At 38.2% G+C, this 71,485-nt stretch overlaps 4 protein-coding genes across 12 annotated transcripts; 3 read left to right on the forward strand and 1 right to left on the reverse strand.

The window, feature by feature from the left end:
- The first annotated feature begins 10,817 nt into the window (after positions 1-10,817).
- LOC126619892 (polycomb group protein EMBRYONIC FLOWER 2-like) lies at positions 10,818-19,112 on the forward strand. Of its 3 annotated transcripts, none has more exons than XM_050288316.1 (15): positions 10,824-10,992; positions 11,256-11,390; positions 11,852-11,907; positions 12,250-12,314; positions 12,974-13,026; positions 13,739-13,792; positions 13,866-13,925; positions 14,129-14,175; positions 14,281-14,414; positions 15,424-15,682; positions 15,948-15,996; positions 17,489-17,572; positions 18,117-18,196; positions 18,394-18,483; positions 18,749-19,112. In XM_050288316.1, exons 2-15 carry the CDS (start codon positions 11,265-11,267, stop codon positions 18,882-18,884), a joined length of 1,293 nt encoding a protein of 430 aa, XP_050144273.1. In that variant the 5' UTR covers positions 10,824-10,992; positions 11,256-11,264; the 3' UTR covers positions 18,885-19,112. The 3 variants fall into 3 exon arrangements, 2 of the variants coding, with proteins under 2 accessions (XP_050144273.1, XP_050144272.1); XM_050288315.1 differs by having other exon boundaries at positions 10,825-10,992; positions 11,250-11,390; XR_007622177.1 differs by lacking the exons at positions 18,394-18,483; positions 18,749-19,112 and adding an exon at positions 17,826-18,030 and having other exon boundaries at positions 10,818-10,992; positions 11,250-11,390; positions 18,117-18,154.
- Positions 19,113-50,154: 31,042 nt separating this feature from the next.
- LOC126620105 (probable enoyl-CoA hydratase 2, mitochondrial) lies at positions 50,155-57,157 on the forward strand. 7 transcript variants are annotated; one of them, XR_007622240.1, is made up of 9 exons: positions 50,157-50,453; positions 50,567-50,736; positions 50,932-51,006; positions 51,507-51,597; positions 51,713-51,764; positions 52,129-52,232; positions 52,315-52,391; positions 52,708-52,965; positions 56,826-57,157. XR_007622240.1 is itself a non-coding variant. In XM_050288586.1 (8 exons), the coding sequence occupies exons 1-8, from the start codon at positions 50,267-50,269 to the stop codon at positions 52,882-52,884; spliced, it is 930 nt and encodes a 309-aa protein (XP_050144543.1). In that variant the 5' UTR covers positions 50,155-50,266; the 3' UTR covers positions 52,885-53,091. The 7 variants fall into 7 exon arrangements, 3 of the variants coding, with proteins under 3 accessions (XP_050144543.1, XP_050144544.1, XP_050144542.1); XR_007622236.1 differs by lacking the exon at positions 56,826-57,157 and adding an exon at positions 56,381-56,812; XR_007622238.1 differs by lacking the exon at positions 56,826-57,157 and adding an exon at positions 56,408-56,812.
- A 1,410-nt stretch (positions 57,158-58,567) lies between these two features.
- Positions 58,568-67,217, forward strand: LOC126620108 (ubiquitin carboxyl-terminal hydrolase 3-like). Its single transcript, XM_050288591.1, has 9 exons — positions 58,568-58,760; positions 59,398-59,529; positions 59,675-59,713; positions 60,103-60,208; positions 65,941-65,999; positions 66,109-66,183; positions 66,295-66,343; positions 66,440-66,516; positions 66,900-67,217. The coding sequence occupies exons 1-9, from the start codon at positions 58,686-58,688 to the stop codon at positions 66,996-66,998; spliced, it is 711 nt and encodes a 236-aa protein (XP_050144548.1). The 5' UTR covers positions 58,568-58,685; the 3' UTR covers positions 66,999-67,217.
- A 247-nt stretch (positions 67,218-67,464) lies between these two features.
- On the reverse strand, positions 67,465-68,211 carry LOC126620109 (oleosin 18.5 kDa-like). Its single transcript, XM_050288592.1, has one exon. The coding sequence runs from the start codon at positions 67,986-67,988 to the stop codon at positions 67,638-67,640; it is 351 nt and encodes a 116-aa protein (XP_050144549.1). The 5' UTR covers positions 67,989-68,211; the 3' UTR covers positions 67,465-67,637.
- Positions 68,212-71,485: the final 3,274 nt, after the last annotated feature.

Genomic DNA, 71,485 nt, shown 5'->3' on the forward strand with positions numbered 1-71,485 from the left:
AGAAGAAGACGAATATTCTGTTAAAGTTGACGGAATATTCCTAACGGCGTCAGGTAAATATAACGGTATATGCTGATTTTTAATGGAATATTCCCTGACGACATTAACTGTTCCGTTTGGTGTGCTAGGCACGTGCCTGCGTTTGGTCGAGCGTGTGGCCGTGCCTTGGCCGGTGCGTGAGGGAGCGTGGGTGCTCGGAAAATTTTTCTAACAATATAGGAATGTTTGTGAGGTTGAGTAGATCACGTTGGTGTATTCAAACACCCCAATTGAGCAATGTATGAGAAGTTATTACCTAGTTTTGGTTATATGCTTTAAAATAATGTTTATATAGTTGTTTCGCATATAGGTGAGACCTATCCAGAAGACGAGCGTAATCAAGCGAGACTCGGGGGCTACGACCCTTCCACATATCAGTGAGTGGGCTTTTGGTTTTCAATATATACTTGTATACTTGGTCTTTTTTCTAGAAAATGTGTTTAAATGAAATTATGTTTTGAAATGCCATGCCTATTGATTTATGCTTAAACTATGAATTTGTATGGTATGCATAAATGTGATTTGACGTTGTGGACGCTTAGGTAAGTAGTAGGTGAGTTATAGATTGTTTATGTGAATTGATGATTATGTGAAATGTGTTGAGAGCTCATAAACTCGCACCATGGTGTTAGTGCTCTCGTCTGTGGTTATGACACAGTCCTTCACGTGATATTCACCTCCCACACCATACGCTCACCTTGGATCCAAGTTAGGTGCACAGTCTTGTCGTATAGACCACTATAAGTGGTTCCGACTCGTAGGTGATCCACGATTATTCGCACAATCTTCACGATATCGTAGTACTAGAGCGTATTTATTTACACCTAGTCTTGTCATACATACCACTTTAGGTGGTACCGACTCGTGTGTAGGCATACTTGTGTAGACATCGAAATTTCGGTAAATAAATGTTGATCGATGAATCAAAGTTTCAACGCTCATGTATTACATAAATTTTACACGTAGCGTGTGTGTAAACAAAAAATCGAAATAAGTTGGAAAAGTCATCAAACAAGACACGTGTCAACACCTGGCAGAAACAACTTATTTCATCTGGAATATTATATTCAAAATTAGGCCTTGGAAATTTCTATAAATAGAAGGCTAATTCATTCATTTGAGGGGACCAAAATCATTAGGCAAAATTCTTGAAGCTCTGAAGCTCTGAAACTCCGAAGCTCTCAAGCATCCAGGTTCCCGAAGAATCAAGAAAGCTCTCTTCGCTCTTCGTTCTTCGTTCATCGTTCATCATAAGATCAAGCCCCAACGACCCTTTGGATCAACAATCATCCACCGATTCAAGATCAATCCCCGACGGCCCTTGAAGAGAGTGTTCTTTGTTCTTCGTTCATCGTTCTTCCAAGATCAAGCCCCGACGGCCTTTGGATCAAATCCACCTTCAAGATCAAGCCCAAAAGCCCTTGAAGATCCGTTCATCATTGTTCTTCAAGATCAAGCCCAAAAGCTCTTGAAGATCCGCTCATCACCGTTATTTAAGATCAAGCCTCAATGGCCCTTGAAGAAACATTCATCCTCAAGATCAAGCCCCAACGGCTCCTTGAAGATTCGCTCAAATCCACCTTCAAAGATCAAGCCCACGGCGCCTTGAAGAAACTTCTAACAGTTCATCCAAAATCAAGCCTCGACGGCACTTGGATCAACGAAACATCCACAAAATCAACACCTTACGGAGATCGAATCAGATGATCAAAATAGAGAGAGATTGTAACCCAAAATCATCAAATACAAATATTTATTTATACACGTTGTTCTTGTCTCTTTCGTTTCAGGAATTTTCCGTGTTCATCTGGCACCACGTGAAAAAAGAAAAGAAAAGGGGAATGGTGGATCAGCACCATGTGAAAGCAGACAAAAAAAAAATATATATATAAAATAATAATAAAATAAAATAAAAATAATAATAAAAAAAGAAAGAAAAAAAAGGTGGATTCTTGGTGGCTAGCACCATGCAAAAGAAAGGGAAATGGTTTTGGAATGGTGGATCAATCCACGTGAAAAAATATACATACATATATATATATATATATACACGTACATAATATATGTATGTATATAGCCAAAAAAAAAGAAAAAAAAGAAAAAACAAATGCATTGAGAGAAATAAAGTCCATTTTATTGATTTTTCTAGAAAATTACAGAGGGAATATTTACATGCCAAAAAAAAAAGTGCAAACAAACAAAAGCCTTCATTGATCAGGTGGCGCCTCAGTACTCGGCGGAGCCCCAGATCGGAGAGGCACAAGAGAGTGGTTATTCAGAGCCTCAGTACTAGGCAGAACCCCAGGAGGAGGAGGCACCGAAGGTTGATCATTTGGAGCTTCATTACGTGGTACAGCCCTAGAAGACGAAGGCAAATGTTGTTGGAACAAACCCACAAACCTCTGATGATCAAGTAAAATTTGACCATCAGATTCTTGCATCTGGTCGATTTTCCTCTTCATGTTTGTAGCATAGTTATGTGCAAGCCTGTGCAACTGTTTATTCTCATGCTTGAGCCCTCTAATCTCCTGTTTGAGACTCATCACTTCAGCCGCCAAAGATTCAACTTGACGGGTTCGAGCAAATAGGCGTTGGGCCATATTAGACACAGAACCTGCACACTGCACACTATGAGCCAGAGAATCCTTAACAGCCAACTCATCAGACCGTTTGGAAAGCAATCTGTTATCTTTGGGAGTAACAAGGTTCCTGGCCACCACCGCAGCGGTCATATCATTCTTCATCACCGAATCCCCAACGGTAAGAGGACCAGTAGGGGATATGAAAGATGGGCGCCATATGTTATCTGGAGAAGGCGGGACTGCCTCTTCACCAAGGTTCAAATCAAAACGACGGTCGGAGGGTCCAGACATTTTCAAAGGTGTTGAAGAAAGAAGAGGTTGGACGAATCAAAATCTTATAAGTGCAAGAAGGGAGTTTCTACAAGCAAAAATTCAAGTGTGCTTTGAAACGAACTGCGTGCCTCTATAAAAATCAGCACTCAACGGGATTTCAGAGATCGAAGAGGCGAGCTCAGAATTCGAAGAAGCCAATTCAAAAAATCGAAGAGGTGCTAGCTTTCTCAAAAGCTGGGCTTGCTCGGAAACCACGGGCTAATCTTCATTTCCAGACTTGTCCGCACTTGTCACATGCAACCTCTGCACTTGACGGAGCTCAGAAATCGAAGAGGCCAATTCAAAAAATCGAAGAGACAAGCTCATAAATCGGAGAGGCATCTTGCTTTTCCAGACGCGTCAGCACTCATCACACGCAAACTCAGCTTTGCGGAAATCACGGGTAATTTGTCGAAGCGCTGATCCCAGATATCGAAGAGGCGCCAGTCTTTTTCAGCCTTGTCAACACCTGTCACATGCACACTCAGCTTGGCCGAAATTACGGACAATTTGTTGAAGATTTCTGATAAAGAAGAAAGCACGTGAAGCCATACTGATCAATCACGCAATGGTTGCCGACACGAGTGAAAGAATAGTGCCTCTATAGGTATTAAAGAACTTCCTATAACTGTCCACCTTCACCCTCCATAGCAAGGCAGACATACATAACCTTTCTTCATCTCCAAAAATGCTTTCCCAACAAAGCCTTTCAAGTCACTCAGTGTTCCTTATTCCTTGGGGTACATCTGCAAGCAAATGACTCCAAAGCAAAAGCATCCCATATCACCAGGGTAGAAAGCAAGAGTATCTCATATCATGCTTTTTCCCTGTCCTTTCCTTTGTCCTTGTTCTTACCTACAAAGACAAGGATAAAGAAAACAATATGCCGGAACCTCCACTCAAACTCGGGTAAGGAACCGACTGCTTGGAACCCTTCCCTGATTGCCTACTTAGCACTACTATCGAGTACTCGTCTCCCACTGCTGCTGTACTTCCAAAGAAGTTGCCACATCTGCCTGAAGAACAGATAAGGCAAGTGAAAATGATACCTTGCAGCACGTGGAGACAACGTGCAGAAGAAACAAGCAGAGAAGAATGCAGCCTGCACGGTCAACTCCGCAGAAGGAGTCTGAGATGAGGAACTCGAGAAGATGCCACATCTGCCTGAGGAACAGAGCATCTGCCTGAGGAACAGATAAAGGAAATGAAAATGATACCTTGAAACATGTGGAGACAAGTACAACAAAGCACGTGCTGATTCATCCGTTACTTCTTCAAAATCAAAAGTATCTCATATCATCAGGGTTGCAATCACTCTAGACGGCGAACTCGTTTTGACCCTCAAATTCTTGGGTCGACTTACGAGGCGTTGTGGGCTGCACGTGCCGATCCACCACCTTTGAATCAAATCCTTAAAGATCAAGTCACCAACTGGAAGAAGAGCCCATCAATCTTGCAGATCATACCGTTGACCAAACTGCTCAGGTGCGAATTAGAAAGATTGAACAAAGCAACAAGTCGTCACCTTCACCTCGTGCCTGCTTGCCATGCGTTCGAGTCAACCTTCAAGAATTAAGCCTTAACAGCCCTTGAAGAAGCTTCCAGCCAAATTCAAGATCAAGCCTCGACGGCCTTTAAGGAAATCACAAGTTCGATTCAAGATCAAGTGTCTACCACTCTTGAATCAAATCCAGTTCAAGAATAAGCTGTGAAAAGTCAACAATTGGAGGAATCCAGAAAATCCTCCAACCAAATTCAAGATCAAAGCTGTGGAAAGTCAACAAAGCGCAAAAACAAATACGTGCCGATTCATCCACTACCAAAGCCAAAGATCATCTACCACATGAAGTTCCTTGTGGTCCAATTTCAACCTTCAAGATCAAGCCTCGACGGCCCTTGAAGAAATTTCAAACAAAGTTCAAGAACAAGCCTCAACGGCCCTTGAAGAAATCTCAAGCCCAATTCAAGATCAAGCCTCAACGGCCCTTGAAGAAATCTCAAGTCCAATTCAAGATCAAGCCTCAACGGCTCTTGAAGAAATCTCCAGCCCAATTCAAGATCAAGCCTCGACGGCCCTTGGATCGACATCTACATTAAGGGACTTCAAAACGCATCTCTTACACGCGACAAGCACATGTATACAATGCGCCTTGAAGTGGGGGCGTTTGTAGACATCGAAATTTCGGTAAATAAATGTTGACAGATGAATCAAAGTTTCAACGCTCATGTATTACATAAATTTTACACGTAGCGTGTGTATAAACAAAAAATCGAAATAAGTTGGAAAAGTCATCAAACAGGATACGTGTCAACACTTGGCATAAACGACTTATTTCATCTGGAATATTATATTCAAAATTAGGCCTTGGAAATTTCTATAAATAGAAGGCTAATTCATTCATTTGAGGGGACCAAAATCATTAGGCAAAATTCTTGAAGCTCTGAAGCTCTGAAACTCCGAAGCTCTCAAGCATCCAGGTTCCCGAAGAATCAAGAAAGCTCTCTTCGCTCTTCGTTCTTCGTTCATTGTTCATCATAAGATCAAGCCCCAACGACCCTTTGGATCAACAATCATCCACCAATTCAAGATCAAGCCCCGACGGCCCTTGAAGAGAGTGTTCTTCGTTCTTCGTTCATTGTTCTTCCAAGATCAAGCCCCGACGGCCCTTGGATCAAATCCACCTTCAAGATCAAGCCCAAAAGCCCTTGAAGATTCGTTCATCACTGTTCTTCAAGATCAAGCCCAAAAGCTCTTGAAGATTCGCTCATCACCGTTATTCAAGATCAAGCCTCAACGGCCCTTGAAGAAACACTCATCCTCAAGATCAAGCCCCAACGGCTCCTTGAAGATTCGCTCAAATCCACCTTCAAAGATCAAGCCCACGGCGCCTTGAAGAAACTTCTAACAGTTCATCCAAAATCAAGCCTCGACGGCCCTTGGATCAACGAAACATCCATAAATCAACATCTTACGGAGATCGAATCAGAGGATCAAAATAGAGAGAGATTGTAACCCAAAATCATCAAATACAAATATTTGTTTGTGCACGTTGTTCTTGTCTCTTTCGTTTCAGGAATTTTCCGTGTTCACAACTTGTTGAGCTATAGATTTAGCCGTACAAGCCACTTTAGGTGAATCCGGCTGATATGTTATTCTCATGAGTCAATTCCCCTGAGTTACTTATTCAGTTATTTTGAGATATTTGGCATGGCATACTTTTGAATATTACTATTCTGAGCATGGTTTTGAGATATGTATATATATTCTATTTTCTAGGAAATTATACAAGTTTTACAGCGATGGGTTACTATCTTTAATGTTGAAATAGTTTTGGAAAACTTTGTTTTTGCCCACTCACACTTTCTGTTTTGTGCCCCTCTAGGTTTTAGGTAGGAGTGATTGTTGGTGGCTTACGAGGATTTGATGGAGGTTCTGACAGATTATCACCAATGTAGGATCACCTTTGGGTGTTTTATAATTAGTATTAGTCCTGCTGGACTGCACTTAGGCTACTTATGCTCTGGTTGTGCAATCACACTTAATAACGCCCTTGCACCTTATCTTATCTAGTGCTCTAGTTGGTTTGGTTTTTTGTTCATTCGCATTTCTTATATTAATATTGCTTCCGCACTGTGCACATGGCTACGTCACCCTTACGTGACCGGCCAACATGCCTCGATTTAGGTCGGGGTGTGTCAATAAGAATGCAATAAATAAATTTGATCTTCAATTTAAAATATTTACACATGTGGATACCACAAAATATTATTTTATACTTAATAGAAGTATAACATTAACTCTTAAGTGTTTATTTAATCTATCGTTTTGACTCGATATACATTCTACGAAACTTTTTTCAATGACCTAACCGTCAAACTTGTTTGTACACACTTCGAGATTGCATACGTAAAAAATCACAAAAAAAAACATTCAGAAATTAGGTAACAGAATAAAAGTTTTCGACGGTTATAAACGAAAAATCACAATTTAATGGTTATTTTAGCTCCGATTTTGATGATTTTTTACAGCTACACTCCTCGACCTTATAAGAATGCATTGAACGAATTTGATCTTCAATTTAAAATATTTACACTAGTGGATACCACAAAATCTTATTTTACACTTGATGGGGAAGTATAACATTTAACTCTAAGTGTTTGTTTAATCCACCGTTTTGATGCGATACGCATTCTACGAAACGTTTTTCAACAATCCAACCGTTAAACTTGTTTGTACACACTCTAAGATCGCATAAGTAAAAAATCGCAAAAAACAAACATTCAGATATTAGGTAACAGAACAAAAGTTTTCGATGGTTATAAACGAAAAATCACAATTTAACGGTTATTTTAGCTCCGATTTAAATCACAATTTAATGGTTATTTTAGCTCCGATTTTATGATTTTTTACAGCTACACTCCTCGACCTTATAAGAATGCATTGAACGAATTTGATCTTCAATTTAAAATATTTACACTAGTGGATACCACAAAATCTTATTTTACACTTGATGGGGAAGTATAACATTTAACTCTAAGTGTTTGTTTAATCCACCGTTTTGATGCGATACGCATTCTACGAAACGTTTTTCAACAATCCAACCGTTAAACTTGTTTGTACACACTCTGAGATCGCATAAGTAAAAAATCGCAAAAAACAAACATTCAGAGATTAGGTAACAGAACAAAAGTTTTCGATGGTTATAAACGAAAAATCACAATTTAACGGTTATTTTAGCTCCGATTTTGATGATTTTTTACAGCTACACTTTTCGACCCTATAAGAATGCAATGAATGAATTCGATCTTCAATTTAAAATATTTACACTAGTGGATAAATCTTATTTTATACTTAATGGAAGTATAACATTAACTCTTATGTGTTTGTTTAATCTATCAATTTGATAGGACATGCATTCTATGAAATTAGTTTCAATGATCCAATATGTTTGTATATACTCCGAGATAGCACGTGTAAAAAAATCGCAAAAAAAAAAAAAACATTAAGATTAGGTAACGAGACCATGAGTGAAAAAAAAAAACATTTTGAGATTATTCTGGCACCCGTCCAAAATTTTGCTTTGTTCGTGTCGGTTATATCCGACAGGGCCATTAGTGAAAAAAAAAATATATTTAAACCATGTGTTTATTTATTTATTTTTAATCAATATAATATTTTAAAATAATAAAACAGTCAATTTCTGTCGTTTATAAGTTATAACCGTCATAATACTAAAATAATAACCACCAGAAACTAAAATAATAAAATAGTCAATTTCTGTCGGTTATAACCGCCACCATTAACTTAAAAACTGTCGGAATATGTTAAAAATATTTATAAAAAAATTCAAAAATATTGGCAGTTATAATAATTTTATGGCGGTTGCATCCGACACTAAACATCCATCAAGAATTTATGTCGGATATAACCGACAGGATTTCATTGTTATCCGACACTAATTGAATGATGTGTTAGATATCTTTTATCCGACATAATGACTTATTAAACCGCCACCATCATTCGGCACCTAAAGCTAATATTGTAGTAGTGTTAAGTTAGTTCCAAGGATTTCAATAAGTAGGGATTGTGTCTCCCTAGGGTGGAAGACCCCAAACTTGATCAGGATGGCTAACTCGGTGACCTTAATCCGTGATGGTGGTCATAACTGGTGATTAAAGCTCATGAATATAGTGTTGTGAACTAACCAAGAAGGGAAAGTACTGAAATAACGTTTTGAGAAGTGAAAATACTTTGAACCTATGTTATCCCTATGGGATGTATTACTGTGTATCTTTGAATGTAAACTATATTTCTGTCATTCTAAATGCATGCCTTGTTAGAATCTTGATTGAAATGAATCATTTTGTTGTACCTACTGAGCTTATGAAGCTCGCCCTATTTTATCATTTCAGAACTTAAGTGAAGGTATAAAGGTAGTGATATCCCCTAGCTGTCTTAAAGAGCTTATCGAAGCACATCTATTTGGATTTTGCAGACTGCATGTTGCTTTATTTGTAATGTGTAGTGTTAGAGCCTAGTGTATTTTTTTTTTAACTCTTTGGAAGTGCTACTTGTAAAGCTTACTCCAAGATGTGGTGTAAAGCTAGGGGGTTTTGTATCTCTAGTGGTGAAGGATTTTAGGAATAACTTGCATCTTAACTTTGTAAATTTACATGTTCAGTACTTATGTACAGTTTATTGAGTTTGTTTTCTACCCAACTCAATCCATCAATTTAGTCATTCCACATGGTTTTTGGGTGTGACACGGGACATTCTTTTTCCTTTCGACTGAGTTGAAATCCTTGGTAAATTTTCTATCGAAGCCCATTTAACTGCATCATTCCTCCAATTTCTATGTATTCATTCATTGTATCAATGAATATTATACTTGTCCGTTAATTACAGTAAGATCTCCTGAGGTTTATTATGTTATCATAAAGCTCTCTCACGTCTAATAAGTAACACTAACACCCTATAAGATTCTAATTTGCTTTCACATTACTCCTTAATGACGTATTTATCCCTATAATTAATTACTTGAGAAATAAAAACTTCCATAATTTAAATTTTTTTAACAAAAATAAAAATAAAAAAACCCTATGGAATGAAAAAGTATTGCTCCCACCAAACGAATCTTCCTCTCGCCCTCAACCATCTCAATCCAACCTAACACTCCTCGACGGTCTAGTCTTGAGCTGGGGTGGGGGAGGTCATGAACATATAAAATCAATTCAATTGGATGAATAAGGAAAACTAATGAAAAATGTTTGAAAACTTTGAGTTTTAATCATAAGGACAAAATAACGGGTAAAGTGAATAGTACCATGTTTGACTTTTTAGTGTAAAAATGTGGTTTTTCGTTAAGATGAACATTACTGCGGGCTTTTCGTTAAAACTCCCTATTTATTAAGCTTCACAAAGATTTTATTTGCTGAGAATTAATAATGAATGATATGGCTACAAGTTTACAACTAAACCTAAATACAGTTCTCCGTTCCTGTTTTGCAATGCCATTAACGACATCACTGCTCTTTCGTTATGAAATTTTCTTATCAACATCACTATCTGTTTCGCTCTATTTATCTAAATTTCATACTTCATAGAAAATATTCTTGTTGACACACCATCTCTTTTGTTCAAAGTTTTGGGATTGTTCAACGATGAAGAAGAAGAAGATCGGGAGGGGTTGCTAGAAATGAGGGAAATGAGTTTGTGGGTCGGGTCGAGTGCATGTTAAGTGGCAGCAGTGGAAAAACAAACATAAGATATATTTGGATTCCAATAGGATTTATCATTCCTTTTTTATTTGTAATGTTTTGTATAATTTTTTATTTGATTTCTTTTTTATTTATTGATAATTTTTATTTTATTTTGTTAAGTAATTAATTATAAGAGTGAATTTTTTTTTTATAGACTAAATATTCAACAAAAGAGGTATTTGAAAAAGTGAATTAAAACTCTGAAGGGTGTAAGTATTACTTACCAAACGTGAGGGAGTTTTGTGAAAATAGAATAAAACTCATGAGATATTTGTATAATTAACCCTATTTGTTTTGGCAATTTGCTTGTAACCAATTATGTGATATGGTTTGAAGAACCCAAAGATATTATCTTAGATTCTTTATTTGAGGATTACAGCTTCATCTTGTAACTTGGTTTATAACAGATTGAAACTCCCGACAAAATTTTTATCGAGACCCTTAACATGCATCATATTCTTAGCATTGTATGTATTCTTTATCATTAAAATAAAAAATAAAAAAAAGGAACCCAAACATACTATTATTATTATTATTATTTATTTTTTTAAATCTCTGTCTTTACCGAGACAATCAAATATTTCAACCAAAACGAAAAAGTCCAACTTTGTGCAATTTCCCGTTTCCTGACCCAACGACTTACAAGCCGAAGAAAGTTAGAAAAAAAAAAAAAAAAAAAAAAGAAAAAGGATTCTAAGGATTACGGGCCCAGCTCCCCCGCTCCTCGCCTGCGTTCTGGAAGCGAAGAGCTTAAAACTCTCTCTTCTCCGGCCAATTTTCCGGCGCAACCTTCTAACCGGTGAGCCTCCTTTGTCTCTGTTTAACAAAGCTAATCGTTCCCTCGCTGCAACCTATTTTCTCTTCCTTTAACTAAATAAGGTTTGCTCTCTGTGTTGAACTGGTATTTTTCTTGATAATTTTATAGCTTTATTTCAATTAACTAAAATTAAATCAAGGTTATAGTTCAAATTTCATTGTGTATCAGATCTCTGTGAAGACCGAAAACCCGAATTCTGATTTTTTTGCTGTTTGTTTTGATTGTATTGTTTGCCGTAGCCGTAGGTATATAAGATGTGCCGTCAGAATTCTTGTGCACATGTGCCGGTAGAGGAGGCGGTTGCTATCGACGAGAGTCTATTGATATATTGCAAGCCAGTTGAGCTCTACAACATTCTCCGCCCTCGTGCTCTACACAATGTTTGTTCACACTCTCATGCATTTTGTTCTAGCTCTACTTTTTTTGTATAATTGTGTCAAATGTTAATTTTCAGTCAGAATTGCGCGTGTATGGTATTCCACTCGATAAAGGTCGTGGTTGTCAAAGTTTAATCAGGAATGCACATTCAAATGTGATTGCACTTGTAAATTTGTAATGATCCTCATTAGCAATATTAATAGTTTGATGAAAACATTACTACAAACGTGGACCCGTTCGGTGTTTTGGCATATTTTTGTGTACTATGGTTAGAAGAACAAAAGGAATGTTAATCCAATGTGGTTATTTCCACTTGTATTACTCATTTAATGCTGAGCTCTGTGCTCTGTGCTGTGCGCTTCGTATGCCATATGTGTGGGTTGTTATGAGGTCTTGGTGAACTCTTTATAAAAAGGTACAATCTATGTTTCTGTATTCTCATCAATCCCTTTCTATGTTGTAGCCTTTATTTCTTCGCAGATGTTTGCGTTATAAAATCCAAGCAAGGCGTAGAAAGAGGTACCAATTCTATCTTTAAGTACACAGTCAGACATATGGAAGTATGTTTATGTATTATTTTTTTTATATAGTTCGTATTTCCATTGCCCTGAATGATTTTATTTTCAAGATGAAAGTTTTAATTCTTTGAAGACTACTGATGTAGAGTTTCGATATGGGGTAGTTCACCTTAAATCATTCCGTTTTATTGAGTCTCTTAGTTTGTCGAGGCGCACACACACACACACACTCTCTCTCTCTCTCTCAAGTACAGTATTTTTTTATGCGAGGACTTCAAGAAGACATTATGTTGCTTACTTTAAGAGGGCAATTAATATATTTTTCTGCATGTTATTTTTCTAGGTCCAGGGCTGGGGTTGTAATATTCAACTACAGGGACTACAACAATATGTTACGAAAGACTGAAGGTATCATCAATTTCTTTGTCCTCTGAAGTGTAATTATTTTCTATTACTATAGTTACAACGGTTATTTGTATCTGAAGTATCAACCATACTTGTTAAGTAATTATCCAAAACCCCTTTTATCCCAATAGAAAACAAATTTCCACAAGTTTGTTATTGTTTCTGATGTCTCTAGATTTATTTAGTACTTTGTTTTTCCTGTCCTTATGTTGGGTTTACTCTCAAATTTCTTCTTTTTATTGATTCCGTTTCCCATGGCCCCATCCCTATCTTTTAACTCATTGAACCCTACCTAGCATGATGGTGATCCTTGATTCTTGACGATTTATGGTGTAAAGCTTTATTAAAGAGGGAAATGGGTGTTCTGGGATACTGTTTCTCTCTTTATATTTTTCCCTCTGTCAGAGTAAATGTATTATTTAGTTTCTTATTTAAAATGGCTTCGTTGGCTGCATGGTAGCATGCACTCTTAAGAAAAATATATGTGATTTGGTTTTTCCACTTATGAGGATTAACATTTAGACAACTACTAATAAATTTCTGGTGAATCATGTTTTTGTCTATTTGAACTTCATTTTTATCAGCAATGAAGCTTTTATTGTTGAACATTCAGTTACTGAAACCCTAACTGTTATGTGTACTTTTTGTTTTTGAACATTCAGTTACTGAGGACTTCTCCTGTCCCTTTTGCTTGATGCAGTGTGCAAGCTTCAAGGTATGAACCAGTATGGATATTGCTTTCTATGTTGTCCCATTTATGTTTGATATAAATTAGCATAAATTGTAGTAAAAACCAAGTTTTCCTTAGTAAGGGACAGAAAGGAGAATTACTTCCCATTCGGAATACCTTATCTTGTATTTTAAAGTTCGCATAAAACCTATAAAGTATTTTCAGTATCTGCAGAAAGATTGGGTGGAAATACTCTAAACATAAATGCTTTGATATACAATATCGTAGGAAATACTGATCTAGTATGAAACTCTTAGTTATGTCCATATTAATGATTAATTTTTCATACATATTCCAGTGTGCACACATGGTGCGGATTTGTTTATTCCTGAGAAGCTTAACCTTTAATTCTTCAATATTTTATACTTTCTTTTCAGTGTTCCATTGTAAAATAGAATCGATAGTTGTTTATAATTTAGAGATATATTTGACACTTGAGGCTGAATTATTTGTGATATGATGTCAGCATACCCACTTGTGTTGGCTAGAGTTTCAGTTTTTTATTCATAATGCATATATTTCTCTCCTGAGAATCTAATTTATTTATTGAACCATAATATTGAAAGTTATTGTTCTTCTGTTAAGTGGCCTATTTCCATGCTTTTTTTGTTTGTTTTTAGTTTTAATATTTTATTTGCTTTACTACTATATACTAATTTAGCTTGTTGCTGAAGTGGACCTTCATTTTTTCTTGTAGGGTCTGCGTTATCACTTGTGCTCTTCACATGACTTATTCAACTTTGAGTTTTGGGTTGGTGATTGAGTAGATCTTGTCACTTTCTGCTTATTCTGAAGAGGTTGTTGAAGAAACATTTATTGTGTAGGTAACTGGAGAGTATCAGGCAGTCAACGTTTCTGTGAAAGTTGAACTATTGAGATCCGAGGTCAGAATTGTTTTCATCCTGAAGTAGTGCAGATCTTTTTTGTGCGAGTTCAAAATATTTGTTGCCATTAGGGTTCATACGTTGAACAAAAGCAACTCATAGGCACTCCAGTACTGGCTTATGTTTCCTTTTAATTTTTTTTTTCAGCATGCATGAACAAGTTATATGCCCCAATCATATCCAGTTACATTTTTTGTATACAGACTGTAGCAGATGGAGTAGTTCCACAACTTCAAACATTCTTCTTCTGGTCGGTTTAAATCTCTTGGTACAACTTAAAGCTACTGGTTAATAGCCTATTTGTTCTCTTAGAAGAATTCAGAGAGTTGAGTAGGTGAAATAACTTTTTTTGCAGTTCAAGGTCGAGAAAACGTAGGCCAAAGAACCATGGTCAACTTGAAAACCACGTTAACATACAATTCTTGGAGTTAGACTCACCTAGGCTTGCCAATGGAGGGGCACACGAGGCACATATGGAGAATGGTGATGGTAAGTTTTGCTTTCGTACTCCGTTGGATTGATCATTTTCAGGTAGTGAAAAAGAAAAGAGACTCAATACAAAGAGATGACAGGTTCCATCATATCCTGTTAATGTGCAGAGATGTATCACCCTAGGCTCATTCAGAGTACCTCTCTATCAAGATTGCTTTAGAGAAATTTTAGTTTTTTATAAAATTTTATCCTCTTTTCTTTTGGGTAGTGGTTTAGAGTGTTTCTGCCCTTCTTTTGATCACGACTGAGCTAAGGCTTAAGAAGGTCTCTATATAATAATATGAGGCTCATGATGCATGTCTTAAAGTTGTCCACAACTCCAGCATTGTATTATGGCATTTCTTTCATCCTATTTTCTTTACAAAGTTCCCTTTTTACCTACGAAATAGCTGGTCAAGTTGGTTTGCCCATTTCTAATTTTTTTGACTTCTTTTGAGGTACATAGTAACTCTATTGGATATTCTTGTCAATGCCTGTCTTTGCGATCAATATAACAATTTATTAGTTTAAGATCTCTTACATATAACATATGGAATTGGTTTGAAGTTAGTATTTTAACTAACCGCTTGTTTATTGGTTTAACAAGTTCAGTTACATACTTTGATTTGACTATTCACTGTTCCACCAAGTTCAATTTAAGTTAGATAATAGTGACTGTTGGATGACAAATCCCAGCTCACATTTAGTTGAGAGTCTGATATTATGATTGAGTGTTAATCGGGTTGAATGTAGTTACTTTTAAATCCAAGCCATGCTTAGTTTAATAATAGCTTCCTTTGGACCAAAAGTGGTATTTAAATAAAACGTCTAAATACAGTAATTATTTAAAAAAAAAAAAAAGTGATTGTGCAGCACAATTTACAGATGTGACTGTTTTAAATTTTTTGTCTTGGGGTTTCAAATGAAGATTCAATGATTTTTCTTACTCAATTATCTCTCTTCTTATATGCCTTTGTTGTGAAGACGGAGATTTAACCGTATTTCCTGGATATTCTATCCTGTAAAGGTGTGAAGGCTCCCAATCTGCTCCCTGGTGGAAAAGATTTCCAAAATGGAAGGCGTAAACATGAAAACTGTGGTCATGATCATCCTAGTTCTGTAGAATGTATAGAATGTGCTACCTCAAGTTCCAACAGTCATGGTGCTACAATTTCCATTGCTCAATCATCTCCGGACATTGATTGTGTTAAATTGCTATCTGGAAGTGATTATGCACCACCAACTAAAATAAGGAAGTTAACTGCAGAGCGTTCAGAGCCAAGAAAGTACGTCAACCTGTGTTATGGTTTCTCTCCATTGTTTTCCAGAAGCTTCCGTTGATTTTCCTTATAATCATTACTTGATTTTTGTTCTTCTCATTGTTATTACTATCAGTCTGTGGACTTCACTTTAGGATGCATTTTTAGAGTATCAAAAGCAGAGACTTGTGTCTGCCGTTTTTGAAATTGGTATCCTTTTTTGAAGTGTCCATAATTGAGGCTGTGAATTTATTTTGATAATTCTCACAGTTCTTTAATTTTTGTTTGTCAGCCGTATGCTCCTGCAGAAACGACAGTTCTTTCACTCTCATAGAGTTCAGGTAGTTATTGATTTTTAAACCCGATAGCAGTTCCAAATTTTGTTTCTCCATCAATTTGCATTTTTTGTAGGCTTAATTTTTCTTTTATTTCTTGCACACCACAAGCTGCTGTCAACTCAAATCTTTTATTTTGCAACAGTTTGAAACTTAAACTGTTTGTTTCTTTATCCATTGCGAAACTTAGATATACGTGAACTGTAATAATCCTTCTTTTAAACAATTGGACAGTATTTTTGTCATTATATTTCCTGTTTTTGTTTATATACTTAGTTTGCTTATGGTTTGTGAGCTGATGGATTTCCATCTTTATTTATAAATGCATTCTATTCAGTAATTAGCATGTACCCCTTTTGCATGTAATTCTTTTTTGGTGTTGAGAAGTGGTTTTTGTGGGTTTTGTGCTTTCAAAGACTGAATTTGCAGCGTTGTTTAGCCCCCGGGAATTAGCACTACTGTCGTAGTGCAGTTATGCAAAAGTGGTTGTATTTTCTATAATAAGTGACCAAACTGAGTTGTAGTTATGGTGTAACTGAGAGGGACCCATTGTTAAATTATGGTGAAGGCTTTTGGAGAGAGAATTATGTGCAAGGGACCTTGATGGAGGAGCCAAGTTAAAAATTCAGTAAAGTAGTCTTTCTACCTACTTATGTAATAAATGCAGATTAGTCTGCAAGTTCTTTATGTTTGAGTCTCTCTACGTCACAATTTTAATGTATTACGTGTCATAGATTAGTCTTAAGAATTCCTGAGTATATTAATGTCGATCTTTCCAGATTCATGGACCGGTTAGCCTATAAAGGGGCTACTTTGTATGCTTTAAAGAAGTGTTAAGTGAAAAGAAATTCTGGATTCCTGCTTGTGTGTGAGGCACAACAACCTTGGAGTGATTCCAAGTCACCTTCAGTGTGAGGCTGTAGGCCGGTGTGTTGCTGGAATTTTTTTTTAAATTCTCTATTGGACTGATTCTAATACACCTTTGATGTGAAGCTAAAGGCCAGAGTGAGTCCGGTTCTCTTCAATATTCCTATCTATTTTTACTGTCCTGCATCAGACCTCTTCAATATAACGTTAGTGATTGAGCCTTTAGATAGCAAACATGGATTACTTTATATGCTCTGGCTGTGAATTTTTATTGTCTTGCACATTCTGCCATAGTTTTTAAAAAACACAGTTTATTGTAACTGCTGGTGTTTAGATAGCTTCTTGGAAAAGTGAAATACCCAATCTTTCTGACAGCTTCATTGCATTTCATTTTATGCATTTGCCTAACTAATTGTGTTTCAGAAATAAATCTTTGAATATTTAAACGAAGATGTGATTACTTCTTATATGCAGTTATCTTGAATAGATTCCTAAGAGCTGATTCATCAACAACAATATATACTTATTCTACATTGATATACAGTTCTAGTTGCAATTAGAAATTTATGCTGTGCAAGAAATCTATATTATTATAAGGTTGTTCTGTATGAATTTTTCTTTCTATATGAAGCCCATGGAGTTAGAGCAAGTATTATCAGAACGGGATAGCGAAGATGAGCTTGATGATGACATTGCAGACCTTGATGATCGGAGGGTATGCTCAACGATTCTTCTAGATTGGATTTGCTTATTGTACATTGATTCATGTTGCACAAGAAAAAAAATTCTACTTGCGGTGACTGCAGTTTAGTTCTTTCTTGGCTCAATTATGAATAATTGGATCTAGTTTGCTTGGCCATCCCTAGTTTTTGTTTGAAACTGGGTGTTTTAATTACCCGACTTGCTAAGAATAGAAAGATCCGTTCTCAAGTATTCTAAACGTTTGATCACATTATCTGAAAACTTAGGCCTTTCCTCCCATAGGCAATTGGTTTTGGGTTGGATGCTCCAACAATTACATTGCTGAAAATACAGTAAAAATCAATGTGCTTGGTTCAATTTTACAACACGTGCTCTACGTCGTATGCTCAACATTTGAAGGGGCCTGTTAAGGAAATAATAATCACGCATCGGATGCACTAATAAAGCTAGCATTACAAACATAAGATTAAGGTCTCTCTACTCGTATCTAATTGGTTTTGGGTCTAACAATATTATTGTAAGAACTGAAAATCTAATAGTACATTGTTATGTTGCAGATGCTTGATGATTTTGTAGATGTTACCAAAGATGAAAAGCATCTTATGCATCTCTGGAACTCATTCGTCCGAAAGCAAAGGTAGTCATCTCTTGCTGCTTTCGGCTTTCTGATATTGTTCAAACTTTATAGTTCTCTGTTATTCTTGTTCTACTATCCTGTTACTTCTCCTTCTGTATTGTATGTCAAGTTGATGTGAAAAAATGGTGGCATCTTTAACTTCACATAAGTTTGTTGGGATTTCCTGTAATGACAAAGATGCATTTTCAATGTGGCAGTGTGCTAGCAGATGGTCATGTTGCCTGGGCATGCGAGGCATTCTCAAGACTTCATGCACCGGAGCTAAACTCCTCTCCAGATCTTTTCTGGTACCGCTATTGCATTAGTTTTCCCTAATTCCATAATTAATGGTACAGTTAATAAAACATAATTCCCAAGATAATCGAACTTTTCAAAGGTAGAAGCACTGAATCAAAGGGGTTGAGTAATATTTGGAGGATGGCTATTTCGTGCATATAACTTTTTAAACGTAATTTTTAGTCAGTGGCATTTTCCAACTTTTATCTTTGTGGTACTAATTGATGTCATTCGTTGGATAATTGCGTGAAATTTATCAAATGCTCATTAACTCAGGTGTTGGAGGTTATTCATGATCAAACTTTGGAATCACGGTCTTCTTGATGCATGCGTAATGAATAGTTGCAATATCATTCTTGACGATTACAAACACAAGGGATCAGAATCATCAGATGCCATGAGAAGAAGTTAAAAGGAAAGGCGATGACTCGGCTCTAGATAGTACATAGTGAGATGGAGGATGCTAATCATGCTTCATTTAATGTTCTTTCTCCCATTGTTTTCTTTTTCTTTTTAAATTTTTGTAACGACGTTTGGACCAGAAACGTAACTAATCACATTTCTTCATAGGAGGCTCCGTTACCTTCTCGATGTAGAATACATTGTTTTAAATTAGTTATGAAGACCTTGTTACATATGATATCGTCTTCCCTGTCGTTCGCCTTGCTTGATTCTTCCAGTGCCATTTTCATGAACCTTGACTGTGTGCTGTGTACCAACAAAGTTGAAACACCCTATTCATTTGAATGCAATCTTTTCTGTAGGCTGCTGGTAGCCCCAGGAAACATCACTGTTTTGCAGCCGAGATTAATTCCTTCCAAACCCGTAGAGGAAATTCCAAATTTACCAGTCCACATTTCAACCGCTTCTGCAGCGGATGGAAATGGAATGACAAGATCTTTCATCCTCAGAACGCGCAGCCACAGAGACTGAAAATAAATCAGTATGAGGATTTTCTTCACAATACTGCTCGATCACAATCACGAAGGAGAGTTATTTAAGTAAACAAGAGTATTCGAAAGTGTTGTAAACTATTAAGCAACAAGCATGTAAAGGTATTTGTTTTCGTTGAGTTTTGGTTTCAATATTTGTTGTATATTTCATTATGAAGATTACAAGAGAGTGAAGGCAACTCTTATAGAGAGCCAAAAGAAAGCTACAATAGATTGTAGGATAACTACACAAACACAATCCCTAAAATCTGCCCTAACAAGTGGAAAAGCAAAAACTAAATTCCAAGTAAAGAAGCTTTTACAAGCAACTAAGAAAGATTGATGTAAGGTGAATGACAAGCTATGGAAAGTGATTAGTGCATGACAAGCTATGGAGAAAGGTTGATGTAAGGTGAATGACAAGCTATGGTGAGGATGACAACTCATACATACAACCCATCCATACAAACCGGTTTCAATACACTCCCTCAAGCTGGATCAAGGGGATTGATTAATCCAAGCTTGCACAACAAACGCTGAAATTGAGTAGAGTCTAGTGCTTTTGTGAATAAATCAGCAAGTTGATCATGGCTGCGTGTGAACACGGTGTCTATCACCTTGGATTGAACTTGAGCACGAATATAATTGCAGTCAACTTCAATATGTTTGGTCCTTTCATGGAATACTGGATTGGAGGCAATGTGCATGGCAGCTTGGTTATCACAATACAAGGACATAGGTGCCATGCTTGTGAATCCGAGCTCGGAAAGAAGACCTTTCAACCATATGAGTTCACAGGCTGTTGCTGCCATAGCCCTATACTCAGCTTCGGCCCTAGATAGAGCAATAACAGTTTGTTTCTTGCTCTTCCAAGTGACAAGGTTCCCTCCAACAAATGTGTAAAAACATGTTGTGGATTTTCGATCAAGGGCATTTCCAACCCAGTCAGCATCTGTGTATGCCAAGATGTGATTTGATCCATTGTTCTTCATAATTATCCCCCTTCCTACTGAGCCCTTGAGATATCGAAGTATTCTCTTGACGATTTCCCAGTGAACTAGAGTAGGAGAGTGCATGAGCTGACTGGCTAGGCTAACTGAATATGAGATATCAGGTCTAGTAATGGTGAGATAAATAAGTTTCCCAACCATTCGCTGATAAACACTAGGGTTCGAGAGAGGTTCACCCTTTTCATGCCACTGAAGTTTGCTAGCTAGGGGTGTCCGAGCTGGTTTACATTCCATCATGTTAGCTTCATCTAGAAGATCGAGAACATACTTTCTTTGATTCAAGAACAATCCCTTTGAAGAGGTAGCTACCTCAATTCCAAGAAAGTATTTCAAGGGCCCTAAGTCTTTAATGGCAAATTTTTGGTGAAGTGACTGCTTAAGCGTCTTGATTTCACTTATATTGTCACCTGTAATAATTAGGTCGTCAACATATATAAGCACAACCAATTTGCCAGCAATACTACTTCGAACAAACAAAGAAGAGTCAGCATGACTCCTTTTGAACCCTGTAGCTTCAAGGACTGAACTAAGCTTCAAATACCAAGCTTGAGGGGATTGTTTGAGACCATAAATGGCTTTGTGAAGTCTACAGACCTTGTTGGGTTCATTTTCTCTTGGATGACCAGGAGGCAACTTCACGTACACTTCTTCTTCAAGATCCCCATGAAGAAATGCATTCTTCACATCCATTTGGAATAAGGGCCATGCATTATTGACTGCCACAGACAACAATACCCCCACTGTGTTCATTTTGGCAACAGGAGCAAAGGTCTCCTTATAGTCAATGCCATAGGTTTGAGTAAAGCCTTGAGCTGCTAACCGTGCTTTGTGTATTTCAACGTTTCCATTGGAGTTGAATTTGGTCTTATATATCCACCTACTTCCCACGACCTTCTTGCCATTTGGAAGATCCACCACACTCCATGTCTGGTTGTCATTCAGAGCTTGAAACTTTTTAGTCATAGCATCTTGCCACTCAGGCATGCATGTGGCTTCATGAAAATTCCTTGGTTTGAAAGTGTGGGACAATTTGTTAAGGAAAGAAGTATGAGAAGATGAAAATCTGTAATAAGAAATGGCTGCAGAGATAGGATGCCTTGCAGTGTAAGTAACATAGTCTTGTAACCTCACTGGTGGATGTCTATCTCGTGTAGGATTTCTTCTCAGTGCAGTTATAGCTTGCTGATTTGGTTAAGCTTCTAATGGTCTAGAGGAGCTTGGCACTGCATCAATTACACTCTCAGTGAGTTGAGAATTATCAGTGTTGATATGAGTAGGAGTGACTTCATGAATTTCTGCTGGAATAGGTAGTGGAAATAGGTCCATAAGATCTTCCATATTAGCATTATTCTCCAACCTTTTGTGGAAATAAGGTGAATATTCATCAAATCGCACATCTCTAGAGACTGCCAGCTTCCCCGTGTTAAGGTTGTACACTTTGTAACTCTTTTGAGAACTGGCGTATCCCATAAACACACATTTGGCAGCTTGAGGGTCGAGTTTGTCACGATAGAGAGCTTGAATGTGCACATAACAAGTACAACCAAAGGTCCTGAGGTGAGACAAGTCTATAGGCCTGCCCTTCATGACTTCAAAAGGAGATTTAGTATTCAACACCCGAGTTGGCAGTCTATTAATGATGTACGTGGCAGTGAGTAGGGCTTGAGACCAAAATTTCTTAGGAACATTCATTTGGATCATAAGTGATCGAGTCTTCTCCAATAAGTCTTGATTATTTCTCTCTGCCACACCATTTTGTTGTGGTGTACCAACACAGCTAGTTTGATGCAAAATGCCATAATTGCTCAAGTAATTACTCATGTTATTGGAAGTGTACTCGGTACCATTATCTGATCTTAACATATATAACTTAGATGAAAATTGATTGGTGATTAGGTTGTGAAAGTCCTTAAAAGCATCAAACAAATCACTTTTAAGTTTTAAAAGATACAACCAGGTTACTCTAGAATAGTCATCAATAAATGTAACATAATATCTATACCCATCAAATGATTCTACATGAGAAGGACCCCAAATATCAGAGTGAACAAGCTCAAAAAGTTTACTAGTTCTAGAATTAGAGGAAACAAAAGGAAGTCTAGTGGCTTTTGACATTTCACAAGTTTCACATTGTGTTTTTACAAAAAAAGGGAAACAACTTGGCCATCACATGTTCTGAGGGATGGGCAAGGCGTTGATGCCAGAGTTGGTGTTCCTGAACTTGACTTAAGTTGACACTGAGCTTTTTGACAAAATTGGACTCCTTTGAGAGATAGTAGAGTCCATTCAAGAAGAGCCCTTAACCAATCTTCTTCTGAGTAACTCGGTCCTGAAACATAACATTGTGAGGGGAAAATATGCCAAGACAGTCTAAGGTTTTTGTGATTTTTCCTATTTACAAGAGCTGAAAAGGAAAAGAAGGTACATAGAGAGCAGTGGAATCAGTACGCTCACTTAGCAATCTAATCTTTCCTTTCCCTAGAATAGGTTCCCCTTTCCCATTTGCAACAGATACATGAATTGGATCAATAATTCTTTGAAAATCGTGGAGACTAGAGGGTTTATTAATTATATGATCAATGGCACCAGAGTCAATAATCCAAAAATCATGTGTAACATTTGCATTAAGAGCAGTGGAAATGACACTGATAATACCTGGAATATTGCCATTCGATGTGTTCTTCGAGTCAGCCAAGAATCCAGCAAATTTCCCTAGCATTGCAGTAGGGGTTTCAGGTGTCATTTCATTAGGTTCAGTGCTTCCCTGCTTCTTTTGAAGAAAAACATCAAACTCGTTGATCAAGGACACATGATTTGTTGAGAAATTGGCCATCCCATTAGTTGAGGAACAAGCTGAATGAAATGCTTTTGGAATGACTCCACCCTTCCCATCTTTGATCATCCTGCCTTCCTTATCAAACTTAGGCTTTAACTCCAGATGAAGAATCCAACATTTTTCTCTCAAATGTCCCTTCATGTTGCAATAAGAACATTTCCAGTCTACTTTCTTGCCAAGCACCCTATCACCAGTTGTTTTGTGATTTTTTGTGAAAACCCTAGCTTCAGAGTTGGATTTGGGCTCAACATTCATCATTCTTCGTCGAGTTTCCTCTCTTTGGATTGCATGACACACACTGGTAAAAGAGGGCAGCTCTTGAGTCATTAACAAGTGACTACGCAGGTCTTCATACTCCGCTTCCAACCTTGTTAAGAGTTGAAACACCTTGTCTTCATCAGCCATCTTCAGTAGCACAGCGGAATCAATCGTGTGTGGACGATACATATCGAGTTCATTCCACATGGATTTCATACTTCCAAGGTGTTGAACAAAGGAGTGATCACCTTGCTTTAAACTAGCCACACTCTTTTTCAGTTGAAAGATGCGAACTGAGTTATTTTGGCTGCCATACATATCTTTGACAAACTCTCATAGGAGAAGGGAAGACTCTGAGTAGCTGAAAAGCTCAGACAGTTTTGGCTCCATGGAGTTAAGTAACGAAGACATGACCAGCTGATCAGTAGCATGCCATGCATCGTAAGTTGGTGAAATGGATTATGGGGGCTCAAAGCTTCCATTGATAAACCCTAGCTTCGATCTTCCTCCTAGAGCAAGTGACACAACACTTGACCAAGGAAGGTAGTTGAACTCGTTCAGTAGCACCGAGCAAAGTCGTTGATTTGGATTGTTCTCAACCCTTTGGGTTAAGTTTGTGGAAGAGGATGAGGCACTGTCGGCACTAGACACATTTTCTTCTGCCATCTCTATCGATGATGAGCAAATGAAGAAATAAAAAAAATGAATAGAGTCAGTACCCTATGGTTCCTGCTCTGATACCATGTTGAGTTTTGGTTTCAATATTTGTTATATATTTCATTATGAAGATTACAAGAGAGTGAAGACAACTCTTATAGAGAGCCAAAAGAAAGCTACAATAGATTGTAGGATAACTACATAAACACAATCCCTAAAATCTGCCATAACAAGTGGAAAAGAAAAAACTAAATTACAAGTAAAGAAGCTTTTACAAGCAACTAAGAAAGGTTGATGTAAGGTGAATGACAAGCTATGGAAAGTGATTGGTGAATGACAAGCTATGGAGAAAGGTTGATGTAAGGTGAATGACAAGCTATGGTGAGGATGACAACTCATACATACAACCCATCCATACAAACCAGTTTCAATAGTTTTTATAGATTGACTTACGAAACAACTTACAGATTTAATAGAGGCGAGTAGCTTAGGGTACAACCCATTTCTTCTGTAGCTCTCTTGGGTTGCAACGAAGGTCATCTCTGCCATCCTCGTTCTATGTATCCTATATAGTACATGAATCGTCGTTTTGGTCTGCTGCTGTTGTTCTGGGCTTTGATATGTAGGTCAATCAACCATGACAAAATAGTTCTTATATCCTCAAAATTTTGTGTTTTGTGTCTTGACGATCTAGCACGATGTCTATATGAAGGCCGAGCTCGTGTTTTTTTTTTCCAGGATATACTACCCTTCCATGACAACAACAACAACAACAATAACAACATCAAAATTAACGATAAAAGGGTTGTCGAAGATAAGGCAAACCCTGGCCCTGAAAAAGACAAGGTAAACCTTGACCCTGAAGAAGACAAGGCAAACCTTGACCCTGAAGAAGACAAGGTAAACCCTAACCCTGAAGAAGACAAGGCAAACCCTGACCTCGAAGAAGACAACGTAAAGTCGGACCCTGAAAGAAGAGATCTCTTTACAACCACTTAGCATTCATGATCATAACTATCACATGATGTTTGTGGGCAACGTCTCTGGAAACCTTCACGAGACTTCACTCGTCCCATCAGGGTCACCTATGGGTTTAAAAGGCTTGTTGCATGTGCTCAATGCAATTGAGTTCCCTGCGAAAGTGGCATTAGTTTTCATCACTAGTTTTTCTTATTTTTAGTTTCCAAGTATTTCAGTTTCACTGTATTGTGTGTGTGTGTGTTAAACCAATTAAAACTAATTGTATCAGCTCTGTGGTTATGTCCTTTATGTAGTAGCTAGTGTGTGTTAATAAAAGTTGTGTTTCTTGGGAATTCTTGCTTTTAATGACGTACATATCACTTTATTTCCACATTTCAGTAGCTTTAAGTACTAATTAAACTAATTAAGAAACCGAGAAGGAACTCCAAACTTGCTACTCTCTTCTAAATAAGTGAGAAGGGAAGATTGGTACCTTGCATCAACTTAGGAATCGATCCGGTGGAGGATTAGTATTGTAGTGCAATCTATTTTCATGCATCTTACACCAATCAATATGATAGACCTTAGAAAACTTTGTGAATATAAAAGTATAAACCTTTCGGAAATGTGTCTGTAGTTTTCAATTTTCCGTTAACTACGTTGTCCAAATTTTTTTTTCTTTTCAAATCAAACTAAGGGGTTTTAACTCATTAATAACTAACTCGGTGAAAATCTTCCTAAGTTAGTTTCAAGAACTTCCAATAATTTTCGAACAACGTCTCTAATGGGAGATGTATGAGCATCAACAATAGAAAAATAAATTCTAATTTGAGATGCGAAAATCATATTTACATCACAATATACACATTTCTGGAAGATGTAAATATGAGTTGTATTTCCAATGAGAAATATGCAAGTTTGAGATCTCATTTAATTTTCTGTATTTGATTGGCAAGACCGACCACCAAAAGATGTAAAATTAGGTTCTAAATTACATATTCTAGCCAAGGTGAATATTTTACATCTCTCTTTTTGAGATAATCTACAATGCATTGAAATTGGCATTGTACATTTCTTGTTGGCCGAAAATCTCTCCGTGGAAAGATGTAAAAAATTCATATTCGGCATAAAATGTAAATATACACTTATTTTACATCTTTAGAACATGGACAAAGTTATAGAGAGAAACAAAATACGGTCCCAAATTTACATCTCCTCCATTGGATTAGAATCTACATTCACATCTCTTGGAGATACAAAATGAGAAGTAAATGTGTTTTCGCATCTCATATTTGCATCTTTCCACTAGAAATGCCGGTGTACTTTTACAACTCTATATATTTTTTATCTTATTTTTCTCTAGAAGTAGGCCAAGATGGGAGGGGATGGTTCGAACTCTTGGCATGAAGGACGGAATGCTCAAACTCTTGACTAAGTACAAAACTAACTAAGCCAATTCCACGAATTCAAATAATTTTCAAGTGAAGTTCGCAAATTTAGAATTGTTTCAGCAAATCTCTATTTTTGTTTCTCTTATGTGGAATGGAGGCTAAAATGGGAGGAGAATGTTTGAAACTCTTTGTTGGGGTGAGGGATAAGTGCTTAATACCACTAAAACTAAACATTTCATAATCCATTTTACCTAGTTGTGAAAAGATTCTCACAACCAACCAGTGACTGATTGAGCTCTTGAATGTATCTTTGTGTACATAAGGCACGGTCAATCTAGAAATTTCACATGTACGAAGTTCATTTTCCATCCACATTATTTCTTTCGGTTAGCTGGCATTGTTCCCACATTAGTTAAAGCTTTGCAATGAGATCATGTTATTCAATCAAATTTGGCGTCATGTCAAGCCACTAGGAATAGCCTAGTGGTGAGGGTGAGGGTGTGGGTAAGGGGTGGGAAAGATTAGGTCCCAGATTCGAGGCCTGGTGTGGGTGGGGTGGGGTGGAAAAAAAAAATTTGGCGTCAAGTCCAATGACTTCACCTAATTAAACAACTCAGTTGTTGAAAACATCGCAAATACATATATACCACAAAAAATATAAATTAGTAATCTGAATCATACAACTACATACCCAATTATAGAAATATTAATAATGCCCAATAAAAGCTAATATAGTACTTGCATAGGATTTGTCTTCGTTAGTTTACCAAGTAGTCCGACTTTTAAACAATCTTTCATCGTTTGATTTCTTAGAGTTTTGAGTAAACCCTAAATGTTGACCATCGTTGCCCTACCAGCTAAAACATGCGTCCCTTTACCCTACGAAATTTAGTCCGCTTGGCAAACATTTGTTGGGCAAGCTCTATTTTCTGGTAGTATTGGTAGAACTACAAAGAATTGTTAATGACAATGGCTAAACCTAGTGCCCTTCACAATTAATTTTTTTCAAAACTATTTGTTTTTCTTACTTGCTGTCGAGTTAATTTTGCAAAAACCACTTTTAATTTTCTTTTTTATTTATTTTAATTTACAACAGAGCTCACGTTGGATTATTGGTTATTGGTTAAGGTAAAAAAGTTTGTTTTTGGCATGCCAATTTGTTGGATAAATTCTTAATTGAAGTTTTAAACATTCCAAAGGCTTTGAGTAAAACTTTGCATGCACGGATCTCCAATTTTATTATTGATGGGAACTGGATTTGTCCTGCCTCTCTCCTTGATAGTTTACATCTTATTTGGGGGTCAAATTTTGTTCTATTTGCTTGCCTAAGACCGCTAAAATTGATGATACTTTGATTTGGACTGATTCTCCTGGTGGTCATTGCTGAGCAAAAATTGTACACAATATGTAAACAAGTAATTCATTAGACACAATTTCACCCTTGTTCATTTTTCTGAAGAGGGTTTTATTAATTTGAGTTCTACTGATTCTAGACTATGCGTATATTAATTACAATCCTTCATTAATTAAAAGGAAAAACCTTTTGATTCCATTATGAATAAATCGTAACTTGGGGATTTAGGTGTTTATTTGATTTTGCAACTACACCTAGGTCGAGCCTTAGATTGCCTACGTACCCTCTTGAGGGTCAAGTCACTCGTAGTTCCTTTGATTTGGTTTAAGATTTTTAGTGAGTGAATGACCCACTAAAGAAAGATTTTGTATTCGGTGAATTTGGTTGAATGAACCTGGGATTCAGTTTGGATTTTGTGGTAAATTTGGTTGAGGTGAACTAGGGATTCGATTTTGGATTTTTGTCCTTGTTTGGTTGCATCTAGATTGAATCTCTAGATTGCCTATGTATCCTTGGCGGAATGGAATGGTAGAGACCTATAATATTTGAAAACATCACGGGGAACAATTAGACAATGCTTCATCTTCAAACGTGACGAGAATGGGCAATGTTGAACCTAATATGGATCCTAATGAACAAGTCATGGAAATCTTAAATGACGTTTTTCCATTTGCGTCGACAAATACCAATCAGGAAGTGGAAGATGACATGCCTACACCAATGGATAGTGGAGAATTCGAACAATATAAAAAACAATTAAAAAATGTCAACCAAGAGTTATACCTGGGGTGTGAGGAATTTTCCGTTCTTACAACTATTGTGGAACTAATGCAGGGGTAAATAAAGTATCATATGTCGAACTAGTGTTTTGATTACTTTTTGGGGGTTTTCAAGAGAATGCTACCACATGACAATTGTTTACTGAAAGACCATAGAAATGTTCAAAAGGTATTGAATGGTCTCAGATTGCGTTATGAAAAAATTCACGCTTGCAAAAATAACTGTGTATTGTTCTATAAGGAGAATAAAGCGTTAGATAAATGCCCTGTATGCATTGAGTCAAGGTTCAAAATGACATCTCAGAATAGATCAACGTAGATCCCACAAAAAGTCATGCGTTATTTGCCTTTGAAACCTAGGTTACAGTAGTTGTATATGTCAATGCATACTGCCATCGACATGAGATGGCATAAGGAAAAACTGGTAAATGATGATGTCCTGAGGCATCGTGCAGATGGGGAGGCATGGAAAGAGTTCGATCGAACGTTCCCTGATTTTGCTGCTGATCTCCGGAACATTAGATTAAGACTTGCCACGGGGTTCTAAACCAACACCACAACACTTGGCCGATTTTCATATTTCCGTATAATTTGCCGCCATGGAAATGTATTAAAAATGAATATATGATGATGACTCTATTGATAACTGAAGATCCTCGTAGGTCAATTGATGTATACTTACGGCTGTTGGTGGATGAGTTAAAAGATTTATGGACACACGTTGTTCGCACATACAATAAGTGTACTGGCAAAATGTTCACTTTGTGGGCACTAGTGATGCGGACAGTGAATGATTTCCCTGCATATTCAATGGTTTCTGGGTGGAGCACTAGGGTTATATGGCATGCCCTATATGCAAGGAAGACGTAACATCTAGTTGGTACATTGGAAAAGTTTGTTACCTTGGTCATTGGAGATAGTTGGCATGGGACCACAAGTGGGGAGAGAAGAATAAAGAGTTTGACGGGAAAAAAAAGCCTCGCCTCAGACCTAGAGAATGGTCTGGTGATCAAATTTTGGAACAGCTTAACCATTTAGGTTTTGCTTCTTTCGAGAAAACTATAAGTAGGACCATACCTTCTACACATATGAATTTGATGCACAAGTCTTATGTTTTTTGAGCTCTTGTATTGGTTGAAATTAAAATTGGGACACAACCTCGATGTTATAGATGTTGAGAAAAATGTATTTGACATATTGGTCGGCACAATTCTGGATATCGAGGGCAAGACAAAGGACATGATGAAAGCTCATCTTGATTTGGAATGAATGAAAATATGACTGGGTTTATGGATGAATAGGGATATTGATAAAGCTAGAAGGGATCTTGCATTTCTTTCCATGAAATCAAATGACAAAAAAGAATTTTTAAATTTTTTATTGTCTATAAAGTTTTCTGATGGGTATGCTTCAAATATCGTGTGTTGCGTGAACGCTAATGGGGGTAAATTGGCTGGACTAAAGAGTCATGACTACCATGTGGGTATTCGACATCTCTTGCTAGCCGATGTAGTGAAACCAATCATGTTGTTGTCCAACTTTTTTTCACAATTGAAGTGAAGATCGTTGCGAAAGACGGACGTTAATCAGTTGTGCCATGACATTGTGTAAGTTCTATGCAAGGTTGAGATGATATTTCCTCCAGCTTTCTTCACAAGTATGATCCACATGATGGTTCACTTACCGAAAGAGGCATTGCTTGTTGGACCAGTCAACTTTCGATGGATGTATCCAATAGAAACATATATAATCCTCGTCATTTTTATTAATTAATATCTTACGATTAGTAAATTTGTATCGTATCGTTTTATTTTGGCAAACTTCGCGAAGACTTGAAGAAAAGTGTACGAAACAAAGCGAAGTCCGAAGGATCAATTATACAAGCTTGGGTGTAACAACCCGTCCTAGAATTTACGGAACAAAAGGGTATTTTCATATTTTCACTTTGGTTGGGTTTCATTTGTTTAAAATATTGCTTTTTAGGGCTTATTTTGTGTGCCAATTGGGGCCCACTTCCATTTTGGTTCCCTTTCCCCTGACCCTTTTTCTTTTTCCTTTCTCCCTTGTTAGACCCGAGAGCTCTTTCTCACAACTCTCTTTTATCTCACTTTCTCTTCCTCTCTTCACTCTCGGACTCCCCTTTCCCGAGCTCTCACCACTCTATAAACCCACCTTCCTTCTCTCTAAGATCACACACACACACACAACGACCTGCACACTTGGACGGAGGAGCCCTAAAAACCCCAGGCCGTGTGCTGGGAAGCCCCACAGTGAAGCTATCATTATTCATCATCTTCCCCGACGTATTTTCGTGATTTCCGATTAAGGTAAGCCTCTAAATTGGTCCCTATCATTGTAGGTCATGTCTAGGTTCACGGTTAGTAAGCTTTTGGATGGTTTTGGTGGTGTAGGAACTCGGAAAAGCTCAAGGAAAGCCAATGTGCAAATCTGGAAATTTCCAGGCCGTGGTCGTTTTGCCATCTTTCAAGCCATTTTTGGGCCAATTTTGGCCATCACTTAGTGCCCACTTGGTATGAATCTCTTCTCCACATTCCTAACTACATTTTGACTATTGACAAAGTTATAGACATTGAAAATTTACCTAGAAATTCCTGTGAGTTAACAGTTTTCCCTCGAACAGCCACTTTTCGAGGCTTTTTTTGGCGGAACCACGACAAGTTAGTCATCGTGCAAGGTACCTATCTCTTCATCTCGTCGATTACTACAACTTTCATTTTTGGATCACTTGATTTGGTTGACTAACGAATAAGTTATGTGAGTTTGAAATGGTGCCCAGAAACCGGCCATTTCGGGCCCATATTCATAATAATCCTTGGCTCCCACGGCCTCATACATATAAGGTGCGTTCGAAACATGTTGATATGCCGGTGATGGTGGATGCATTGATTAACTCGAAGTGGGGTGCTTGGAAGGAAGATCTTATTCGAAAGGTCTTTGAGGAGGAAGAAGGTAATATTATACTTGGGCTACCTATAAGTTTAATGGGGTGTCCGGACAGACTTATATGGCATTATTCTAATAATGGAGCCTATACGGTTCGAATGGGTTATGGTGTTGTTATGGATATGGGGGAAAATAGAGAGCTTGGGAGGAAACGGACAGGGGGAGGGAGTAGGCGGGATGTGGGTGACAGGTGCTAGGGGATATCTGGAGGTGAGAGGTTCCAAATAAATTGAAGTTTTTTATATGGCAGTGTTGTAACCATTCCTTGGCTGTGCAAAGTAACCTTTTTAAACGCCGAATGCAAGTGGAGAGCAATTGTGTTATGTGTGGAGCAATGGAGGAGACAAAGCATCACTTGTTTTTCCAATGTGCGTTTAGTCGTGTGCTATGGTAATGGTACTGTTGTTCTTTGCAACTAGACATGGCATCTATGGCATGTAGGGATTTTTGCGAGTATTGGCAAAGACTATGCGGTCGCTTCCGCGAGAATGAAAGGCAAGAGGAGTTGTTGCAGGAGTATGTGTTTGTTATGTGGAGAATATGGAAGAGCCGGAATGAGATGGTCTTTAATGGAGTGTTGGTTAAGCCTATGAAGATGGTGAATTTAGTGCAGCGCCACCTCTTGGAGTTTCGAGCTGGGCAATGCAGCAAGAGGAGTGATGGTGGTTGCGGTGAGGAGGGGATTGAAGCAAGCTTCGCGGGTTAACAGGTTCGATGGAAGAGGCCACCTTTTGGTGTGATGAAGATTAATTGTGACAGGGCATGGTGTGGGAAGACTTGCAAAGGTGGTTATAGGTCTTTTAAGGGATTTTGTTGGTTTGTTGCAAGCGGCTAATGGGGAAAGAGGTGTGTTTTTCAACTTGATAGCAATGGCAGAAGCTGCTGCAATCCGAGCAGCTCTGAGGGTGTGTATCGAGTTGGGTTGTGCGGAGGTGGAGCTTGAATCAGATTCTCAGGTGCTTATTCGAATGCTTACAGGAGAATATGTGATCAATGCTACTTTTGAATGCTTTATTCATGATATTGGGCTTTTGGTATCTCAATTAGGAAGGGTGAGGATTGGGTTTGTTAAGCGGAGTGGAAATGCCGCTAAGAATGCCGTTGCCTCATATGTAGCCTCATATGGTGGTGCTTTCCAGTGGGATGCGATTGGTCTAGAGTTTTTATTTAATAAATATTCTTGCTCAAGATGTAAACGTTTCAGTTAGAATCTAATAAAGTTTAACTTTGACAAAAAAAAGTAAATAAATAAGTGAGACGAAATTGGAACAAGGACCAAAGTCAACGTATTAGTTATTATCTAAACGGTATGACTTTTTCTTCTTACATTATGATCCATCAAGATTTCAAAATTCCACCAACTAGCTAATGGTGCTCCTTTCCTAAAGTCCAAGATCCTTTTTTTTTATTATTTAAATCACCGTTTAAGGAATAACTTAGCTAAATTTTTTTGCCATGCAGTAAAAGTTAATTATTTTTCTAGATAAACAAATTTCAGATTATGAAATATTCATGAGCATGCATTTGAATTTGACATGGAAACTAAGTGATATAAATTGGAAAAGCTATGATGCCTTTTGTGGGCTTAGATATTGTTCCATAACGAAATTTTCATGAACCTTGGTTTTTTGCACTAGCATGCACAGAATCTAAATTGTTTACCATTTATATGAAATTTACAAGGAAAATATAGAATGGTTTATTATGGCCTTGGATGCAGAACCCTAATGTTAGGTTCTGCGATATATTCATGGATCTTAGTTTGTTCCTACGTGCAGAATCTCAATTCCTTGGCATATCTATATATTGATATTGGAAATATTGGGTAAAAGGGTAACAACTTGTTGTAAGATTTAAGCTGGTTAACATTTGTATTAATTTTTATTTGGAAATCCCGTATAAGGGAAAAGTAACCTACCTTGCAAAATATGGATGTATATGAAAGTGTTAGGTAAAACAAAAAGGAAATATTAATCTTTAATAACATTGCGGTTTATGAATTCTTGTACCTAGCTTGCAAAATCAAAATTGGTTTACTCTTGAATTTAAATGGACGGTATTTAGGCAAAAATGATATAATTTATCTTACCTACCACTCACCATATATATATGGATTTTCGTATGAAAAATATAAGGTAAAACTAAGAACATGGAAAGAATTATTATGGCGTTAAATTTGTAATTGTTTATGCATCTTGGTTAGTATCCACGCCGCTTATCATTAAGATTATACGTTTTATGGAAAATATGGGGTATAAGGGAAGTATAATTAATTAGATAAAATGGAAAAGATAGAATACCGTTCATCGTACCTTTGTGTTTTATATAATATATTCATGCATCTTGGGTTGAAGTTTCCTTAGCCTGCAGAATCTGAATTGGTTTTACCCTGCAACTCACGTTGGTCATCGTCATTATATTTCATATGTAGTTGATCTTCACACATTTTTTTTTATAGTTCTGTATAAATATTTTTTAAATATTTTATTGAAATGAATAAATCAAGTAAAAACAATGAACATGATTAAATAAAGATATGTAAAAGAAGAAAAAAAGATGCAGTTCATCATCTCCCAAGATATATGTATCATGCATGTTAACTTTCTTTTAATCAAATACCAGGATATGCCCACACATAAAGAGTGAAATTTTTAATTTGGTTGTTAAAACTGAAGGAGAGAGGAAGAGAGTGAGAGAGAACGTGGGAGTGAGGAGAGAGGGAGAGAGGTTGTTTTTTATTATTATTTTTTAATTAGAGAAGATAAACTTACATGTAGGCGAGGTTAAAAAAAATAGCAAAATTTTGTTTTGTGAAATTACGTTACTGTCCTTAACTTTTTTGTTATGATGGAAGACGAAAATGTATTTTCACTCTCTATTATTGTAGTTTTAGATTATTGGTTTTTATAGTTTTTTTTTTTCTTTTTAATACAATGGCATATTGAGTCAAAGAGGTAGGGAATTTGAGGAAATTAACATTATAGTTTTTGTTTTTGTTTTTGTGTTTTTTGTGTTTTTTTTGTTTTAATTTTTCACATTACTTTTTCTTTTTCACATGAGTGATACTTTAAACCATTTTCATTTATTGGGAGGGAATCAGGGCCAGTTCTAAGAATTTTGAGGCCCACGACAATGGCAAAAATATGCCCTAACCTGAGATAATAATTTTTTTTTTTTTTTTTTTTTTTTTTTACAAATAAGACTTTGATAAAATTTAACTTAGAAAAATGCTTCAAACTCAGTCATTTAGAAACATGGCATAACTAATTTATTTTGTATTGAGAGAAAACCAAAAAACCCTAAGCTTACAAGTAGAGATGATCAGTTTTGTTTCCCCTCTATCTTGAACTTTTAAAGTGTTTTAATATAAACCAAGACGTGTTTTTTCTTATTTACTAACGTTGTCAATATGCGACTAAAAAAATAATCATATTTTGGAATCTTTAATTAATATGTTTTAAGTAATTAATGAGCATCAAATCAAACCTAGTACGAGTAAAGACATACATTCTTCAATTTCTTGAAAGCCAATGCTAGGGAGACCAGACCATAATTTTAAACCAAATTTTGTAAACTATATGATGCGATTGTTAAGGATTAGATTATTATTTAAGTGTTAATTAACGTGAACTGTCTCGTGACGTTCTGAACCTAGCCCACATACCGTTTTAATGGGTGAACAACCCAGCTATTGGTGACACATCAAATTATTTGCAAATTTAGTCTATCATTTGATCTATCTAGCATTACTCTTTGTTGAAGGCTTGAATTGAAATGAATGTCTAAAAATTGGAATCCACATAGGGTGATGCTATCCTCACTCTTTTTAACCTCTCACACACCTCTCTCAAATAAAGACCATCGAATCGAATAAATTGAAAAAAAAAATTAATGAAATAAAACTAACAAATCCCTCTGGTGGAAAGGTGTGAAGCCCTTGCATGACGACTGATGCGAAAATTATCTTAACACACAAATTTAATCCTCTTTTGACAATTGTAGTACAAGTATAAGTAGGGATCGTTCTGAACCGAGGATTAGAAGGGCTTGCTAATAACCTCTAAACTAACTCAAAAACATAAAACTAAATTTAAAAACACTTAACAAGACTCATAAGACTCAAGGCAAACTTAAAATACTCAAAACAGCTTAAAACAACCAAATAAACTTAAACTAGACACTAGGAATGACTTTGGACGAAAATTGGCTTTTACTTGAATCAAAACACTTAAAAACACAAACTAAAACAAATTTGAAACACTTTGAAACAAGAAACTAAAAGGGGGGGTTTTGATTTGGATGAAGTTGGAACAAACAAACAAGTATGAAAAACTAGACAGATTGTAAGACAAATTTAAGAAATAAGATGATGGATGGGATAGCTAGAGGTTTTTTCTCCACACATGACATGTATGCATATAACTTGATTTCCAGTTACTACTTCATTGAATTATGAACGACAATGCTCCAAATTAATCGTGACATCACTAGTTAACTCTTAGATTTTCCTTGTTTTATTGGATTGGATGACATCATTCGACAACCCAAAACATTCTTCAAAAGTTCCTTACATGACATCATAATAAAGATACAATCAAAGATCATTACGTTTAATGAAAATCATAAGCATTGACAAAGCACTTGCAACTATGACATCATGTCGCTTATGCTAGGAATTGAACTTAACGCGATCGTTTATAAGCGACCTTCACTACATGTGAATATAAGTTTGTAACGATTATATGAAACTTCCTTATATTCTAGCAACGGATTTATGCATGCCAATTAAGTGTCGATCCTTAATTAACAAATACAAATAAATTATCAATCAAATAGTTAAGCCAATTGCATTCACGATTCAAGAGTTCATAACTAGAATTTATCAAATTATATTGCACACATAATCATGGCTTTGAAATCACCCCTAGCTAAGAGGGGTTTAGCCACTCATATTTACAACAAAACGAAAGGAAATGAATTTAAATATTAGAAACAAAAGAAAGAAAACACTTAAACGCTCCAACGATCCAAGTTGGACAGCAAGCACGTCCAAGCACTTTCCTTCCCTTCCTTTGCTACGGCACAAGGTATTGGTGAGTGTTTGAAGGTTTGTTTGTATGGAGGAATGGATGTGAAGATGAATGGATGTGTTTGGATGAAGGTTGTGTTGAAATGGGAGTGAATGATCTAACAAAGTATGAACTAAATTTATGTTACACACACTTCCTTTTATAGAGGAAGTGCATGGCAATGGAGGGGAACATGGAGTGGTGTAGCAATTGAGTGCAATAATGCATGAAATCTGAAATGATGGAGGGAACAAGGAATGGTGTAGCAATTGAGTGCAATGATTCAATGTAATGATGCATGAAATCTGAAATGATGGAGGGAACAAGGAATGGTGTAGCAATTGAGTGCAATGATTCAATGTAATGATGCATGAAATCTGAAATGATAGAGGGAACAAGGAATGGTGTAGCAATTGAGTGCAATGAGTGGTGTTTGAAATGATTCAAAGGTGAAAGTGAAGTGATGATGCAAAGCATGGGGGTAAAATGGAGTGGTGTTGCAGCTAGGGAACATGAATGATTGTGCACATGGTAGAGAAAGGAAATGGAGGTGGAATGATGCAACAAATGAGTCAATGGAGGGAACATGGATGATGATGCACAACATAGGAATCCAAAGGGAGTGCAATGGTGGTGCACATCAATGATGGAAAAATGAATGGTGGAGTGACACCCCTTTGTGGCTGAGCTCTTTGTCCTTTTTACATTAATTCTTCTTTCTCTTTAACACATTCCTAGCCTCTTTAGTCTTCAATTTCATCCATCCACCTTGCTCCATGCATGTGTTATTCATTCCAAGCCCAAAACTGCTCCAAAATGCACCAAAATGCATCTTATTGCTTCATAAGGCCTATGGACCTACAAACACACGAAAATAGCTTAAAATACATAATTAACTAAGAAATAACAACATAAATGTATGAGAACAAGCTAACTCAGTCGCATAAATATGCTCCTATCAAATTCCCCCACAGTTAGCTTTTGCTAGTCCTCGAGCAAAACAAAATAAACGAAACAAACAAAACACAACCTAGACCTTCCAACATTTGCCTCAGAGATTTTTAATGAAACATGACATGTTAAAAATCATCATTCCCACAGAGTTTGACATGTTAAAAATCATCATTCCCACAGTCACCACTTACTAGTTCAGAATTAACAAATTAAAACGATGTTTTGAATGTAGTAACATGCCTTAGAGAATTTTCTCAATTTCTTACAAGATACTCTCTATTTTCACACACATTTTCTGACTACACACCCTACACTAGTATATGTGAGAAGATTAATGTAAACACAAAAGACTAGGACTCACATATGTTATAACAAAGAAAGCAATTTTCTGGAGTTATTAAACATGTTTAGATATGATCTCATGAATGGAATGCTACTACTTAGATGCGAGAACCAGTGACACCATATGCTCATACCAATTTCGAATTCCACAAATTAAAACACATAACACTCAAAATTGAAGTCAAGGGTTGTAACAGGGCTTGGGGTAATGGCTAATAAAGAAAGGATAGGAATAACAAACGTTCTTAAAGCGATAGCAAGCAAAGCAATGAAATAGACACTTGGAATTCACTTTAGAATGCAGAATCAACTTTTAAATACAAAGGGAAGATTCATGCAACACTTAGGGCCGAATTCAATGTTTTGGACCCTTTTTTAACAAACTTTTTTCTTTTCACTTTTTTTTTCCCTACACGTGCCTTATTAAGGACTTTGGCACACACACACACACACAAGAATCACTTCCCCCACACTTGCTTTCTGCAATACATTGATAAAAAAAGGAGTTCATTTTAAGTCATGCTTTACTATGCTTCAAGAACAAGGGTATGGATGGTCCTAAAACTAGGCTAGGTAAGGATAGTGTGGATTAACAAAGAACATAGGCTTAACAAGGCTCAACGGGGTTAAACTTAAACACGTAATGAAATAGGGGCACGGCAATTTGGCTTTGGTGGTCACTACACAACTTCATCTTGAATATGTGTTATGCAAATCAATAACATGCTTTGAATGAAATAGGCATGAGTTCTATTATTTGGAACTAAATGATGAAACGCCTTCTAAGTAGCAACCAAGCAAAGAATAATAAGATCATGCAACGACTTTAGAAAACAATGATGCACAGATTATTAACTCTCCAAATAAACGTTTAGGCTCAAGTCTCACAAGGTTGTAGCGTTCATTTGAGTTCCTTCCTTCAAAGCATGTTACAAAAACTAATTTTTCCTTTATAATTGCATGTGAATTCATAAATTATAACCACAACCAAGCATACACCAAAGAGTAAATCAAATTTTCATCCATGTTTATAACTCTCTTTAACAATCATGTAATTAAAAACCAAATCCTCATCATTGTGTTGGAAGGTACCCTAAGACACAAATAAACACACAAAAACAACTCTTTTTGGGTTTTTTAAAACAATTTTTCAAATTTTTATGAGATTTTCGGATTTTTATGTCAAAACACACTAAAACACTCAAAAACAGTTTAAAAACACTTAAAAACAGTAAGGAACAACACTAGAAGTAATGGGTGATAAACTCCTACGAATTTTATGCAAAACAACTTGGTTACCCCCCCCCCCCCACACTTAAATCAAACATTGTCCTCAATGTTTCAAGCACAAACTCACACAAAAACAAGCAAACAAACAAACAACGAATAAACATGACAAGTATAGCAAAGTAAAAACCAGACAGAGTAGAGTTTAAGAACGCAAATCTGGTTTTGGAGATAGATGATCTTGTTGACTTTCCACAGTATTGATCTCGAACTGGTTTGGAATTCTGAGCTAGGACTATTAGAGTTCCTTGGTTGTACAATCTGCATTCTTCTCTGCTTGTTTCTTCTGCATAGCAGGCGGCACGAGGTAGAGGTGATGGTCTGTTTCTTTCTTCAATCTTTCCAAGTGCCGACCATTTGCTTTCTTTCTCCTTGTCCCTAGCTGGGGATCAATTAGCACATTGTCTCCACATGCTTCGAGGTATCATTTTCACTTCCCTTATCTGTTCCCCGGGCAGATGTGGTAGCTTGAGGAAGCATAAGATGTTGAAAATGAGTACTCGAGAGCAAGGCTAGGTAAGCAATCAGGAAGGGGTTCCAGGCAGTCGATTCCAGATCGGAAGATTGATACCAAGTGCTGGCTGATTGCTTTCTTTCTCCTTGTCCCGCAGGTGAAAAACAGCGACAAGAAGAAGGACAGGGAGAAAGCATGATATAAGATACTCTTGCTTTCAACATTCATGATATGAAATACTTTTGCTTTTGATGGGTTGTTTGCAGAGGTATCCTAGGGAATAAGAAACACTGAGTGACTCGAGAGGCTTTCTTGGGAAGGCATTCTCGGAGATGAAGAAGGGTTATGTATGTCTGCCTTGCAATGGAGGGTGAAGGTCGACATTTATATGAATTAATAACCAGTACTATTATTTCACTCTTGTTGGCAACCGTTAGATGATTGAATAGTAATCTTCACGTGCTTTCTACATCACCAAAAATCTTCGACAGATTGCCCGTAATTTTCGCAAGGCTGAGTGTGCATGTGACAGATGCTGACACGTCTGGAAAAGCAAATTCCTCTTCGATATCTGAAATCGGCGCTTTGACAAATTGCCCGTGATTTTCGCAAGCTGAGTATGCATGTGACAGATGCTGACACGTCTGGAAAAGAAAATGCCTCTCCGATTTCTAAGCTTGCCTCTTCAATTTTTGAGCTCCGTCGAGTGCAGAGGTTGCATGTGACAAGTGCGAACAAATCTGGAATAGAGGATGGCCCGTGGTTTTGGAGAAAGCCCAGCTTTTGAGAAAGCTAACGCCTCTTCGATTTTTGAATTGGCCTCTTCAATTTCTGAGCTCACCTCTTCGATCTCTGAAATCCCGTCGAATGCTGATTTTTATAGAGGATAAGCAGTTCGTTTCTAAGCACACTTGAATTTCTGCCCTTAGAAACTCCCTTTATTGCACTTCTAAGATCTCGATTTGTCCAACCTCTTCTTTCTTCAACACCTTTGAAAATGTCTGGCCCCTCCGATCGTCGTTTTGACTTGAACCTTGGTGAAGAGGCATCCATGCCTTCTCCAGACAACATATGGAGCCCATCCTGCATATCCCCTACTGGTCTTCCTACCGTTAGGGATTCGATGATAAAGAATGATATGACCCCTACGGTGGTGGCCCAGAACCTTGTCACTCCCAAAGATAACAGACTACTTTCCAAACGGTCTGATGACTTGGCTGTTAAGGATTATATGGCTCTCAATGTGCAGTGTGCAGGTTCTGTGTCTAATATGGCCCAACATCTATTTGCTTGAACCCATCAAGTTGAATCATTAGCGACTGAAGTGATGAGTCTCAAACAGGAGATTAGAGGGCTCAAGCATGAGAATAAATAGTTGCACACGCTTGCACATAACTATGCTATAAACATGAAGATGAAGATTAACCAGATGTAGGAATCTGATGGTCATATTTTACTTGATCATCAGAGGTTTGTGGGTTTGTTCCAACAGCATTTGCCTTCGTCTTCTGGGGTTGTACCGCGTAGTGAATCTCCAAATGATCAACCTCCGATACCTCCTCCTTCTGTGGCTTCGTCGACTGCTGGTGCTCCGCCGACTACTGAGACTTCTCCTAAGCAGCCTTTGTGAAGCTCCCTCTTGTATTTTTCTGCCTCCTGCTCATTTTCAACGAATTTTAATGTAAAATACCTTGCATATCTGTCAATGTTTCAAAAATAAACCCACAGCAAAAACAATTAAACAAGCAACAAATAAAAATGACAATCATGGCAAAATAAAATTGCAGAAAAGGGAAGGTTTTTAGGAACGCAAAACATGGGTTGCCTCCCAAGAAGCGCTTGCTTTAATGTCTTGCAGCCGGACGAAACTTCCTTCTAAGCTTGGATAGGACCCACGGCACTGAGTGGGATTTCTTCCACAATCTGCCCCACATCACTCTCATAGTATAGCTTCAGACGATGCCCGTTCACTTTGAAATTGTCGCCGTTCCTTAAGCTTTTAACTTGGACTGCACCATAGGGAAAAACATTAGTGACAACAAATGGCCCAATCCACTTAGACCGTAACTTACCAGGGAATAATTGTAGACGGGAATTGAATAGTAGCATTTTCTGTCCAATTGAGAATGTTTTTCCCAGAATCATTTTGTCATGAAACGCCTTTGTTTTCTCCTTATAAATTCATGCATTCTCATAGGCTTCGTTCCGTATCTCCTCAAGTTCATTCAGTTGGAGCTTCCTATTCATTCCAGCAGCATCTAAGTCCAAATTGAATGTTTTCATAGCCCAGTGCGCTTTGTGCTCCAATTCCATAGGTAGGTGACACAGCTTGCCGTAGATTAGTCGAAATGGAGACATCCCTAGAGGTGTTTTGTAGGCAGTGCGATATGCCCACAGTGCATCATCTAAATGTAAGCTCCAATCCTTCCGGTTTGGCCCAACAGTCTTCTCCAAGATTTGCTTAATTTCTCTATTCGAGACTTCGGCTTGGCCACTTGTTTGAGGGTGGTATGGCATGGAAACCCGATGCTTCACATTGTACTTTTTAAACAGCGCCTCAATGGTGCGATTGCAAAAGTGGGAGCCTTCATCGCTTATGAACACCCTTGGCATGCCAAATCTGGAAAATATGTTAGCCTTGATAAAATCTGCCACCACTCTAGAATCGTGAGTATGGGTGGCTTTGGCTTCCACCCATTTCGACACATAATCAACAGCTAGCAAAATATAAGTAAAACCATATGAGGGCGGAAAGGGTCCCATGAAATCCATACCCCATACATCAAAGATCTTCACATTAAAGATAGGGGTTTGCGGCATTTGGTCTCTGGCACCGATTGTACCTGTTCTTTGGTATCTATCACAAGTTATACAAAATGTTCTAGCATCCTTAAACAATGTAGGCCAATAGAAACCACTCTCTAAAACCTTAAGGGTTGTCCTTTGGGTGCCAAAATGACCCTCACATGCATAATTATGGCAAAATGCAAGAATTGAATTAAACTCGGAATTGTGCACACATCTACGAATAATCTGGTCAGGACAATACTTTCACAAATATGGATCATCCCACACATAAAATCGTGCATCATTTCTGAGTTTATCACGCTTGTGTTTATCTAGAGTGCTAGGAACTTGTTTTGTGACCAAATAATTGACCAAATCAGCATACCAAGGCTCACTTACTTCTGGGGACAGCAATTGCTCGTCAGGGAAGGTCTCTAGAATGGGTAAAGAGTCCTCCTCGTGCACCAAACGGTTGAGGTGGTCAGCCACCACGTTTTCACTCCCATTTTTGTCTCTTATTTCAATGTTGAACTCTTGAAGTAGGAGAATCCAACGAATCAGCCTTGGTTTGGCCTCCTTCTTGGTAAGAAGATACTTCAACGCTGCATGGTTAGAATATACAATCACTTTAGTGCCAAGTAAGTATGAACGAAATTTATCTAAAGCAAATACTACTGCAAGAAGTTCTTTCTCAGTGGTAAAATAATTCAATTGAGCATCGTTTAGGGTCCGAGAAGCGTAGTGGATGCCATAAGGTTGTTTGTTCCTTCTTTGGCCTAAAACAACACCAATGACATAATCGGATGCATCACACATTAGCTCAAATGGAAGGCTCCAATATGGTGGCATGATGATGGGGGCCGAAGTCAACATGTCCTTGAGGGTTTTGAAAGCGATCTCACACTCCTTGTTGAACTCGAAGGCTACTTCCTTTTGGAGTAAACGGCAAAGGGGTTAGGCAATTTTTGAGAAATCCTTGATGAATCTCCTATAAAATCTTGCATGGCCGAGAAAATAACGAACCTCCCTCACCGAAGTGGGAGAGGGTAAGTGACGTACAAGATCTATTTTAGATTTATCAACCTCAATCCCTTTTTCTGATATAATATGCCCCAAAACTATACCTTGTTTTACCATAAAATGGCATTTTTCCTAATTCAAGACAAGATTAGTTTCGATGCATCATTGTAAGATCAGAGTAAGATTATTCAAGCATGCATCAAATGAGTCACCAAATACACTAAAGTCATCCATAAACACTTCAATGATCTTTTCCACAAATTCTAAGAAAATACTTACCATACACCTTTGGAATGTGGCTGGTGCGTTGCATAGTCCAAATGGCATGCGTCGATAAGCAAAGGTACCAAAGGGACATGTGAAGGTAGTCTTTTCTTGGTCATCAGGAGCTATCACAATCTGATTATAACCCGAATAGCCATCAAGAAAACAATAAAATGAATGACCGGCTAACCTTTCCAACATTTGATCAATAAAGGGCAGTGGGAAGTGATATTTTCTTGTCGTAGCGTTGAACTTCCGATAGTCAATACAAACTCTCCATCCGGTTTGGATTCGGGTGGGCACAAGCTCATTATCTTCATTTTTTACCACAGTGACTCCAGACTTCTTAGGAACAACTTGGACCGGCGAGACCCAATGGCTATCAGAAATTGGGTAAATCATTCCACAATCTAGTAGCTTGATGATTTCCTTCTTCACAATGTCCATCATGGGTGGATTGAGCCGGCGTTGTGCTTCTCTAGATGGTTTGGCTCCTTCTTCTAAGAGTATTCGATGCATGCAAGTGGTAGGGCTAATTCCCTTGATATCGGCCAATGTCCACCCAATGGCAGTTTTGTATTCCTGAAGCACCCTCACCAACTTGTCCTCCTCTTATGCAGTGAGTGAATAAGAGATGATGACGGGCATCGTCTCTTGTTCTCCCAAAAACACATATTTCAAATGGTTCGGCAATGGTTTAAGCTCTAGGGAAAGGGGTTGGATTACAGAAGGAAGCAACTTGTTAGTCGAATTAGGAATTGAAATTAGGTTAGGAGACTTACGAATATGCCTTGGATTTGACTTTAGGGCAGCAACCATCTCCACCAATTCTTCTTGAATAGGCACGACAAAATGTTCCTTGTTGTTGCCTTGTGCATGCCTAAGTGCTAACCCTTCATTTCTTAGTCCAACACTTTGCGTGAGATTCTCTTCAAGTGCATCCTCACTCAAATCATCAAGGAATTCATGCGCCCAAGAGTCAATCACATCAATAGAGAAACAAGAGTGACCATCATGAGGATATCTCATAGCATCATAAATATTGAAATCAATAACTTCCCCATCAAATTTCATGGTCAATGTTCCCTTGAATACATCTATCTTTGTATGGGCAGTCTTCATGAATGGTCGGCCAAGTAATATTGGTAATTGAGGGGAATGGTTCGAGTCTTCCATTTCAAGCACGTAGAAGTCCGTCAGAAAGACTAGGTGATTCACCTGCACTAAAACATCCTCCAAAACACCTTTTGGATATGCATTAGATCTATCGGCCAGTTGAATGATCACTCCATCATTTTTTAATTCTTCCAAGTTCATAGATGCATATATTGAATAAAGCATGACATTTATTGATGCACCTAGATCTAACATGGCAAATTCAAAACGAGTATTTCCTATAACACAAGGAATTGTAAAACTGCCTAGATCTTTACACTTAGGAGGTAATTTTCGTTGCAACACAGCTGAGACATTCTCACTTACCCTTACCACCTCTTTGTTCGAAGCTCTCTTCCTTCTAGTGCACAGCTCATTCAGGAACTTAGCATACTTGGGGACTTGTTTAATTGCATCTAGAAGTGGAATGTTGACTTGCACCTTTCTGAATGTGTCAAGGATGTCTTTGTCACTCTCATCATTCTTTGATTGCATAAACCTACGAAGAAAGGGTGCATTAGTTGGAATGGAATTAGATGTCATAGAATTTGAACCCAACTTACCTTTGGTGGTCGAATTAGGGTGTGTAGGTGGCTACGGCAAAGATTGCTCAATCCTTGCCGATGGCAGGCCTTATTTTTTCTCCTCAGATTGCATCGTTTCGTCCTCCCTTTGATTGGATTTAGATGGGCTGGGATCAGATCCAGCTTCTTTTCCACTTCGCAAGGTGATGGCTTTGGCAGATTCAAAGCCTCCCTTTGGATTCACATCCATCGAACTAGGTAACTTACCTGGTTCTCTACTAAATTGCCCCATGAACTCAGCCATTTGTCTCATTTGTCTTTTCAATTCAGTTACCTCTCGAGCTTGATTTTGCACTTCCTTGGCGTAATTGTGCATATCTTTGGCTTGATTTTCCTGACCCTTCACCAACGTAGTTAGTAACTGAATAACTTGAGCATTATCAAAAGACGATCCTGAGTTATTTTGGGCAGGTTGTGTTTGGGGTTGTGCGGGTGCATACGGCCTTTGATAGAATCCCGGAGGTTTCTGTCTGAATGCACTTTGTTGTTGGGTTTGTTGAGGCTCCCTCCATTTGAAATTTGGATAATCTCTCCAACCTGGATTGTATGTATTCGAGAACGGATCATTTCTTGGTTGGTTTTGACTCCCAAAACCCACAGCGTTGGTAGATTCCCACCTTCCGTTCTCGATCAATTGAGGGCACTTATCCGTGAGATGTCCATTCATTGAGCACACGCCACAAGCAGCTACACTTTGTTCTTTTGGTTTTTCAACCACCTGTGAAAGAAAAGTAGTAAGATTAGCCATTTGATTTTGAAGTTCAAAAACAGCACTTACCTCATTAACTTGTTGCTGTCGTGGGTTGTCTCTTTGACCAACGCCTTCATATTGTTGAGCATTCAATGCTTGGTTAGCAATTAAGGTCTTGGCAGCCATGGGTGTTTTGTCCACCAAAGCTCCTCCCGCTGAGGCGTCTAGCATTTGGCGTTCAATTGGTAGAAGCCCTTCGTAGAAATATTGAAGAAGAAGCTCCTCCTTCATCTGGTGCTGTGGACATGAAGCAACAAGGGTTTTAAAATGCTCATAGTAAGTGGGAAAAAATTCACCTTGGTTTTGCTGAATGCGACTAATCCTTTTGCATAGTAGAATGACTCGAGAAGTTGGAAAAAACTTCTCCAAAAATACCCGTTTCATACTCTACAGTTCTGGGGGCTAGCTCATACAACCAATCTTTAGCCTTTTCCAAGAGAGAAAAGGGAAAAGCCTTCATTTTCAGAATGCTCCCATCAACATTCACAGGGGTCATGCTCGAACAAACAACCTCGAACTCCTTCAAATGTTTATTAAGATCTTCCATGGACAACCCATGGAACTTAGGAATATGGTGCAATAAACTAGACTTTAATTCGAACTCGTCGGTCTTGTTTTGGGCCACTCTTGGATATTGAATGCATAAAGGCAGAGCATTGTCCAATCCCGAAGCGGAAAACTCCTTGATTGTTCGATTGTCTACTGCCATATCTTGGACTTCTTCAAAAGTCCTTGCCGTGGCCTCCTCTTGCTCTTCTACTTTGTCTTCTTCAAGATCTGGTGTAGGTTAAGATGATTGGGGTTCTTGTTGATTCCTCGCTCGTCTCAAAGTTCGTTCAAAATCGTCGTCAAAGTCAAAGATGTGCTTATGAACAGGTTGAGAACTTCGAGTCATAAACCACCAAAAACAAGAAAACAACTAAAATCAGCAACTAGGAACAAAACACATGAAAATAAACAAAAAGAAATAATAAGGGATTAGCGAAGTTGCTAATCCTCGGCAACGGCGCCAAATACTTGATGCGAAAATTATCTTAACACACAAATTTAACCCTTTTTTTGACAATTGTAGTACAAGTATAAGAAGGGATCGTTCTGGACCGAGGATTAGGAGGGCTTGCTAATAACCTCTAAACTGACTCAAAAACATAAAACTAAATTTAAAAACACTTAACATGACCCACAAGACTCAAGGCAAACTTAAAATACTCAAAACAGCTTAAAACAACCAAATAAACTTAAACTAGACACTAGGAATGACTTTGGACGAAAATTGGCTTTTACTTGAATCAAAACACTTAAAAACACAAACTAAAACAGATTTGAAACACTTTGAAACAAGAAATTAAAAATGGGGTTTTGATTTGGATGAAGTTGGAACAAATAAACAAGTATGAAAAACTAGACAGATTGTAAGACAAATTTGAGAAATAAGATGATGGATGGGATAGCTAGAGGCTTTTTCTCTACACATGACATGTATGCAAATAACTTGATTTCCAGTTACTACTTCATTGAATTATGAACGACAATATTCCAAATTAATCGTGACATCACTAGTTAACTTTCATATTTTCCTTGTTTTATTGGATTGGATGAAATCATTCGACAATCCAAAACATTCTTCAAAAGTTCCCTACATGACATCATAATAGAGATACAATCAAAGATCATTACGTTTAATGAAAATCATAAGCATTGACAAAACACTTGCAACTATGACATCATGTCGCTTATGCTAAGAATTGAACTTAACGTGATCGTTTATAAGTGACCTTCACTACATGTGAATATAAGTTTGTAACGATTATGTGAAACTTCCTTATATTCTAGGAACGGATTTATGCATGCCAATTAAGTGTCGACCCTTAATTAACAAATACAAATAAGTTATCAATCAAATAGTTAAGCCAATTGCATTCACGATTCAAGAGTTCATAACTAGAATTTATCAAATTATATTGCACACATAATCATGGCTTTGAAATCACCCCTAGCCAAGAGGGGTTTAGCCACTCATATTTACAACAAAACGAAAGGAAATGAATTTAAACATTAGAAACAAAAGAAAGAAAACACCTAAACGCTCTAACGATCCAAGTTGGACAGCAAGCACGTCCAAGCACTTTCCTTCCCTTCCTTTGCTACGGCACAAGGTATTGTTGAGTGTTTGAAGGCTTGTTTGTATGGAGGAATAGATGTGAAGATGAATGGATGTGTTTGGATGAAGGTTGTGTTGAAATGGGAGTGAATGATCTAACAAAGTATGAACTAAATTTATGTTACACACACTTCCTTTTATAGAGGAAATGCATGGCAATGGAGGGGAACATGGAGTGGTGTAGCAATTGAGTGCAATGATGCATTAAATCTAAAATAATAGAGGGAACAATGAATGGTGTAGCAATTGAGTGCAATGATTCAATGTAATGATGCATGAAATCTGAAATGATGGAGGGAACAAGGAATGGTGTAGCAATTGAGTGCAATGAGTGGTGTTTGAAATGATTCAAAGGTGAAAGTGAAGTGATGATGCAAATGATGGGGGTAAAATGGAGTGGTGTTGCAACTAGGGAACATGAATGATTGTGCACATGGTAGAGAAAGGAAAGGGAGGTGGAATGATGCAACAAATGAGTCAATGGAGGGAACATGGATGATGATGCACGGCATAAGAATCCAAAGGGAGTGCAATGGTGGTGCACGACAATGATGGAAAAGTGAATAGTGGAGTGACACCCCTTTGTGGCTGAGCTCTTTGTTCTTTTTACATTAATTCTTCTTTCTCTTTAACAAATTCCTAGCCTCTTTAGTCTTCAATTTCGTCCATTCACCTTGCTCCATACATGTGCTATTCATTCTAAGCCCAAAACTGCTCCAAAATGCATCTTATTGCTTCATAAGGCCTATGGACCTACAAACACACGAAAATAACTTAACATACATAATTAACTAAGAAATAACAACATAAATGCATGAGAACAAGCTAACTCAGTCGCATAAATATGCTCCTATCAACGACGTTGGTTCAAACCCCACTAATGGCTAATCTAACATCTAATTGATAAAATATATAGTTTAACAAATGTACGTGGAAGGTTTGAAGGACGTGTGAATAGTAGGGATGGCAACGGTTCGGTTTGGGGACAGAAATGCTAAGTTCATCCCCATAATCACGAAAATTAACCATATCCATAATCGCAAATTAACCATCAGGTATTATCCATAACCATACCTACTGAATAACGGATTCCCCATCGGTTAACGGGTATATCCATCTTCGTCAATACAAAAAATATATTCGTTCAATTAAGACATTATAAGTTAATAGATATTAATTTCGTCATTAAACATTTGATGTATAAAATGATCCAATGAATGGATCTTGTTGAGTATAAAAATTAAAACATTGATGATGTTGTCTTGTCTTTCATATCTCACATAAGAATCATTGAGTTCAAATTGATTTGGATTCAAAACTTTACTTTCCTACGAAATGCAACTTTTGTATTCTTAAGGTAATGGTTCGGTGAATAATGGATATACAAATACATACATATATATATATATAGGTATATTATACTATTATATTATATATAAATTATATTATTTACTAATCGGGTCAGATTCGGTTATGGATACGGTTTGAAGATCTCTATAACCATATCCAAAATCATAACCGAATAATATATAAAAGGTTTTTCCCCATATCGAGAATATACCCAAACTTCCATACCCAAATCTATTCCATTCAGACGGTTATCCACGATTATCAGATTTAAAGTTATAATTGTCATCCTAGTGAGTAGCAGTGCCCGGGATAAATTGTGTTTAAGTTGGACAGGTGGCATGAGTTATTGTGCAATGTCGTCTTGTTAGACAGGATTTCTCCTTTTGACTCCCTCATTTGCAGTTTATACCTCTCTCAGCCCATCAATTGCCGGAAGAGCTGCTCTGGAGTTTGAGCTTGAGCATCTGAAAGAAAAATGACGGGCGGTTTAAGAGTCCTAAGTCGGTCACTGAAACATTACAAACCCTCAACCTCTATATTTCCAGAGAATTCACTCTCTCCTCAATCCAACCAATGGATTTACCAAACTCGCCGGACTCTGATTTTAGAATCAGCACCGTCACACTCCGTCACCCTCCACCGACTCCCTGACTCCGATTCCGGTAAGTTTTCGTTCTGAAATACGTATAAAAAAAAGTGGGTTATCTCTGTTTATGCCAATTTTCTATGACCCAGAAAGCATTAACCGAATTGGGTTTTGTTTGTTTGATAACAGGGATTGTTGAGGTTAGGTTGGAGAGGCCGGAGGTGAGAAATGCAATTGGGAAAGATATGCTGAGAGGTTTACAGAACACCTTTGAAGCTGTCAGTGAGGATTCTTCTGCTAATGTTTTGCTGATCCGCAGCAAAGTTCCCAAGGTGTTCTGTGCTGGAGCAGATTTAAAGGTAGGAATTTTAATTTATTCGTTGAATCGATGTTTTGTTTTGGAAGGAGTTTACAGTGGATTAGTAAAGAATTCTTCAAATTTATATTCACTTTGATTGCTTGAATGAATTATTTGCATTGAAGAGTTGTGATATGTACAGGAGAAGATAGTGCTCACTAGTCAAATTGTTCTTGCCTCTTAATTTGATTGGCAGGAACGGAAAATGATGAGTGCATCTGAAGTTCGAGATTTTGTCAACACACTGCGTGCCACGTTCTCATTTTTAGAGGTTAATCTTCGTTGTTAACCTTTTTGTTTTTCTATAATTGTTTTGTTATTAAAATGGCCTGAAAGATGATCAAAATTCAGTAGTTGGTTTTGACACTCGGTGATTTTTAGAGGTTAATCTTCATTGCCACAAGTGTTTCAGATTCTGAACAACAACACTTTTATAACGCTTTTTTGTTGTATGGTACATAGTTTAACAGTGGGTATGGATATGTATATGCAAGTGTTCTATAACGATGGATATTGGATGCATATACGTGAGTGTTGTATAATGGTGGACATATGATATCAATATGTAAACTAGCAGACACTCATACATAAACGTGAGTGTCCAGGATATGTTCAGAATTATATTTACTAATTTGATTTAACGCTGTTTTTAATTAGCGTGGTATGATCATTTAATGCTTGAATGCAGGCTTCCTTGTTTACTGTTTATACATTAGTACTCCATAAATTATTTTCTTCTTCTTGACACTTACTTCTGTTCACAATATTTAGGTACTTTCTATTCCGACAATTGCTGTCATTGAAGGAGCAGCATTGGGTGGTGGACTTGAAATGGCTTTATCATGCGATCTTCGGATATGTGGTAATTCCATTTCTTTAATTATTTATACCGAACCCAGTTATGGTCATTAAACTATCAATCCTTTTAAACTTTATAATGCCTAGTCTCTTAATGTTTTCCACCATTAATGGCTTAGGAGAAGATGCAGTGATGGGCTTGCCAGAAACAGGACTTGCTATCATTCCTGGGTAGGTGCTAAATTTCAGAATGAGTTCACATTATCACCTGTGACGTTCTCCCCAAGAATTGCATATCACCTGCATCTTGTTTGACAAACCCAACATTCTGTACTGTTTCAACTTTTTCTAAGCAGGTTTAATAGCATACCATTTCTTATAACATAAGAGATGGGTGGGATTTTAATTCCCATTCCAACTGATATTTAGTTTATGGAATTGTGTCGTCCATATTGTCTACATTTCTGGAAGAACTTCTTTCCACATGATTACTTCTTATTTTACTCTCTTCTTTTATTTATTTTTCTTTATTTACATTTTTCTGAAATTATTCATCCAGTGACAGATCAACTCTCTTGATTGCATCCATTGACAGGGCAGGTGGAACACAGCGGCTTCCTAGATTGGTTGGAAAAGCAATATCAAAGGAACTCATATTCACTGGTAGGAAGATTCGCGGCAGGGAAGCAGTGTCGATAGGTATGTGATGTATGTCTACTCAGTAGCTTCTTTGTTTTTGTCCTTTTTTTTTTCTTTTGATGCAAATTATACTTCGCAACAGGTTTGGTAAATTACTGTGTTCCTGCTGGTGAAGCTCATCTAAAGGCACTTGAAGTTGCTCGCAATATAAATGAGAAGGTACAGAATTATTTTATCCACTATTGCGTTCATTTTATACTATTTCATGGGGAATGTTATAGTTGAGAGTATTCTATGAACTGAATTTTCGCCTTCCGATGATAACTGCATTCTAACATCTCAATCAGGGTGGATGTCTGTAGCTGAAACTTCTCTATGCATAAAATTTGCTGTAATGACAATGTTTAATACATGCACTGAAAAGGGGGAAAAAGACAGTAAACTAAAGCATAACTTGAAATCGTCATACTAGGCAAAGAACAAAAAAGTTACAAGTAATTGTTGCAATCAAACTTATGAAATACAGTGTTAGCAGGGTCCAATAGCAATAAGGATGGCAAAAAAAGCTATTGATGAGGGACTGGAGGTAGATAAGACCTCAGCTTTGGCTCTTGAAGAACATTGCTATGAAAAGACGTTGAACACAAATGATCGCTTGGAAGCCCTATCAGCATTTGCTGAGAAGCGGAAGCCAAAGTACAATGGAGATTAAGATGATAAACTTGCTATAATTTGTCTGGATAAGTTTCTTGGTTGGGCAGAAATAAACTTGTCAGCAATGACAAATTGACAGGTCAGTAGAGGTCTTAATTTTATTTGATCATAAGTTACTATTTAATGAATAGCTGATTAAATGTTTTGTTTGGGTGTCCGTGGATTGAATGTGTTCCTTAGTGAATCAAATAATTGTACTCCTCAATATCGTTCCTTTTTACACTTTAACAATCAAATGGTCTTCCTCAAACTCAAAAAAAATGGACCTTGCATGTGCTTTTAAGTAGTTATGCCACTCTCCATAATCCATATTGCCAGTTAATTTTATGACAGAACCTCAACTTTCTTCAATGAGTTTAGTGTAGATTCTTCTAACAGTGGCAAAAAGGGAGTGATTCGAGGGAAATTGTGCAACTGTAAGAACCCTGTTTGTGTTTTGTATCATCTTTAGAACCAAACATGCTGAACTTGTTGAACTCATGTATGATATTAGAAATGATCATACAAAACAAAAGGATGGTCCTAAAGATGATACAAAACACAAACATGGTTCTTATAGTGATCAGGTTGTAATGGACGTATTGTCGTATGAAATGTGATCAGCTTGACAATGCTTATGAAAAAACACTTATCAAATGCTTCGTCACTAATACAAAATGTGATTATGGCATTGTTGTTACAAGAATACAAAAATTTCACTTCGAAATTTTGACCAAGTAAATTGTTGTAATTTTATGAAATGGTTCTACTCCTAATGGACCTATTGTCGTAAATCTCCGCCAGTGTTGGGAGGCGTAGACTGGAAAAAAAATCCTCCCTGGACTCCAACTGATAAAACCCTAGCAGCCATTCCCCCATTTTCTCTCTCTTGCGCAAACCCAGTTCCTTCTCCCCGCCGCCGACTCCTTCCTTCGGCTGTGGTCTGCCGCAACCCATTGTTATTACTTTTCTCTCCTTTTGTTGTCTCTTTCTAGTAATGATGCCCCCTGGCCTTTTCTTCCGGTGTCTATGACCGTCGGTTTCTAAGGTCATGGCCTGTTTTCCCAGCGTCTTGCGCCGCTTCCCAGCGTTCTTCGCCTTTTTGGCTTCTTCACTCCTAATCCCTGTCCTGCGGCCCTCCTTTTTCAACCCTAAACACTCACACTTTTCCATCTTCTTCATTTTCTCCCCCTCACATGTCTTTCCTTCCACAACCCTTGCTCAAAAAGTAGGAGCAGCTCACCCGTTTTTACCATCAAATCTTAACCTTCCCTTCACAGCTCCGCCCCCAATCGGCATGCTGGAAAAACGGGGCCAAGAGTGTTGTGCCTTAGCCCCAATCCCTTTCCATTTGTTTTGGTTTTTGGTTCTCCTTGTTGGCGCTTGTGTTGGAGGTTCAGATCTGGTGTTTCTTCTCTGGTGTGGTGCTTTTGGTGGTGAAATTTGGTTGGGGATTTCTCTCTGTTGCGGGTTGGAAAACTTTGTGATGCGATAAGCTATTCTGCCCCTTTTGTTATTTGGGCTTTAGCTTTCCCCAATTGTATTGGTCTTATTTGTTGTCCTTGGTTTTGTGCCACTGCCTTTCAATGAAATTGTTTGGGTAAATTATATTTTACCATCTCCTGTTTGAAGTCTATTGCAACTTCATATAACATCTTCAAAACATTTCATTTTCATACGTCAAGTACTATTTTATTTCAATATAGTACATCTGTTACATTTTTCATCTATTACTCCTTTAAGAGCTAATGTGGCTGTCAAATTTGTGTCGCGTGACAAAAAAAATAATTTTTTTATGCATTTACAAATAATTAATTAAAAAAAGTTATAAAAAATTTAAAAAAAATACCCTAAAACCCATCCTCCCCGACCTTCGGCCTTTCCTTCTCCTCCACTCTCTTCATCTCCCCGACCTTTGTCCTTTCCCTTCACCACACAATTCATCTCCGAACTCGGTCAAGCCCTTCTCGTCGGAACTAATTAGCCTGCTCTTCGCCACCAACCCGTCTTTCCTCTGCAACTGCCATCGACTTAGTCATGAAGCTCTACGACTCCTGCAAGAACTCAGCGGCGACCTTGTTCTGCAGAGCGGACTTGGCCATTTTGTGCCTGCCCTGCGACATCCACTCCGACATCCACCGACATCTCAATTTGAGTGAAAACCCTAGAATCCAAAACGGCATAATCACCATTGTCGTTGCTGAATTCGATTCAGGGACATGATGAATCTATTGGAAAATATTAGTATTTAGTTTATTTGAATGTTTTGTTTTCTAGGCTTAGCCCGTTAGTATTAGGGTTTTGATTTCTTACCTTTTAGGATTAGAGTTAGTTTATTATAAATAGCATGCTTGTTATTCATTTGAGAACAAGCTATTCACAATGTAGTCTCTTAGGGTTTTGTATCCGTTCCGGCATTCTAGTTTGTTTAATAATATTCTTATTATTTTGTAATCTTATTCGTTGCGCACTATGATATTCAACTTGGTATCAGAGCGGGTTCGATCCTTAGGGTTCAATCAGTTCTCGTTGGTATCAATTTGTTTGTATCAGTTTTTTTTCCGTCATCTTCTGTTGTTTGTGTTTTCGTTTTAGATTTGTTAGTTGGTATTGATTGTTTGCAAGAAAAAAAGAAAGGGAAAATAGAAAGGATCTTGCTGCTGCTATTTGTTTGCACAGAAGAAAAAAAGGAAAACAGAAAGGTTCTGTTGTTTGTTCGCATGAAAGAAAAAAAAGAAAGAAAAATGGGAAGGAAGGAAAGGATAGAAAAAAAAAGCAAAAAGAGAAGGAAAAAGAAAACAATTGTTTGCTGTCAGTTTAAGGTCCACACGGGCAACAAAAAAAAAGGTTATCTTATTATGAGGTCTTTGTTTTGAAGTTTGGGTATTTGTCGTTGCCGTTCACAATGAATTCTCAAGTTGCTAGAATATTTTTTACGTTGTTCGTTTGTTGATACAATTGAGATATGGAAATCTCGTTCTTTTAGTGACGGGTTCTCTCCATACTCTCAACACTAACCAGTTTGAACCAAAATCAGTTTGCCAGCAAGAATCAAGTCAAGTTTGTCAGTTTGCTAGTCAAGTCAAGTCAAATCAAGAATCAAGTCACGTTTACCAGTTCGCCAGTCAAGTCTAGTCAAGTCAAGTCAAGTCAAGTTTGCATGCCTACCAGTTCACCTAACGGAGCCAATCCGCATCTGCTTGTTTGCAAACCCATGTCGTATACCGCCATGAGTTTGACATGGGGTGTTGGAAAATATTAGTATTTAGTTTATTTGAATGTTTGGTTTTCTGGGCTTAGCCCGTTAGCATTAGGATTTTGATTTCTTACCTTTTAGGATTAGGGTTAGTTTATTATAAATAGCATGCTTGTTATTCATTTGAGAACAAGTTATTCACAATGTAGTCTCTTAGAGTTTTGTAGCTGTTCCGTCATTCTAGTTTGTTTAATAATATTCTTATTATTTTATAATCTTGTTCGTTGCGGACTCTGATAGTCAACTGAATCTAATTCAGGGGAACAGTAATCTGTGCAATACCCAGATTAGGTACGGAGTGTCAGTATCCACCGAATGAGTGGCGGCGGAGACTCTACTGCCGACGTATAACTTCATGATCGCCGATTCCATAATGCCACCGAAGACCTCCGCCATGAAATCCGACAATGGCCTCACCTACAATGTCCCGATTCCTCTCCCAAGAAAGCGGTTCACATAATCTATTACCAAGGGCATCAACCCTTCATTTTCGTACCCGGCTCTGCCGTTGACCAAGAACAAAAACTATGGCCCTTTCTCTATTCTTGGCGAGGATATTTCTCCGTCTCATTTCCCAACACGTACATACCCAAATACAGAGCATAGAAATTTGACGGATTTGGACTGATTTGGCGTTAGATTATTTGATGGGTATTTTTTTATTCGGTTTTATTGATCTGGATTGCGTTTATTTGATTTTACAGACGGAGAAGGTGAGATTGGAAGTCGAGGAGAAGAGAGTGGGAGGTGGGGATGGGGTGGGTTTTGGATGGGAGGGGAGGTGAAGAGAGTGGAGGAGAGGGAGGTGGGTCGGGGGTTCTGGGTTTGTATGTTGTTTGTTTGTGTGCGTGTGTGCCTTTTTTTTTTTTTTAGAGGATAAAAATTATAATAGTTTAAATGTATAAAAAATTATTTTTTTTACCACGTGGGACAAATTTGACAAATTTGACAGTCACATCAGATCCTTAACAGATCAATGAATGGATAATGTAACAGATGTATTATATTGAAATAAAATAGTATTTGAGGTATGAAAGTGAAATGTTTTGAAGATATTGTATGAGATTGCAATAGACCTCAAATCTGAGGTGGAAAAGTGTAATTTATCCAAATTGTTTGCTTTCGACCAAAAACAGGAGCATATTGACTGACTAGGCCTGAAACGGGTTTTACCTTAGTCCTCTCTCTAAAAGTAGAACTGTTTTTTATTTATTTATCATATGACAGCACTTAAAACTACCATTTTGTTAACACATTAACGACCTTGAATTTTCTTCAATGCACATTAAAAATAAATTTTTAAGTTACACATATGAACAAGAGTCATTAGATCCTGTTAAATTAAATGATCTAACAACTCTTGTTCTATTTTAGTTGAAAACTAAAGACTTTTGTTCAGATGTGTACTTAAATGTGCACTTTTGATGTGCATTAGAGAAAAGTTCGTAAGGACCTTTAACCTCTTTCTTCAAGAATACTAGCCCACACACAAAGTGTGAGAAATTTTTTTATTTTTGTTTTTGAAATAGAATGAGAGAGGAAGAGAGTAATAGAGAATGTGGGAGTGGGAAGGTTTATTTTATTTTTTTATATTATTATTAAATTAGATATATGTTATGATTACATGTAGGTGAGGCTTTGAAAAAAAAACAACAAAATGTGGTTGTGTGAAATTACATTTCTGCCCCATATTTCTTATTCATGTTTTGTTTTAATTAGAAGGTTAAACTGGTAATTTCATAAAATTTTAGTTAACAATGAGTGTTTTATTGATTAGTAGAGATTCTTTTAAGGCGCCTTTGACACGACACTCCTCAACCATTGTTCCAGCCGCCCTCAAGACCACATGAGCATCGCCGGACCCATTACAAATCTAAAATTCAAAAAAGAACAATTTATAGTAATTTTTATTCAAGCAAATAGGGGAGGGAGAAGAATCGAGCCTATAATATATAAATAATCTTAACCACTTGAACTAAAAGTTATAATCAATTTTATTTATTTTTATATAACGAGATATTTAAAAAAAAAATTGTTTTGAACTTTCAGTTTACGAGATTTGAACTGACCTTCCTATCATTGGGGGTTAAGGCATAAATCCATACACAAATATATTAAGCGGCATCATGTGCCATGAAATGGGAACTTGCTTTAGAGTAAGGCTTGAGATAAGTTGACCAAGGATTGTTTGAATGCTTTTAAAATGATTGAAAACGTTTTTTATGAAGATATTTTTGAAACCCATCATAAGTAAAAATTGAATAAGATCCTGACAAAACACTTTAAGTACTTCATACAAAAAATACATATTTTGTGCTTCTTCTAAAAATTATTTAAATTATTTTTTAATCCCAAAATTAATTTTACCAAAATGCTTTCAATTATTTTAAAAACACCACCGAACGAATTCTAACTTTGTCGAGTGGAAAACCCACCGCCCAAAACCTATATATAAAACCCGAACGAGCATTTCACAAAATCCCAGATTTTCCAGCTAGAAACCTCACCAAACGAAAAGGCACAAAGAATCAAAAATCTAATCGTACAGAGAGAGAGCAAAAGCCATGGCTGCTTCGGACGAAACCCCGTCGGCTAAGAGATGGCTTCCTCTCGAAGCTAACCCTGATGTTATGAATCAGGTACTTCAATCAATCGCCTTCCTTTTCAAGAAAAAATTAAATTACCCGTATTTATTGCATATTCTTCGGATTATGCTCTGTTTGTTTCCCGAGAAAATGCAGAGCTAGGGTTTGGTGATGTGGAAAATGGAACTTTTTGATTCTTCTGGAAATTGAGTTCAAGTATGTGATTAAGCTTGTTTGGATTTGGTTAATAATTTGAAATGAATGTAAACCACTCACATAGAATCTGCTTAGTTGCTGTAGGGGAAATCAGTTGGCAAAGAGATGATAAAGTACGTATCGGTTTCGTTTATACCAAAATTTTTAGCGTTAGGGAGACCCAATTAGTGAATAATAACTAAACATTTGCTTTTGACAGAAAGCTAAACAGGAATTTGGTTTTCGAAACTAAAACGTAATGAGTAGCGACAATCATTTTGCACTGAAGAGAAGCGGAAAAATGTTTAGCCTATTCTTTCGTCATTTTGATTACATGAACTCTTGTTTGTATGTTATGTTGCAAATTAGATTTATAGTTTTCACAAAGGTGATATATTCAAGAAGAGCACCATTTGCACCATTGACCTTTATAATGGTTTTACCTCATTGTGCAAAATACCAAATCAAATGAAAGAAACGTATTTGGTCATTGCAGTTCCTTTGGGGCCTGGGTCTTCAAGAGGATGAGGCAGAATGCTATGATGTTTACGGGTTGGATGGAGAACTCTTAGAAATGGTTCCGAATCCTGTACTTGCTGTCCTGTTTCTTTATCCTATAACCGCTAAGGTTTTGTCTCTTTCCTTGAAATACAAATTAATAATTCTGAACTTTGTGGTTGGTGTGGAACTTAAGTTCTCTGCATCTGTCTTTCTTTTGGACAATATGAAATTTGGTTGTCTCCTGATTTGAGGGATGTTTCTGTACTTTTCAGACTGAAGAAGAGAGAATGATGCAGGCAAATGAAAAACAGGTGAGTGATAGGAAATTTGATTGAATGCTCTGTATAAAATGAAAGCCTTTTATTTTTTAGCGGGTTGTTGAACTTGTGATCTCTCTGTGCATATATGTGGATGGTGTGCATGTGCATATTCATGTGATGATAGTAACTTTTGAGAGATCAGTTCTGTATTGAAATTTATGTTCACATTCAACCATGTTTTATGTTTTCATACCTTGCTCACTTATTTTCGATTGTGTTAATTTGTTTTATTTACTTCTTGCATACTTGTTTTTTTGCTTGGTGTTTCTAATGATTTACTGATCTAAAGAGAATTTTGTATTCAAATACATTATGACTTGATTTGATTTGAAGTGGTATGATTTAATTAGAATGATTTGGAATGCATATCCTGGCTGTAGGAGCCCAAAGGTAATGTTTATTTTATGAAACAAACTGTGGGCAATGCTTGTGGAACAATTGGACTTCTTCATGCTGTTGGAAACATCACTTCAGAGATCAAACTTGGTAAGTTGTTTACTGTTTTCCTGTTATGGGTGAATTCTGATTAGAGTTATTCATGGCAGCCTTGCGTTCTCCATACTTGCAGGTGTATGTATTACACACAAGTATTAATCACTGCTAGTGATTTAGAGTGCTGTGTTTTTTGAGTGGCTGCTAGCAAATCTTGGTTTCTTTTGGATTCTCCCCACTTGACCAGGAAAAGAGTGTGTGTGTGTGTGTGTGTGTGTGAGAGGGAGAGAAAGAGAGAGGTTTGTTGAAAATTATTTGCGGCCAATGGTTCCTTTAATTCTTTTTTCTCTCATATTCCTCTTTCTCTTACCTAACAATGTTTGATCACCCTGCTTCTGAAAATGCCAAACAATTGCAGGAACAATCGGATCAACAACAACAACAACAACAAAGCCTTTTCCCACTAAGTGGGGTCGGCTATATGAATCCTAGAACGCCATTGCGCTCGGTTTTGTGTCATGCCCTCCATTAGATCCAAGTACTCTAAGTCTTTTCTTAGAGTCTCTTCCAAAGTTTTCCTAGGTCTTCCTCTACCCCTTCGGCCCTGAACCTCTGTCCCGTAGTCACATCTTCGAACCGGAGCGTCAGTCGGCCTTCTTTGCACATGTCCAAATCACCAGAGCCGATTTTCTCTCATCTTTCCTACAATTTCGGCTACTCCTACTTTACCTCGGATATCCTCATTCCCAATCTTATCCTTTCTCGTGTGCCCACACATCCCACGAAGCATCCTCATCTCCGCTACACCCATTTTGTGTACGTGTTGATGCTTCACCACCCAACATTCTCTGCCATACAACATCGCTGGCCTTATTGCCGTCCTATAAAATTTTTCCTTGAGCTTCAGTGGCCTACGACGGTCACACAACACGCCGGATGCACTCTTTCCATCCAGCTCGTATTCTATGGTTGAGATCTCTATCTAATTCTTCGTTCTCTTGCAAGATAGATCCTAGGTAACGAAAACGGTCGCTTTTTGTGATCTTCGCTAGATTGCTCCGGTCATTAGTGTGGATAAGTATATAAATGGATAGAGATAGGAAAGCAAACACAAGATGTACGTGGTTCACCCAGATTGGCTACGTCCACGGAATAGAAGAGTTCTCATTAATTGTGAAGGGTTTACACAAGTACATAGGTTCAAGCTCTCCTTTAGTGAGTACGAGTGAATGATTTAGTACAAATGACATTAGGAAATATTGTGGGAGAATGATCTCGTAATCACGAAACTTCTAAGTATCGGAGTGTGGTGTCGTCTTGACTTGCCTTATCTGTCTCATAGGTAGATGTGGCATCTTCTCTGGAAGTACTCTTCCTCCATCCAGGGGTGGTATCTTTAACTGGTGGAGATGCACAAGGTAATGTATCAATTTCACTTGAAGCTTACTTGTAGTTTCAGGCTTGGTCAAGCGCGATACAAACCATGTAGTAGGAGTCCCCCAAGTCGCCGAGCTAGGGGGTCTGCTGAAAGAGGTGACAGACAAGGTAAGCAATCAGAGCTCCGACTGATTGTTCACCTTCTCCCCATCTTGCAGCAGCATGAAGGATAAAGAGAAGAAAAATGAGAAGAGATGATATGAGATACTTTTGCTTTTGAAGAAGTAACTTTCCACAGGCTTATTCTTGAACTGAGCTGGAGGGTTTTCTGGTTTCCTCCAGAGTATAAGGCCGACTGAAGAATTTGAGGGTCAAAACAAGTCCATCAAATCTAGAGTACGTTCCACCCTGCTGATATGGGATACTTTTGCTTTTGACAGAGTAATGGATGTATCGGCACGTGTGCTGTTACGCTTGTCTCCACATGCTTCCTTGTATCCTTCGCACTTGCCCTATCTGTTCCTCAAGCAGATGCGGAATCTTCCCTGGAAACATAAGATGATGAAGATGAGTACTCGAGAGCAATGCCAGGTAAGTAATCAGGTAAGGGGTTCCAGGCAGTCAGTTCCTGGCTGGAAGCTTGATTCCAAGTGCTGACTGATTGCTCTCTTTCTCCTTGTCTTGCAGGTAAAAACAAGGCCAAAAGAAAAAACAGGGAAAAAGCATGATATGGGATACTCTTGCTTTTAACCCTGATGATATGAGATATTCTTGCTCTAGTATAGCTTGTTTGCAGAGGTATTATCGGGGGGAAAGAAAGCTGAATATTTCGAAAGGCTTTGTTGGGAGTGCCCTCTCAGATATGATGAAGGGTTGAGCATTTTTGCAGGTCTGCCTGTCCGTTGGGGATGGAGGTCGACATATATAGGAGTCTCCCTAACAACAAGTAGTAATGCTATTCCTTTACCCTGCTTGGTCATAGCACGGTAGTGGGAGCTGCCAGTTTCACATGTTTTAAATCTGTCAGAGCACTTTGAAAAAGTGGTCTGTGGTATCTGGCTCTCGAGATTCGGAGAACGATGCCTCTTCGATTTTTGAGAAAGCAATCATGCTGGGGGTCTGACTCTCGAGATTCGGAGAGCAGTGTCTCTTCGATTTTTGAGGAAGTAATCATGTTGGGAGTCTGGCTCTCGAGATTCAGAAGGCGGTGCCTCTTCGATTTTGGAGCAAGCAATCTTGTTGGGAGTGTTGTCTCGAATGTGAGTAAAGGTTGGACATATTTGCTAGTCTACCTTGCCACGAAGCACAAAGGTTGACACACAGGGACTTTACAATTATCCAGCAATGGTACTGTTCCTTTACCCTCTCTTCGATTTTGAGAAAGTAGTCATGTTGGGAGTCTGGCTCTCGAGATTCGGAGGACGGTGCCTCTTCGATTTTGGAGCAAGCAATCTTGTTGGGACTGTTTTCTCGAATGTGAGTAAAGGTTGGGCATGTTTGCTAGTCTACCTTGCCACGAAGCACAGAGGTTGACACACAGGGACTTTCCAATTATCCAGCAGTGGTACTGTTCCTTTACCCTTGTGGGTAATAATATGGTAGCTAGACCTTCAAAATTTATGTGTCTAAACTTTGTTAGTGCTGTTTCTTTGCTATTCTTTTACCTTTCTTGGTCAGAGCGATGTAGTGGGAGCTGCAAGCTTCACGTGCTCAACTTTGGCAGAGAACTTTGGCAAAGTGATCTGTGGTACCCATGAGTTATTGTTGCGTGTGGGAAGTGGGTGATTGAACAGTAAGATTCATGTGCTTTCTACTTCACCAGAAGTCTTCGACAGAATGCCCATAATTTCTGCAAAGCTGAGTGTGCGTGTGACAGGTGCTGACAAGGCTAGAAAAGTAGATGCCTCTTCGATTTCTGAGATCGGCCCTCGTGGTCTCTGAGCAGCCCAGCTTTTGAGAAAGCGAGCGCCTCTTCGATTGATTCGGAGAACGGTGCCTCACCGATTTTTGAGAAAGCAATCATGCTGGGGGTCTGGCTCTCGAGATTCGGGGAGCAGTGTCTCTTCGATTTTTGAGAAAGTAATCATGTTGGGAGAGTGGCTCTCGAGATTCGGAGGGCGGTGCCTCTTCGATTTTGGAGCAAGCAATCTTGTTGGGAGTGTTTTCTCGAAAGTGAGTAAAGGTTGGGCATGTTTGCTAGTCTACCTTGCCACGAAGCACAGAGGTTGACACACAGGGACTTTCCAATTATCCAGCAATGGTACTGTTCCTTTACCCTCTCTTCGATTTTTAAGAAAGTAGTCATGTTGGGAGTCTGGCTCTTTAGATTCGGAGGACGGTGCCTCTTCGATTTTGGAGCAAGCAATCTTATTGGGAGTGTTTTCTCAAATGTGAGTAAAGGTTGGGCATGTTTGCTAGTCTACCTTGCTACGAAGCACAGAGGTTGACATACATGGACTTTCCAATTATCCAGCAGTGGTACTGTTCCTTTACCCTTGTGGGTAATAATATGGTAGCTAGACCTTCAAAATTTATGGGTCTAAACTTTGTTAGTGCTGTTTCTTTGCTATTCTTTTACCCTTCTTGGTCAGAGCGATGTAGTGGGAGCTGCAAGCTTCACGTGCTCAACTTTGGCAGAGAACTTTGGCAAAGTTATCTGTGGTACCCATGAGCTATTGTTGCGTGTGGGAAGTGGGTGATTGAACAGTAAGATTCCTGTGTTTTCTACTTCCCCAGAAGTCTTTGACAGAATGCCCATAATTTCCGCAAAGCTGAGTGTGCGTGTGACAGGTGCTGACAAGGCTGGAAAAGTAGGTGCCTCTTCGATTTCTGAGATCGGCCCTCGTGGTCTCTAGGGAGCCCAGCTTTTGAGAAAGCGAGCGCCTCTTCGATTTCTGAGATCGGCCTTCGTGGTCTTTGAGCAGCCCAACTTTTGAGAAAGCAAACGGCTCTTCGATTTCTGAGATCAACCCTCGTGATCTCTAAGCAGCCCAACTTTTGAGAAAGCAAACGCCTCTTCGATTTCTGAGCTGGCGCCTCTTTGATTTCTGAAGCTCCGTCGAGTGCAGATTTTTATAGAGGCTGGCATTAAGTTCCAAAGCACACTTGAATCTCCACCAGTAGAAGCTTCATTCTTGCACTTCTAAGATCTTGATTTGTCCGACCTCTTCTCTCTTCAACACCTTTGAAAATGTCTGGCCCCTCCGACCGTCGTTTTGACTTGAACCTTGTTGAAGAGGCAGCCCCGCCTTCTCCAGACAACATATGGCGCCCATCCTTCGTCTCCCCAACTGGTCCTCTTACCGTTGGGGATTCCGTGATGAAGAATGATATGACTGCTGCGGTGGTGGCCAGGAACCTTCTCACTCCCAAAGATAACAGACTACTTTCCAAACGGTCTGATGAGTTAGCTGTTAAGGATTCGCTGGCTCTCAGTGTTCAGTGTGCAGGTTCTGTGTCTAATATGGCCTAACGCCTATTTGCTCGAACCCGCCAAGTTGAATCATTGGCGGCTGAAGTGATGAGTCTCAAACAGGAGATTAGAGGGCTCAAGCATGAGAATAAACAGTTGCACCGGCTCGCACATGACTATGCTACAAACATGAAGAGGAAGCTTGACCAGATGAAGGAAACTGATGGTCAGGTTTTACTTGATCATCAGAGATTTGTGGGTTTGTTCCAAAGGCATTTATTGCCTTCGTCTTCTGGGGCTGTACCGCGTAATGAAGCTCCAAATGATCAACCTCTGATGCCTCCTCCTTCTAGGGTTCTGTCCAGTACTGAGGCTCCAAATGATCCCCCTCCGGTGCCTTCTCTTTCTGGGGCTCTACCGACTGCTGAGACTTCTCCTAAGCAACCTTTGTGAAGGCTCCCTCTTGTGTGTTTATTTTGACTCATGTATATGTACATATTTGTAGCTTATCGGGGATATCAATAAATAAGCTTTCCTTCATTTCAACGTATTGTGTTAAATACACCAAAGCCTTCTTCGCTAAGTTCTTTGAATTTTCTTTTGTTGAAGCTTGTATGTTGAAGCTTTCTGAGTGGAGCATGTATGCTTTCTGGGGAAAAAGCATACCATTGGAAAGGAGCTTCTTGGTTATTACCACCAAAGTGTATGCTATTCTAGTTTCTAACTAGGACAGTGCATGTTTGTGGACCACCTAGCCGTGGAAATTAGGGATACAGAATCGTGAAACTAGAGAATTCTAGATACCAAAACTGTTCCCTTAAGTAACTCCTTTGGAGGAATTGAAGCTTGATTTTGTTCAAGTACGCAACCTTGGAAAGCATGCTTCCCTGTAGAAGCCAAAATTATTGATTATTTTTCTTTCTGACAATTGCTTACTAGTTATTAATAAATGTTTACCACAGTTATTTTTTCCATGTTATCCTCTTTTTCTTTTCAGTTGAGGATTCGTTCTTGGATAGGTTTTTCAAAAAAACTGCAAGCATGGATCCATTGCAGGTTCTATTTTCTTTTCCCTCATATTTTGTCCTTTCAGCTTGACCAATTCATATAGATTCATATTATTCTTCTTGCCTCTTATTGTCATCTATTTGTCATACAAATGTAGCGTGCAGCATTCCTTGAAAGTGACACAGAAGTGGAAGTTGCTCATTCTGTAGCAGCCAATGGTGGCGATACAGAGGTGATATATTTTAAGTAGCATAGAATATTATGTAAAGTACCAATCTCTCCACTTTCCTCTGTTTGGTTCATATGGTTTGTGCTTCACATGTCTTACTCTGTTTCTTTCTAGGCGTCCGACAATGCAGACACTCACTTTATTTGCTTTGCATGTGTGGACGGTGAGTGCTTCTTCTATATCTGTTTAGAGATGGTTCTTGAAGATTTTTTTACCCTACTGCACGGTTTGTGATTTTGATCTTTTGTTTAATATGTAGGGGAACTTTATGAGCTTGATGGGAGGAAGTCAGATCCAATCTCTCATGGTCCATCTTCACCAAACAGTCTATTGCAGGTATTTAAGATGTCATTGTGCTCTCTGATTCAAAATTAGAGGAAGAACACACAATTAATGCCTAAACACATCAAAAGTTTAACTGTCAATTTAGTAACCTTTTCTTTTTTTGGTCAAGCAAAGAGAGGGAAGAAGCATAATATCCTAAAGATTAAATGGATGAAGTTTCGGGGGAGAGAGGAAACTATAACTAAAACTGTTTTGAACTGATTTAAAGTTAACGTGTCTGTGTTTTGGAAAATTCAATCATAATAGTTCAATTAGCTATTCTCATGTTTATTTTGGCTCATTTAAAGTGGGAACGTGTTGGCCTTTACCCGAGTCTTTATGTACAGTTTGCAGCCCTTCATCGCCCATCTGATAACTTTTTAATTGCATAACAGGATGCAGCTAAAGTCATACAGGGCATGATCCAGAAAAATCCCGACTCCCTCAACTTCAATGTGATTGCAATTTCGAAGAAATCTGGTGGGTTTTCTTAAGTTGGAATGCATCCATGTCCTTCATAAGCGGTCAAAAGTGCAGTGGTAGCACTTGATGTACGCATCCTTATCCTTTTCCCGGTTTAACATGTGTGCTGGCATCTTTAGCATAAGCTTACTCAACTTGCGTTAAACTTGTCGTAAACTTTTCTGATTATAACGTTGGTGTGCATTGAACAAGCCTGTTGGAATATGAATAGAGTTCTGTTTTTGCTTTAATCATGTAGTGCTAATGATCCCGGAAAAAGAAACAAGTGTGTATGATAGATGGATTGGAATTTTGAAACCAAAACCAAACTGATTTCCAACTTAGTTCCATAAGAGTGTCAAATGAGTATGTTTGATTGTTAGGCGTGAAATGTGTCTATTGCAACGGTGTGATGGTATGCTAGATTGTTAGGTTTTATGATCATTTGCACGGCGTGCTCAGCATATTTCGAATGTATTACCAACATAGAAAACGGCATAGAAAACTGATCCTCACAGATTGGTATGGAATAAGAGCTGACAGTGAACATAGATTACATAGTAGTTGTTTCTTGGCCATGAAGCAACCATTGCCGCGTTAATATCTGATTGATGATATCATTGTGCACCCTGTGTATCGTTGCTGATGAGCTTCCTAGGCCGCTCTTCGTGTCAGTTCTTGATGCTTCTAACCCCGCTCGCCAATGTTGAAGCCAGCTGATCCAGTTTGTCAGCACCAACCGGGTGCTGTCCTGTCACATAGTTGTAAACCCAGTAAAACACCATCGCCGCTGTTGCGCCAAGCCCTCCCGACATAACAAGCCCAGTATTCAGCAGAAGCATTGCAACTCCGGCTGGTACCAACACCGGGCTGAAGATCACCAGCAACGGTGTTGCTGCCACCAAACCGATAACAACGGCAGTGAGTGTCAAACTGGAGAGGACGGAGAGGGACCCGGAAAAGGTTATGGCAGTGGAGGCCTTGGCCAATTGATAGGAGAGGTTTTCTGGATTTCGAGCCATTGATGATACTCTATCGTTTCTTTGAGGAGCTTGCTGGTTGGGAGGGAAGGGCGTATATGAAGGGTGGTGAGTCACGTGAGGAGAGGCGTATGTCACGTGTTTCGTGTTTATCTTCAGAACATTTGCATGTGAAGAAGTATGCGTTTGCTCGACACCTATACTACCCTACAATTCCATTGTTATGTTTATCCGGTTTCTGGGAGAAGATGTTCTCTCTGTTTTGGAAGGCAGCACAAGTTGGGTGGTTACATCTGCATTTTCTATGGCAGCACTTGCCATGATCCGTGGACCCACCGAGCTCGACGATCCAAGCGTTGGTAGATTAGATCGTTGTCGTCGGAAGAACATTGCTTGGCTCCTTCCTTTTAAGGAAAAATTCATCCTTCTATGTAAATCACAAAGTCTTGACATGCATATACAAGTTGATTATGCACGCGTGAAATTGTGATTTGTTTAGAATTGATGATAACGGCCTCTGAAGACTCGTAAACAAGCTTGATATTCACATAAATGTGGAATCTTATTGACACACTCCGACCCCACGTTGACTATGAGTTAGACTTCGTTGGCCGATACTGTGTGGTGACGAAGCCATAAATAAGGTAATTGGTACGTGACAATTAAAATGTTCAGGTTCAATTTTACTAAAAATTTGCAGAATCTCCCCTACAAATACAATAATTCAAAATAAATCTTGCAAGTAAACGCAATTAAAACTCAACTTCCCCGACGGTCATACCAAGGTTTCAACCCTTTTATTCCATGTCACATAAGTTCAGAATTAGTCAAGCAACAATATAAGCAAGTAATCATGTGATGTGCAAGTATAACCGTAAATTTGGTTATTTATTAATGCAACCAACTAAAAAGACAGATATCACTACGTAGGAGAGATGTACTATTGCCAAGCTCACTCACCGTCACAAGCTGCTACTTTCATCCTACTAGGTCCTTATGGGCGAAAAACAAAGTGTGAACGGATCACATCAATTATCGAGTTAAAATTCTTTTATAACATACTAACCCCTGTTTTAGAAAGACCTATAAACTAGTATCTATTACATTTACATATATAAGTTGAAAAATACATGTCAGTCACAATAAAAAATCATACATGAGGAACTGCAATACATTTCTAATATCTACTAGTGAGACATACACGTGTGTGTACGTGGGCGTCTGCGCATCTACTAACTATCTATCACACTAGCATCTACTAGTGAATCTAGCATCTTTTAGAAAATATAACACATGCAAACATCCAATGGCTGAAGCTAAACTATCCTCCATGTATAATGGTGAAAATAAATCACAATATAAACACATATCATTTAAATGTCATCTAATCATTGCAACCTAAAATTTAGTCTCATCTAAGACCAATATCAAGGCATGCTTGTGATACGGATTTTTACTACCTACAAATGTAGGGATAAAAACACTTAAAAATACTTGTAAGAGTACAAGGTTATCGTAGTATAGCAGCTTAAGCAAGATCATTTTCCGTGGGGATTATTTAAATCAATTTATGCAAAACCAAAATCTTAGTTAATTATTTGAAACAAAGATTGGAAAAAGCTGATTTTGAATTTAAAAATAATAAAAACGAATTTAATTAAAATGATTAAAGAAATTAGCAAAGTAAATAAAACAAAGGAAAACGTTTTGAAAACCAAATTGTAAATGCCTAAGGTTCCATCATCCCCTTAACAATCCTATGTAGATTTACCAATTACTTATGAATTACCCATGCAACTTTGAAGGTTAGGTTTTCCTAATGCATATTCTACTCGTGGTATTCAAGGTAGAACATATATCAAACATGCAATCCATATGTGATATTCACATCAAATATAAACATGTATGACTCATTACGATTTGTGAAAACCCTCGAAAAACCATGCAATCCCTAAGACCTAGGTGAAATTACAACTATCAATCACAAGAAGCAATACTCAATCCTCAGGTGGTATTCTGACCGAATTGCATCCAATTTGTAACATCTCACATCGCCCAGGGGAGTGATCCTTAAATCTATATTCACATCCCTACCTAGCACGAGGCCTTTTAGGAGCTCACTGGCTTCGGGTTCTGTAGGAACTCCAAAGTTAAGCGAGAAGGAGGCCAGAGACACTCCCAGGATAGGTGACCCACTTGGAAGTTGCTCGTGAGTTCCAAAAAAAAAAAACCGTGAGGGAATGGTAAGCCCAAAGCAGACAATATCATGCTACGGTGGTAGAGCGGGCTCAGAATGTGGTGGACCCGGGCCGAGATGTGACAAATGGTATCATAGCCAATCCCTGGTCAGAAGTGTGCCGACGAGGACGTCAGGCCCCTAAAGGGGGTGGATTGTAACATCCCACATCTCCTAAGGGAGTGATCCTTAAATTTATATTCACATCCCTACCTAGCATGAGGCTTTTTGGTAGCTCACTGGCTTCGGGTTCCGTAGGAACTCCGAAGTTAAGTGAGAAAGAGGCCAGTGCATTCCCAGGATGGGTGACCCACCGGGAAGTTGCTCGTGAGTTCCCAAAAAAAAAAACATGAGGGAATGGTAAGCGCAAAGCAGACAATATCGTGCTACGATGGTAGAGCAGGCCCAAGATGTGGTGGACCCGGGCCGGGATGTGACAAATGGTATCAAAGCCAATCCATGGCCGGAAGTGCGCCGACAAGGACGTCGGGCCCCTAAGGGGGGTGGATTGTAAAACATCGTCTAAGGGAGTGATCTTTAAATGTATATTCTCATCCTTACCTAACACAAGGCCTTTTGGGAGCTCATTGGCATCGGGTTCTGTCGGAACTCCGAAGTTAAACGAGAAGGTGGCCAGAGCACTCACATGATGGGTGACCCACTGGGAAGTTGCTCGTGAGCTTCCAGAAACAAAACCGTGAGGGCGTGGTCGGGGCCCAAAGCGGACAATATCGTGCTACGGTGGTAGAGCGGGCCCGGGATGTGGTGGACCCGGGCGGGGATGTGATAAATGGTATCAGAGCTAATCCTTGGCCTGAAGTGTGCCAACGAGGACGTCGGGCTCCTAAAGGGGGTGGATGGTAAAATCCCACATCGTCTAGGGGAGTGATCCTTAAATTTATATTCACATCCCTACCTAGAATGAGGCCTTTTGGGAGCTTACTGGCTTCGGGTTCCGTAGGAACTCCGAAGTAAAGCGAGAATGAGGCCAAAGCACTCCCAGGATGGGTGACCCACTGGGAAGTTGCTCATGAGTTCCAAAAAAAAAAAACCGTGAGGGAATGGTAAGCCTAAAGCGGACAATATCGTGCTACGGTAGTAGACCGGGCCCGGGATGTGGTGGACCTGGGCTGGGATGTCACCACAAGTAACTTCCCAGTGGGTCACCCATCCTGGGAATGCTCTGGCCTCCTTCTCGCTTAACTTCGGAGTTCATACGGAACCCGAAGCCAGTGAGCTCCCAAAAAGCCTCGTGCTAGGTAGGGATGTGAATATAAATTTAAGGATCACTCCTCTTGGCGAT

This window comes from Malus sylvestris, chromosome 4 (genome assembly GCF_916048215.2).
Source record: "Malus sylvestris chromosome 4, drMalSylv7.2, whole genome shotgun sequence".
NCBI classification, from domain to species: Eukaryota; Viridiplantae; Streptophyta; class Magnoliopsida; order Rosales; family Rosaceae; genus Malus; species Malus sylvestris.

Excerpts from the sequence above, each read along its gene's own strand:
- LOC126619892 (XM_050288316.1), top strand. The coding sequence starts at position 11,265 with ATGTGCCGTCAGAATTCTTGTGCACATGTGCCGGTAGAGGAGGCGGTT. Across the intron at positions 12,315-12,973 it reads TATGTTACGAAAGACTGAAG|TTACTGAGGACTTCTCCTGT; the intron begins GTATCATCAATT and ends TTGAACATTCAG. Across the intron at positions 18,197-18,393 it reads TCATTCGTCCGAAAGCAAAG|TGTGCTAGCAGATGGTCATG; the intron begins GTAGTCATCTCT and ends TCAATGTGGCAG.
- LOC126620105 (XM_050288585.1), top strand. The coding sequence starts at position 50,267 with ATGACGGGCGGTTTAAGAGTCCTAAGTCGGTCACTGAAACATTACAAA. Across the intron at positions 51,765-52,128 it reads GGACTTGCTATCATTCCTGG|GGCAGGTGGAACACAGCGGC; the intron begins GTAGGTGCTAAA and ends ATCCATTGACAG. Across the intron at positions 52,392-52,707 it reads CTCGCAATATAAATGAGAAG|GGTCCAATAGCAATAAGGAT; the intron begins GTACAGAATTAT and ends CAGTGTTAGCAG.
- LOC126620108 (XM_050288591.1), top strand. The coding sequence starts at position 58,686 with ATGGCTGCTTCGGACGAAACCCCGTCGGCTAAGAGATGGCTTCCTCTC. Across the intron at positions 59,530-59,674 it reads TTTATCCTATAACCGCTAAG|ACTGAAGAAGAGAGAATGAT; the intron begins GTTTTGTCTCTT and ends TGTACTTTTCAG. Across the intron at positions 66,517-66,899 it reads CACCAAACAGTCTATTGCAG|GATGCAGCTAAAGTCATACA; the intron begins GTATTTAAGATG and ends ATTGCATAACAG.
- LOC126620109 (XM_050288592.1), bottom strand. The coding sequence starts at position 67,988 with ATGGCTCGAAATCCAGAAAACCTCTCCTATCAATTGGCCAAGGCCTCC.